At 34.2% G+C, this 72,089-nt stretch overlaps 2 non-coding genes across 2 annotated transcripts; one reads left to right on the top strand and one right to left on the bottom strand.

The window, feature by feature from the left end:
- The first annotated feature begins 30,465 nt into the window (after positions 1–30,465).
- Positions 30,466–30,629, top strand: LOC118525180 (U1 spliceosomal RNA). The gene has a single exon (XR_004912016.1). It is a non-coding gene; the product is annotated as a U1 spliceosomal RNA (small nuclear RNA).
- A 39,864-nt stretch (positions 30,630–70,493) lies between these two features.
- On the bottom strand, positions 70,494–70,546 carry LOC118525181 (small nucleolar RNA SNORD74). The gene has a single exon (XR_004912017.1). It is a non-coding gene; the product is annotated as a small nucleolar RNA SNORD74 (small nucleolar RNA).
- Between the last annotated feature and the right edge of the window lie 1,543 nt (positions 70,547–72,089).

Raw genomic sequence — 72,089 nt, 5'->3', positions numbered from 1 at the left:
TTTTCTGCCAGCATTCCCAGTTGAGAAATAATTGACATACATCCCTATGTAAGTTGAAGGCATATAGCATGATGTTTTGATTTACATATACTGTGAAATGGATACTACAATACCTTTAGCTAACAGCCACTTTCTCATATAGGTATAAAAAGAAAAGAAAGGAAAAAGAAAAAAGGTAAAAAAATCTCCTTGTAAAGAGAACTCATAGGATTTACTCTTAACAACTATGTATCACACAGCAGCTGCGTTAGCTGTAGACCTCATGTTGTACATTACACCCCTAGTACTTACTATAACTGGAAGTTTGTACCTTTTGATCATCTTCCTCCATTTTCCTCTCCCCTCACCCTCTGTCTCTGGTAATCACAAACCTGATCTCTTTTCCTATGAGTTTGCTTTTCTTTTTCTTTTTTTTTTCTTTTTCTTTTTTTTTTTTAGATTCCTCATATAAATACACTCATCATACTTGTGCTTAGACCTGCAGATTTGACATACAGAAAATATCTATCACATAAAGCAGTCTGCATTTTCACTCAGCCAATAAGACTGAAACTTATATGACACTGTATGTTAACTAACTAGAACTTACATAAAAGCTTGAGGGGAAAAAAAGTAAGAGCTAGTTTGAGCATATTGCTCTCAAAAATTTCATAGTTCGCTGGTGAGAGTAAGAGCTACTTTTGTACCTCTAGTAAATGAAACAAAATTAAACATTAAAAAATTAGGTCTTAAACATGCTTTAGGTGTGTTTATTGTATATTACTTTTCTTATGTCGTGTATAATGTAACTATTGGCTAAAAACTAAAGGATTTAAGGATTAGTTTTTTCATCATCTGCAGCATGATGAAAATATAAACTGTAACAATTAGTATGTCAGTGATTGCATTTGTTGAGGAATATTTTAAAATTTAGTTAAACAGAATTAGATAGTGGGGGAAGAAAATATTTCATATGTACCCCTATTCTTTGTTATAGTAATTCTCAAGACTCCTTTTAATGGCCATGCCATTTCAATTACTGCTGTTCTCTTTTGTTCTTTCTTATTTCAGTTACGTGGCTTCAATTCCATACTCTGCAAAAGGAAAAAAAAATAAGAAAGATGTGTTTGGAATATTTAGTGTATAATGCCTAAATTATTTTTGACTGCTGTGAATAGTGAATCTTCAAAGGAAAAATTAAGGAGGCTCTCCAAAAGATAGCATCAGAAATCTTGCCTTTAGCCTCTATTGCTGTAAGGATTGTCATGATGTTGGCAGGAGATGGAAATGAGGATCGGAGGATTTAGAGAAATTTTAAAATGTATATAAATTCAGTGCAGTTTCATAGAATTGACTTTGGACATGAGCATTCCCTGAATCTCAGATTAAAGTTGATGTGCCTCTCAATCTAGCAAAATTGTCTTAGTCTCCCAAAGGGACCAAACATCTAAATTGTGTGTGTTAGAGGAAGGAAACAAGAAGAGTTAATAGTAGTAAAAATTGTCACTTTATTATTAGTCCATTTTTCCTAAGTAGTTTCAACATTAACTCCTAATTCCATGGATTACGTAAGTATCTTTTAGGATCTTCATCTCCATCAAAAAGAGAGTCACTCATTGTATGGAAGTGTTGAATCACTATATTGTACACTTGAAACTAATATAACACTGTCCTAACTGGAATTTAAATAAAAACTTAAAAAAAAAAAAAGAGTCATCCATGTGAATGCTGGTGGAGAGACGGACATGCTATCAGAGAAGTGTCTGGTATTCTCTGACAAATAAGAATATTCTTATCAACCTAGAGCTGGCCATGATAGAGTGTAGCTGAAAATTTAATCCCTGTTGAAGGAGGCTGGTTTATTAATCTGTGCCTTTGACACTAGTTCATATAGTTCTCATTTAACTCCTCAATTTTCTGATCTTAGAACTATAGGAAAAAAAAAAAAAGAACCATAGAATCACTCTCACCTTTACTTTTGTTTTTAAGACAATTAAAAAAAAAAAAAGACTACAATTAAGCCACTCTTTTAGGTGTATTTATTGGTTGCAATGCCTAAACTAAATACTTTTATGTATTATTTCGGGTGCTCCTGTATCTTGCCAGCAAATAATATTCAGGATGCTAGCGCACTACATCATGATAGCAGCCTAGCAAAAATGTAGAAATTAGCAAGTGTGTCTGAAAAAAAAGAGCTTTTTACAATCCAACTAGATAATACCCATATAAAATTAGAGAGTAGATTTCAAATTCATAATTATTATCTCCTAGAATCTGCTGTGTCTTTAAAGTATAAAATTTAAAAGTTCCTCCCAAAAATAATAGTATTGAAACTTACCCATTTCCCTTTTTTAAACGACCATCAGCAAATATTTTCAGCAAATATGTTTTTTTGATGTGACTACATAAGACATCTTAAATCAAAGGCTTTTAATAACCATTTCACATGAAATATACATTTGGGATATTAAGGCATCGCTGCCCATGACCATATGCACTGCTCTGTTTCCTGCCAAAGTAATTGTGGTCAGGTAGCTTCGACCTCTATCTGGGCAAGATATTTATCTTTCTTTGCTTTAATCTGTCCTAATTACTTTGGTTTCTTTACCACCATCACTCATGAAGAACCTAATTGCTTTCTCCGAGATGCCAGCCCTACTTGAAGTCACCAATATGCTTTGTCACTAAGGGAGAAGCTGAGCATCTGTTACCACATCATCACCTCCTCTTCTCTTGAAAAGCAGCTGCAGCTGTTTTTAGTAAGATTTCTCATTTCATGTTCAGGGTTATGGAGGGTTGATGTCTTTTTTTCTATGAGATAATCTATTGAAGGAAGGCCGGGTTTTTAGGAAGCTTCCCCAGTATTCAATGTGGAAATGAGGCACACTTAGGTTTTCTGCCATGGAGTCACGCAGGGGATTTCGTTATAGCCTTTCATGAAGTGCTATGCAACTTTCACTGACTATTTCTAAATTAATTCTTCTGTGTTATTTATGTTATGCTGTGTCATTTCTAAGCCAAGCTATCAGCACAGATGCAGAAGACACTCCTATTCAAGCACTTTCATCTCGATTGTACATGATATTATACCTCCTTCTTTCCATAAGTCATGATTTGGAAGAGTTTCTCCCCTTATTTCCTATGTTCATCTTAAGGAGTTGTAGATAATGAATTCTGGGGGCATCAAAAAATTAAGATAAGTGGATTTTGTGAAGGACGATTCACTACTACCCAAGTGTCTTTAATCATCACTTATAAGTGTTTTAAAACCTTCCCTTGTATTCCCTTATCCATATAATAATTAAATAACAACAACTAGAAAACCCCTGCAAATGCGTCAGTGACTCGTTTCATCCCGAATGGCTTGTCCACAGAAGCAGTAGCAGGCGACATATTCTATTAGGAGCCCCTCGAGGCCAGTGCCCTGAACTTACATTGTCAGTAACTTTGGTCTTATCTTAGACACTTGATCTTTTACTTAGTTTTTCTACCATGAAAATAAGTCAGTCACTTGCAATTGTTTGAGGTAGGAAAAAAAGATTTAAAATATTTTGGCCTTTTCTGAATTTTCACTTTCACTAAGGATGCAGGCACCACCATTTTAGCAGACAATAGTCTAACATGATTGTGCATACCCACAACTGGGCCCGGAAAATGTCCTCCTTTATTCACTTCACATGGAAGGAGCAGAAGTTTCAAGATAGAATCAGAGAATAGAAGCAATGATCGTAAGCCCCTTATTGACAATAGGGAGATCTTTTTTTTTTTTTTTTTCCCCCTTTTCTTTTGTGAAAACCTAATCCACCAAATGATGTTTCTGGATCTTTGCCACTCAGTTTAAGTCCTATGACCCCCACCACAGGTGACCCTTTTTTTCCAATTTAACTGATAAAATTAGGATCATCACGTATGAACTCTCAACCTTCTGTCACCAACATTTATTAACTATTAATTCTGTGTCTATAAATCTTATCCCACTCATATACCTCTTCCTTTTCTTTTTTTATATAAAATCTTTTTGAAAGAAGAGTGTACAATTGTTGTCTTTGTCTTGGTTCTCAGTCCCCTGAAATCTGACTCTTACTGAATTAGCTTCTGAAATTTTATCAAACACTCCCATGGTGTTTCCTACACGCAAGTCACTGTTTTAATAGCTTCGTGAATATTGCGTAAGAGAGCATTGAGAGGAAATCAGGTCTATGGGGAATTATCATTCACAAACATTTTTAGTCTGCATCCATAATTTACTGCTGCATTTGGCAATGCTGTACGCTCCACCTTCTTAAACAATTCTCTGACTTTCCATGATAAACTCTCACTAGGGTTTCTTTTACTCAGCCTCACCTTTTTTCTTAGTCCCCTTTATGGCTCCTTTTCAAATCTTGGTATCTTATTCCTCTACTCTTTTTCCTTTACATACTTTACCTTGGGTGGTTCAATACACCAAGGGCTGTGATGCAGCTCAAGCCTAGTTTTCTTTCCTTGGCTTTGATCTTACTTATTTATTTATTTACTTACTTATTGTTTATTTATATTTAATAAATGTCTCCACTAGTCCACAGCCTCAAATCCTAAGGATTACAAACTAAAGAATATTAACCTCAAAACTAATCACCCCCAAACTTCCCAATTTGTGGTGAATGTGTCACTACCAATCTCATTTCAAGAGTCAGGTAGGCGTCTATCAAATTAGTTTATAGGTATTTTGATTCTACATCATTAATATCTCTGACACTTTGACTCAAATTTGCCAAAGTGTATAGTATGTGACCGTTTGCTTAGTTTTCCCGCTCTTTATTGGAAATAGACAAAATTAGCTTGATGAACTTTTTCAAGACTAGTTTTAGGGTTTTAAAATGATACATTTCTCTTTCTAGGTAATATAAATTTGAATTTTGAAGCTTTCAGTAAATAGTACTGCTTCATCATTAAATATTTGAAGGTTTATAATCACAGGAGCAAATAAGACAGCTAAAGATCAATCTACAAGGGGAAATCCATTCAGGTAATACAATGGTCATTTAATTATATTATATATAATATATATATTATATATTCATTTGGTTAAATATTTAATCTCAGATGTAAATGATTTCTTTATACCATTATATATGCAGCATTATACAATATAGATAATAAAAACAGTTATTAAATTTGAAACAATACTAAACTAAATAATTTAGAATATTGAAAATGCTTTTAGGGTAGTCATTAAAAAATCATTATACATATCTTCTAAGAGAGATTTAAATTAAATGTCCAACATTACCATGTTCTAATTGATTTAAAATAGGAACACTAAATATGTTCCCCAGATATAAGTTTTTGAATTAGGTAAATTAGATATAGAAATTTTCTAACAAAAGAATGTTTATTACCAAAATAATATAAAAAAACACATAGGAAGACCTTGGAATAAATCCTCAAAGAGCACTTTGTATTTTTTGAAAGGCCAAAGATATATGAAGCCAAAGTTTATAAAAGATGAACACAATTAGGGATGAAGTGAAATGGAGCAGTCATCTTCAAAAAAAAAATTTTATTGTAATACATGCAACATTTTATCATGCTAAACATTTCCAACTTTATAGAAGAGTATAAGGAAAATATTACAAGGTCCCTCCTTGTATCTATTCACATCTGTCGGTTCCTAGAGGTAGTTGCAGTTCCTGGCTTTTTCTTTCAAAACTTGTATTTATTTAAATTTATAATCATTAAGCTTATAATTTATTTTTTTATTATTTACATACAAATGGGATTTACTAGAAACCCTGTTCTAAAATATGCATATTTTATAAAAAGTTTTTTATGTTAACTGCAAATGAATTACCTTCATTCTTTTTTTAGGACTATATGTTACTTCATCTTAGGGGTGTCCCATAATTTAGCACTGTATTAATGAATATTTCATTTTTAGCTATATATTCATTCTATTAGCAAGAATCCTACAAAGAATTTGTATATGTTTCTATTATTTGTTATGCAACTGTACCATGTATCCTTAGAGTAGAACTTTCCTCTTCTATTTCATACTGCTTATCTTGTGTTTATGACACACTCACCATATTTCAAGTGGATTTTTTCCCACTGCTATGTGTATGCTCAAAGAGCAATTTCAGACTAAAAATACATTCAACTTAGCTCAATCATGAAGTTCTCCCTCAATAGTCAGCTACATTTAATGTTATCTATCCAAACTATTTCTAGGCTTCTAAATTAGTGACAGGATCTCATAACTGAGATTCATGACAACTACAAAGAATTTCTTATAAGAAGTAGTCGGCATATTTATTACTTGTTTCACTTGTCAACTTTATTTTTTATTATTATTCTGAGAAACAAACTGCAATACATATTTATTTCCAGACTCATATGTAAAATAATTAGGTGTCAATCCAAGTCTGAGTAAATACAAAATAAAACATCTGTTTTCTTTTAATATAAGCTGGATTTATTTCAGAGATCTTTTTAATTTAAGGAAAATCACCTGACAGAATTGAGGATTTTTATTATGTATACAGCTATGTTTTATGACACAATTGTATATAGCTCAATTATGATGGGTGGTGCCTGGTTTTTGTGGCGCTGTTTCAACTCTGTGAACTTCCGCTTTGAATGACAATGCAGTGACGAAGCTCACGGAGAGTATGTGGCAGCGCCCTCCCCATCTGTTTCCTTTCTGACCAGACTTGGTTCTTTAAGTTTGCATGAACGATAACTAGAAATCTTCAAAGCAATTAAGTTTATAGTCATATGCCAATCTAAAAAGTTGTGGAAAAACACAATTTAAAGTTGTACAAACACCCTTTCTTCTTCATATCAATTAAGGAATCACATAGATTTTTCTTTCTGTATACCAATCTTTTATTTCCTTTCCACTTTATGCTCGTTTTCATTCTTCTACACTGCCACTGAATCTTGATGAGGACGCAATGTCCAATCCAATCTGTTCAGTCTTCAGGTAATTACTTTGTGTACTTAAACTCTCATTCCATTGGAATAAGATGAATAAAATGCCAGGATGCACAGTGACCATTTGAGCATCAACCAGAGGTAATTGTCGGTCTTAACCTTTGCTAACCCAGTTGATGTTGTTTGATAATGTAGTTGTCAAGGACATTTCTTCAATGGCATTCTAGCCTGGTTAAGCATTGTGTTTTTAAGGCTGAAGTTCTAACATTATAATACCCTTTTTTATAATTAATCTTGAACTGTAAAAATTCCAAATTGGAGAGCTCTGAATGGCCAGGAAGATTAGATAAATAATGAAACATTTTAAATCAGACAAAAATTACTAAAATAGGCAAATAACTATTTTGAAGTCTAATTCAGTGTTAGTGTGCTGCAATAAAATAAAAGTAGCAGGAAATTAAACATTAAGGAAATGGGTGACTGGATTAAAAGAGTGAAATTACAGAAATAATTTATCATGTATTTTGATTAACCTACAAATTCAGTAGGCACACACAGAACCTCAAACGCAGAAATGTTTTGGTTTCATCGCCCCCACAACACACACCAAAGCTAAGGCAATGTAGAAAATACATTGTTTCTAAATGTTTTTATTTAAAATTAAACATGGGATTATCCATGCAACTTTCTCAAAACAAAAATTAAATCTGGTTGTTGATTCGACTAATGCTGCCTACATTCTGAAAGACATAAGTCAAAACCCAGGAAATTGAACTGTTTCATACTGAGATCAGTCTCCTTCATCCAACAAAGAGAACTTCAGTGTTGTATTCTCCCTCTGCTGGTAAGTGTCTGTCTGCCACTTACAATGGAAACCCCAGAAAATTGGGCTTATTATACAAACCCTCCACACTTATATAATAATTTACAAAGTACATTTACATGTACTATCTCATTTAATAAATAATCTGGTGATCTCTAAAATTATTCACATGTTTAAAATGAGCATATTGAGACTATTAAACAGATGTGCCTGAAGTCAAATTAGTAAGTATTAGAACCTGACGTGAATTTAGAGGTTCCCTCTCCATAGATAACTCTGACCCCACTTCACGGGAGATGCACAGATCCTTTGCTAACACTCTAGCTTGCAATCTTTTCAACAACTGAAAAATAGTACATAAATGACCTGTCGTTGGCACTATTATTCTTAGTGAAATATACTATCAAGATTTTCCTCTTTTTCCTCTCCTGAGACCATGCTTTCACTCTCTAACTCGAAAATATATAAATAAATTGGCTGTGTACCAAAGTCTGACACTTACATGTAAATTAGAGGCTATTTGCTAATAATACATCATCTAGAACTATCCCTCTGAGGATTTTTAACATTCTTATGGTGATTCTGTCTTTGTAGAGAGTCAAGTAAAGTTTTAAAAAAAAATAGTAGGTCTTGGTTCAGTTTTCATAATAGTACCCTTGAGAATTTTAACCTAGTTCCTTCATGTCTTGAAAATGTAGAAGAAAGCATGTTATTTCAGTTAAGTCCTCCCTATTGGATTTCCTTTTGATTTCCTATTTTGACCGTGGGGAAACAATTTTCGCATTTCACCACCCTCAAAAACTCAACACCTTTAATCTTTATTTTCCTCCCTCTCTTACACAACTTAATCAGATACTGTGACTCCCCATTTCCTACCTGAGAAAATTTGCTTCGCCACTTACTCTTTGTGTGACCTTGGCCAAGTCAACCTCAGTGTTACAGTATTGCCAATGGTAAAATGGAAATAATAGAAGGACCCATCTAATATGGCTCTTATAAGTGTAAAATGTATTATTTCTTATGTGTACAGCCTTGCATGCAATGCTTGACATATATTAAGCAACAAATAAGATTAGCAATCTTAGCTGAGTGCACAAAATTCTCTGAAAACCTCATTCTAAAATCATACCGATTCCCAGCCATTGCATTCACGGTTTTCCAACTGCCAAACTGATCTTGTCAATCTTTTGATCTCATAGGACTTACTACATAATGTATAAGATCTTTGTGAGGATAGAATGATATGAAGAGCTTAGTCCAGTAGGTAAATGTTAACTATTCAACAATTTTCAAATATTATACATCGATATATTTATTTATAAATATGATATATAGTATCATTACTTAGTGTACACCATTACTTGATTCCCATTCATTGTCTTATGAAAAAGACTGTTTTTCTATGTTGCCCTTTAAATATATATATGTATATGTATCTAACATACCCATGTTCATCTTGTTTTCTTAATTCAACTGCAGATTATTTTAATTAAATAAATATTATAATGCCTTCCAAATTTATCAAATATGTGACAAATTATGATAAAATGTTATAATGGGATCTGTACCCACCAAATTCACTTTAAAACACAGAATGGATTTAATGTCTTAAATATAACAACATGGAGTTTCAAATAGAATATTAAAACCACAGAATTTTGTGAGATAAGCTCTGCCAGAGGAAATGAACAGTCTTTGGATCCTTAAGACAAAAATGGAAGAATTATCATTCAAAATATATCAGCCATGTGTTGATCATTCCCTGTCAGTGATTTGTAACAACCATGTAGTTAGAGTTACAGTTGCTGGAATCGGACCAGGGTTATTCTGGCGGCCGGGGAACCATGAATTCTTGAGTGATGGTGTGTTTGGCCTCCGTCTCTCTTCAAGCAGATCAACTGGATGAAAGAGAACATTAAAGCTAAGTTTAAAATCATCAATAAGATTTTGGGATGGAAAAATACTAAATGAAGCCATGACTACCTGAATCTAAGTATGTGTGTTATGGATTATATATGTTTGTGTCTCCCCCAAGTCATAGATTTATAGGCATATACAAGTTTGGCTTTATAAGGAAGAGTCATTAGCTGAGAGAAGGCACTTCTTTCACACATCGCCATTTTTAAATATCAAATAGATGTAAATTCCGGGTGCCTGGGTGGCTCAGTCGTTAAGCGTCTGCCTTCGGCTCAGGTCATGATCCCAGGGTCCTGGGATCGAGTCCCACATCGGGCTCCCTGCTCCGCGGGAAGCCTGCTTCTCCCTCTCCCACTCCCCCTGCTTGTGTTCCTGCTCTAGCTATCTCTCTCTCTGTCAAATAAATAAATAAAATCTTTAAAAAAAAAAAAAAAACAAATAGATGTAAATTCCAAAATTGCTAACCTTTTTTTTTTGTTTGTTTAATCTTTGTTGTTTGAAAGTTTTATCTATAGAAAGAGAGAATACATTTCTGAGACCATTTCTCTCCCATCAGTTCTGGGTGATGACAGTGATAGCTCTCATTGATATCAATGGCCAATGGTGGAAAAAGTCACTCCCCTTACTCAACAGTTTTAATTATAAAAAACTACTAATGGAATAGGACTACACTGAAACCATCTAATACATCCATCCATAGTTTGTTTTACTATTGTCTTTAATGCCTAAGGCTGGCACCCATTGATTTTTAACACTTGGACTCCCTTACACAGTGAAAAAATTAAGTCAACATTAATTTGTGCTCTTTCATGTCATTTTCCTCCCTCAGATTACAGGCAATAGTCAGCCTTCTCTTTTATAGGACCTCCTTCCACCTGTAAGGAGAAGTTATATATATTCTTAGGCATTAAACAGTAATCACATTAATGTATATTTGTTTTTCTAACCTCTCTTTGGGTTTTCTACCACATGGGATTATTTATGCTATGTGTAAACCAGAAACAGGTTTGTAAAAATCCAATGCATGTTTCATACTTTTCAGAAGCAGTAGTGATATAATAGGAAAATACTAGCAACAAAGAACACTATAAGAAAATGTCAGAAATGTGCTTTATGAATTCATTTATGCTGGGTAACACTCTTAAAATCCTAATCAAAGTTAGAGGAAGTAGAAGAGGAAGGAACAAAATTAAAGTACACATAAATGGAATTAAAGAAAAGGCAAATACAATTAACTCTAGGTTATTCAAAATGATGAATAAAAACGGAGGCATGAATAAATTTAAGAAGTAAATGATAAAAGGAAAACTTTCCTAATCATTTTAATTTGGATTAAAAATACATATATGGATTTCTACACGTATACATTTATAATTATACTTTCCCAGCCATATCAAATTAAAATGTGGATGGTTAATAGTAACCTAGAATTATATTGGTTGATAGGAGAAACTTGAATGTAAATATGTTGCATAGTAAATGCCTACATATAATTCAGCCTTGACTGTACTGTACACAATTCAGGCAAAAACAAAAATGTGATTTTACTTGAAGTACATGGGGTAACAATAAGGTATTTTACATATTTGAAATTAAAGTCCTCTTCTACAAATTGAATTTGGGAAATGAAAACAAGATCAGTGACTTCTGGAAGTGTTATTCCCCCCCCCCCCCAAAAAAAAAATATATATATATATATTAATGGATATCTGAGTAAACCTCAATAAACCTCTAAGTGACTATAGTGTTTCCTCTAATAAATCAAGTCAATAAGAACTGGAGAAAAAGGAGCCTCAAATGTATCACTATGTTTCCAACATTAGCCAAGATCCAATTTGGTATTCTTAGTAGCTCCATTCAAAAGAACATTCAAAAGAACAACTGGTTATTATAAGGTGTTAACAGCATTACATTTTGTGATTATCTATTCAACTTTTTCTGAATGTGTATCACCAAGGACCAGCTTAAAATCAAATTTTCTCCCATTTAGGGAAGAGTGACTTCTTTATATTGAGAAATTGCAACAAAACCAATTTGAGCACAGACTGTGCCATTCAAACAAGGTATTATCACATTTTTCTGGACTTAGTTGTTTATGGGGCTAAGTGTTTGAAGGTCAGACTATTTCACTGTCCTTTTTGTATCCACTCAACCTAGTAGAGGCCCTGGTATCTACAAATCACTTACAAAACATTTCTTGAAAATCCCCTTAGTATTGCCTTACCAGTGCGGAATTAAAGTATTTTAATTTTTTTTAAGATTTCATTTATTTATTTGAGAGAGAAATCAAGAGAGAGTGAGCAAGGGAGGGGCAGAGGGAGAGGGAGAAGCAGACACCCCCTAAGCAGGGAGCCCGATGCCGGGCTCGATCCCAGGACCCTGAGATCACGACCTGAGCTGAAGGCAGTCGCTTAACCAACTGAGCCACCAAGGTATTTTAATTTTTGTATGCAATGTAACATTCTACTTCAGTAAAAATCAAGTTCAAATTGTGATTTTTTGGAAAAGGAATTATATATCTGAGGCCTAGATCTCTATATGATGTTATATTATCACCTTGTACTTTTCCCCACCCTCTTTTTTTTAATGAAGAGAATATTCAATCACAATTTACTCTAGAAAAAGTGCTTAGCCCAACAGTTATTTAATCTTGAAGACTGTATATTCTTAAAACTGGAACTTGGCAAGGGTACAGTGCGAGCAGATGTTTATGAGAATTCCAGAATAGGATAGACACTTAAAGATATTGAGTGATTCAGTGCACTGATTCTGCAAGCTGCTGTCAGAAAGCTGAAAGGCTCTATGGCTTTTCTGTGTATTGCTGTTTTCAGCAATAAAATTTGCATTTTAATCTGCAGGGATGTTCATATCTTTCTGCCAGCTAGTATCAGCATCCTGTCCAGAATCATCAAACTAGAAGCATGGATGGCCTTGACAAATATTTCCATTTCACTTAGCAAATAGTTCTTCAATCACTGAAAAGTTAACGCCTCTATAACCAGAACTTATATTACTTTGGAGGGGTCTAAAACTTCTTTTAAACAAACAAAAGTGATTTCATAAGGAATTATATTGCCATAACAAATCAACAGTTTGAATAAGGAAATAGTCATAGGAGTCTCCGTAGCATCTGGAGCACATAGATTTCAAAGTGCTCAAAGGGGAAAACATTGTCCTTAGTTATGCTTGCTCACTTTAGTGGAAATTACACATGCATATCAGAGTAGAAGCTGTTCCTGCTCAAGTTACTGAAAATTCTAATTAGAGAGATCCATATAGTGCTTATCCAATTATACCTATGGACTTGCTAAAACCACTCATGCAAGCAGGAATATAAATGAACATGGGATGCTCAAAAATATATACAAAAAGATACAACATTGTATTTAGAAAAAAAAATTAAATCACTAATACTTTTGTATGCTGGAGAGATATTTAAAATGAGATCAAAAGGAGAATAAAATAGGTTCTCTGTTTCATGTTCTCAAAAAAGAAAAAAAAAAAAAAAAACGAAAACAAACAACCAAAAAAAAAAAAAAAAAATTAGGTGAGTGTTTTCTCAAGAGTATTGCCAGAGATACTTGACAAAATGTTCCCAAGGAAGCTATTCTAAATTCCATAAATTTGTTGAAGGTACCCTTTTACTTTCTGATATTCAGATTAAAAAAGGACAAATTCCACAAAATGAAAACTTTAAACTTTATAATGTATTATAGTATTGTATTATATGAATAAAATAGTATCCCTTTAGCTCTCTTACCACAGCGCTGTCCTGTTTCTTCTACTACAATTCTAAAATTCTCCACTTATTTTCCACTTTTCTCCCTCTCATTTCATAACATGTACATGTTCATAAATTCGTACATGGCAGAAGCAGAATAGCACATTATTTTAGAGCCCAGCTCTGGAGTCAGAGACAACCGGTGATTAATCTTGGCTGTGCCTATTATTTTTTCTGTAATAGTGATCCAGAAAGTCAGTATTAATAGGTTGGTGTGAGTTGGCAAGCAGCACAACACCAGTATTTGGATCTCAGCTATGCTTGTCTTCTTCCCAGCTTTGGAGATTCATACCACTGACAGAAGACACCACCGCCCTATGGTATCTGTAGAACCATCATCTTTCACCGTTTACACTTATTGTACCTAGCCAGGTTGGCAATTAAGGAAGCATTGGCTAAGATTTGCTCTGTTATGATTTATATAAACACCTCATCTTCTGTACTTTCTCTTTTTCTAGTTTATTTTATGAAAATACTGATCAGATATATTTTGTTTTATGCTGTAGGATCCTTGAAACTAGAATCATGTGTTTATCCATCTTTGTTTATGCTACAAAATTTAGCTCAGCATCACGTAGGCAAGAGTGCTCACTGAATTATCGTTGAGTTAGGGACGCCTGGGTGGCTCAGTCGGTTAAGCGTCTGCCTTCGGCTCAGGTCATGATTCCAGGGTCCTGGAATCGAGTCCCATATCAGGCTCTTTGCTGAGCAAGGAACCTGCTTCTCCCTCTGCCTGCCTCTGTCTCTCTCTCTCTGATAAATAAATAAAATCTTAAAAATATATATATATTGAATTATCGTTGAGTTAAAGAAATATATAATTGGTTACTTGACTTACCTATTTAATTATTTACTTACAAGTATAAATAAATTGTACACACCTTTATATTGTTAAATATGATGTGCTTATTCACAAAGCTTTAGATCAAGACAGAGACAGTATTCTGGTATTTTTTCCATAGGAAAATAATATTAAACCTGTATCATTTTAATTTGCAACTGATTGCTCAGAATACAGTACACTACATTCAAGTATCTTTACTTGTTTCTATTAAGCCATTCCTCAGCATTTTAAGATTATTGTACTGTACTGTAAGCCATGTTCTGAACATTTCTAGACAGAATTTATATTGAATCTTCTTACAAGATTTGTGGTAGCTACTATTTCTATAGAGTATTACCCACTGATTAATAATAATTTTGAACCTGACTGGGACTTTATATTTTATTAATTAATGCTGTTTCTCATATTTTCCTATTACTGATGGTTTCTCAAAGACTTGCTTAAAAATAGAAGTCCTTGGGCACCTGGGTGGCTCAGATGGTTAAGCGTCTGACTTTGGCTCAGGTCATGATCCCAGGGTCCTGGGATCGAGTCCCGCATCGGGCTCCTGCTAGGCGGGGAGCCTGCTTCTCTCTCTGCCTCTGCCTCTCTGTCTCTCTGACTCTCATGAATAAATAAATAAAACATTAAAAAAAAAAAATAGAAGTCCTTATTATTGAATACACTACAAGGCTGTCACTTCTACTACTGATTTTGCCAACAAAGTAGAGCTTGAGTTTCTTATTAACATAAAGGATGTCATTTGCTTCAATTTCTTCTCCTTCTAGCCGTGGTCACTCTACTTCATCCTTTCAAACGATGACTCTTGAATGCGGTATTTTTTTCACTTCTGTACCTTTGCTGACAATGTGTTTTTCAGTTCGGGGTTATTTATTTAGTTACATATACTTTTAAAACTGATTACTGCTTCATTAATTAATAATGCAAATGATAGGGGTGAAGACACATGAATTTAGGTATTCGAAATAGAACCATCTCGAACTACTGCATATAAGAAAGTTACTATTTAATTTCAAATACAGGTAACATAAACATCTAGGTGCTTAGTTTTCTTCACAGTTTTAGTAGCAAGAATTCTACCTTCCACACTCCTACACCAAAATGTCCGCCTTTCTTTCTTTTTCTTTTTTCTTTCTTTTCTTTCTTTCTTTCTTTCTTTCTTTCTTTTTTTTCTTTCCTTCTTTCTTCTTTCTTTCTTTCTTTATCTTCCTTCCTTCCTTCCTTTTCTCTCTCTCTCTTTCTTTCTTTTTCTTTCTTTCTTTCATCTTCCTTCCTTCCTTTTTCTTTCTTTCTCTCTCTTTCTTTCTTTTTCTTTCTTTCTTTCTTTCTTTCTTTCTTTCTTTCTTTCTTTCTTTCTTCCTTCCTTCCTTCCTTCCTTCCTTCCTTCCTTCCTTTCTTCCTTTCTTTTTCTTTCTTCCTTTCTTCCTTTCTTTCTTTCTTTCTTTCAAGTCTTAAAGTATTCCCTAGCAAAATTTCCTCAACCAATACGTCAGTTAGTCTACACTAGATGGCTGACTTATCTCTTCTTTTTTATGCCAGCTCCCATTTTTTGATATCTGTTTTGTATGTAAAACTTATTGCCAAGTCTCTCTGGCTCTCTTGAAGAGAAAGCTTTGTCCATAGTTATGATGCAATGTCTTCATACTCCCATTGCTTTATTTTCTCATGGTCCAAGGGACCAATGAGCTCTATGCAGAACTGGAGAGAAAGAATTCCTTCATAATTTTGTGTAAGGGCTGACTATTGAGCCCTGATTTTCACCAGCATTTTCCATAAGTTTCTGTTACGGACCTCTATTACTATACTATACTAACTCAAATCAAAACCAGGTAATTCTGTGGGGAACAAGGTCATTTCTTTCTATTCTCTTCAAATCTTTCCACATTGTTTTTCTTGCATTTCTCTTTGCTCTAGGAATTTGATAATTAAATAACCTACACATATGTATAGAGACGTATGTGTATAATTAATTATGAAGGTGTACCTTTCTTAACAAAAGCTTTGCCGACTAAAACATTAGACGCTAGCCACATTATGCTATTGAGCTTGAAATCTGTCTAGTCTGAATTGATATGTGTTGTTAAATACAAAATAAACTATATTTAGGTGTCCTAGTACCAAAAAAATAGAAATTTTAGAAATCTCTAATATTTATATTGATTATGTTCTAAAATAAACCCATTTGGGGTATATTAAACTGCACTACTAATATTGATACATGATTTCATTCTATCTTCTTAGTATGGCTACTAGATAGTTTTTAAAATTACATATGTGGACCACATTATGTTTGTAGTGGACTGTCTTAATATGGAGATTAATTTTGAATTAAGATTTATGTTTATATTGTCTTTCTTTAATAGTCATTTATTTTCAACGATAGTGTTGATTTTAAAATAAACGAATGTATAAGGGTAACCACAAATAAGGCAAATGATCATTATGATAGGTATTTGCAAATATCTATTTTTCCATAATTGTTATAGCTATTGTTCCTCCTCAGAATGGAGCTTATATTTCTGGCTTAAGTGGTATCTATCTATCATTCTGATTGCACTGGTTTACAAGAGAAAACTTAAACCATTATCTGTTTGGTACTTAGTATTCAATACCAATGAAAAGTTGATTCTCTTAAATAATTTATTAACTGAAATTGGGAGCATATCCACACCAACTATACTCCTTATGGTGAAAATATTACAAGTATCAGTAAAATAAACATTTATTTTGCATATCATCTGTTTAACTTATAGGATTTTAAGATAAATAAGTAATATATTTAGTAGTATACACACTTTCTTATAAAAGTTATAAGAAAAATATAAAAATACAAGAAAATGAGTCTTTTGAATATAAGTATATATGAATTATTTCTCTAAAAGCATTTTTGTAAATTGTTTCTACTGTGTGTTATATTTTTTCTTCTGGTACAATGTATTTTGAACAACTTTAATAGCATTATGGACAGATGGTAAATATAAAGAAAATAGAAGTAGGCTTAAGAAATATTATGAAAATCTAACTGAATTTCAGATTATTACTTCTAACATATAAACGAAGTTTTCATAACAGCAGTAGCAATCATAAATGATAAATATATAGCTCATATTTTGTAAACACATGTAAGAACAAAAATGGTATTCTTTTATAAACAGCTAACAATTTTTTACTTATATGCCATCAAGTTATAAAACACTATTTTTTAATGTTTAAATGTTATTATAGACTATTGAAAACAGCATTTTCTATAATGTATGTTGGTGTCTAGTCATATAAATTTTGTTTCTTTTCATATATGTTACCTTTGTTGCCATTTTATAAGTAAGATTTATAAATGTGTATTTTATTATAGAACCTGATGACCACTGCAGGATTTTAATATTTAAATTTTTAAAAAATCATCTTGTTTCAAAAGATATTTTATCACAAGAGTAAATATATTACTAAATAATTTCAATTTGTCTCTACATTGCAATTAGAAATTCAATGAGTTGTAAGAAGAACAAAATGCTGACATTGGATTATATGAAAAATATGGGTAATTAGTATGAGAATAATTTCAAGGCAGCATATTATTAAAGCATTTGACTGTGATACTCTTATTGCAGTTCTAGCAATTATTCAAACTAATTTCATATAAAAATTGAATGTATTATGTGGTATGTCATATGAAGAATATGGAGACTCTTCAGTCACCCTTTCAAATTGGATTATCTGAGATATTAAACAATTACCCTTATAGAAAAAAATGAAAACATTAATAAAAGGCAACACAACCATAAATTTTAGTTTGGTATTATTTTCTATATAAACACTTGGAGTCCAATGGAAATATAATGTGAGCCATAAATAAGAACTACATATGTAATTTTTAATTTTCTAGTAGCCACATTAAAAAAAATTAACAGAAACAGGTGAAGTTAATTTAATAATATATTTTATTTATTTCAATATATCTAAATATTGTAATTTTAATGGGCAATCAATGTAAAATATTAAGTAGATAGATGGCATTCTTTTTTTCATACTAATTCTTTAAAAACTGGCCTGTATTTTAATTTTAAAATGCATCTCAGTTTGAACTAGCTATATTTCAAGTGCTCAGTGGCACCATGTGATTAATGTATTGGCCAGCAGAGTTTTATATTTTAGATATCTCAGTGAATAAAGTATCTAGTGTTCATAACATAAATGTTTCCGTTGTGATCTATCATACAAATTCACTCTAGACTTTTCCTTTGTAACCCAACAGAGGTCTGGGAAAATATTCTTGTACATAACTTATCTTGATAAAATCTTAGGAATATTTTCTTTTAGGTTGTCAACTTTTAACTAGCAGTAAGCAGATAATACCGGGAAATGCACCAGACACTAGAACTGTAAGTATGACTAAAGGGCTTTTTTATTTATCGGCTGAGATAAGTCGTAAAGGAATATGTCCAATGCACTAAGAAAAGTGCTATGGTGTTAAATACAAAATGTAAAGTAAATACAAAAGCAGAAGAAAACGATTTTTCGTTTTTTGGGGTGAAGACATAGATCAGATAATTTCTTATAAAGAATAGCTTATTTGAAATGGTCCTCAAAAGGTTAAAAAAATTCAATAGCCTTGGGCGCCTGGGTGGCTCAGTTGGTTAAGCGACTGCCTTCGGCTCAGGTTATGGTCCCGGAGTCCTGGGATCGAGTCCCACATCGGGCTCCCGGCTCAGCGGGGAGCCTGCTTCTCCCTCTGACCCTCTCCCCTCTCATGCTGTTTCTCTCTCTCTCTCTCAAATAAATAAATAAAAAAAAATCTTTAAATAAAAAAAAAAAATTCAATAGCCTTGATCTAACTCTGTTCTCACCAAACTCTGAGAACCCTGTACTGATTATACCTGGGAAAAGTTACGTAACACTGAATATAGGACCAATTAATCTTCAACTTCAAATAGGTTCTCAGTGATAACAGGAAATCCATCTATGTTTCTGCAATCGGCACTCAATTCTCCACACTGTCTCTCATGCCTTCAAGTCCCTGAAACCTCAAACTCATTCATTAACCACTCACAAAGAACATTACTTCCTTCTGAGACAACATAGAAGCCATAAGACAAGAGTTACTTCACAGAAATCTGCAAATATTCCTTGCAACACATACACACATCTATTTTATTATTTAAATAGAAATAAAATAACTCTACTTTTACTGTTGAAAACGTGTCCCTTTTCCTGTCCAAGTCTTAGCTCTCCAGTTTTGCTATTCTGGATCATTTAACCTCCTCCTTTTTTTCTAGGATCTTGTTCTATCAATTGTATATTTTTTTATCCAATCTCCTTCTGTAGCTATCTTTTTATTTTTTCCTTTTTTTTCTTGTCTCCACGTACATTTAATTTTGCTCACATTTCTCACATCTTAAAAACAAATGAATACAAAATCTTTGCCTTGGTCCTAAACCCTTTTTTTCATCCAACACTCTTTAATGTTCAACACTTTATTTTTTTTAATATTTTATTTATTTATTTGAAAATAGCAAGAGCAGCGGGGAGGGGCAGAAGGAGAGGAAGAAGCAGACTCCCTGCTGAGCAGGGACCCAGATGGGGGACTCAATCCCAGGACCCTGGGATGATGACCTGAGCCAAAGGCAGATGCTTAACCAACTGAGCCCCCCAGGCGCCCCTAAAGTTCAATATTTTAAAAGGAATTTACATCTTCATTATCTTCAGTTTCCATTCATTTATTGACAGACTCTCTTCTGTCTTATTATACCATATTGGACCTTCTTGCTGTCACAAATTACTTCTGCTTTCCTATACTTAATAAACACCATTCACTATCTTCATCATTTCTTTCTTTCCTGAACAGTTTTCTTCTCTGCCTTTACATTGCACCTATATTTTTGGCCATTACTCCTCTCAGACTTTTTTCCTGGCTCACTTTCTTCCTTATACCCCAAATTCATAGCTACAGTTAAGGTTTTCTCTCAGACTATCTTCCCTCTTCATGCCACTTCAGTCTTTATCAGGAATATATACAATTGTATGTCTTCAATTACCATCATTCCTAAATATATATTCCTATTGCAATTCTTATGCTAAAAATCTAGATTATATATAAAACTACCTATGAGATCTCTCCTTGGATTTCCTGTAGTCAAATAAATTTTATTTTCCCCAAATTATTTGTGCTCCTGGATTCTTGATTTTACCTTGTAAATTCATGATTTAGTCAGTTATTCAAAAGCAGAAAACCATTTTTTGGCCTTTGACTTTTGACTCTCCATCTTGATCCATGTTCTTCAACCTTCATCCCTAGCTAATTAGTAAATAACAGGCTATTCTTTTTGCCATCCAAATATCTAACATTATTATTTAGTTCATTTTATTTACAATGTCACTTTTCTGGCTTAGGTGGATAGAATCAGATTAATAACTTTAAAATAGTTGTGTTGTGGGCAATTCACGGAAGGGGTCCATGTTATAGGTAAGTTTGGCTTCTATTAAGATAATCCAAGTGAGAATGTGATGTCCTCCTACATTACATTTTCCCAAAGGATAATTAAGGAAAAGAAGGCAGTTAATGTGAGTAGATCAGCCAGTGAAAAGGTTTCCCCAGTTTGCATTTGTGTGTATGGGTGTGTATTTGTGTTTGTCTATAGCTGTATATAAAGGGGTTAAGGATAATACCATAACATGAGGAAAAGTCTGGTTGATGACTTCACACAGTTAAGTGGTAATCTTACTATTAAATGTTTTATATATGTTCAAACAATACCAAATTGTAGAAAGAAAAATTTTAGTCTTCTCACGTTTTATCCCCAAAGATGGAGAAAAAGTGGTACAAAAATGATATGTAGATGATAGATAGATAGATAGATAGATAGATAGATAGATAGATATAGATAATAAAGTGATAGAGGGGAGAGAGACAGAGCAGACATGGAGAGAGAGACAGAAATTATCAATGTCTATTCTAGTAAAGATAAATTGTGTCCATTTTTATAGTTCTTTCTCTAATTGAATTTTGGACTACTTTGTCCTGTTTCAAAAGGCTGTATACCTCACTCATGATCTCCTTTACCCTGTTGTTTATCAACATTCCTAATAATATCAAATAATAATGATGACCATGGGGCGCCTGGGTGGCTCAGTCGTTAAGCGTCTGCCTTCGGCTCAGGTCCTGATCCCAGGGTCCTGGGATCGAGCCCCACATCGGGCTCCCTGCTCTGCGGGGAGCCTGCTTCTCCCTCTCCCACTCCCCCTGCTTGTGTTCCTGCTCTCGCTGTGTCTCTCTCTGTCAAATAAATAAATAAAATCTTATAAAAAAAAAAATAATGATGACCATAATAGTGAATGGAATAATTATAATGTATTTTTTAAATATCCCATGTTCCAATATGCACGGCAGTTTATACAGTACCCATAATTTTTATTTTTTTTATTTTTTTTATTTGTTTTATTTTTTTTTTAAAGAATTTATTTATTTATTTGACAGAGAGAGACACAGCCTGAGAGGGAACACAAGCAGGGGGAGTGGGAGAGGGAGAAGCAGGCTTCCCGCGGAGCAAGGAGCCCGATGTGGGACTCGATCCCAGGACCCTGGGATCATGACCTGAGCCGAAGGCAGACGCTTAACGACTGAGCCACCCAGGCGCCCCAGTACCCATAATTTTTAGCATAAAATTCCATTTCTATATATTCAAAATATATGGAACATAAAAGTATACCAATTGAGATGTACACATTAAAATTGTATATCAAGTAAACGTGCATTGTCCTATGTTTTCAGAATTTTCAAAAGGAAGAGTAAAAGATAATAAACAAAGTATGAATTACAAGAATTTTTCCTCTAGTGTAAAGAGTTTCTTAAATTAAAAATTAATGTGGTGGTATTAAAAATGATATAATTAATTCTACTTTGAAATATTCATCTATACATAATGAATCTGGGGATCTCAAAAGTATCAAGCAAAAGATGAGATTATTTTAAGATGAAAAAGTCAAGGGGACAGTATTTGGAAATGGATTATAACTAATTCTTCATCAAAACTCATCTAGAGTTAAAAACAATTTTTTTAAGCAACTGGAAAATTAGTTAAAAAATGTACTCCAGGTCTGATTATCACACAAATAACAAATTTATATTCAAGGATCAAAATAAAGTTATATAACATTGTTTCATTTAACATTTTATGATTAATTAAATATTCTTCACTTATGTGGTATTTACATTTTGTATATTTTGCTGTTAATAATTTATATGAGAATAACAAAACTTAAAATTTATATTTCATAGTTACACTTCTTTGTGTTTCATGAGGCATTCACATGTTATTTTCAAAATATCTTTAATATTTAGTAAATGTTAAACCATCAAATAGCACACTGATATTAATATTGATAATTAAGTATTGGTATTGTTATTGTGCTCTGAAATTGCAATAATTAAATAATGATAATGATAATCAGATTGGAAAAAAGAAAAGAAAAAAGCAAATAAAGAATAAGGGAAAAGAGATTAAATATTATTTTATATTTTATGTCATTTTACAATTTACAAAATACTTAAAAACAATTATCTTAGTAATCCCCTCAAAATAAAATTATTCAATATCCGATCCATCTCAGCAACCCTCTGGCAGTGTCATGCTTTAGCCTCCATATCACTGGAAATAACATTTGTTAAAAGACCTCAATACCTGACTTTCCCCTGTCAGACTGACAATTCTTTTCCTTCCAATTCTCATTTTTTTCCATCTAATTCGTATATTTTCCTACAATATTCTTATATCTAGTTCTTGATACATATCTGGAATCAGAATACTAAACAACTTTTGCTTCATTTGCCTCTATATTGATGAACAACTATTTTAATAAGTTGCATGGAGAAAAAAAGGAAGCAGTGATGATCAATGAAGGCTGTTATCAATCCATCTAACTATTAAGAAATCCAAATGGACAGCAGTGAACTCCGTTAAGAATGGGTCATGGAAGTGTCAAGTGGGATTCTTGAAGTAGAATCTCTATTATTTCTAAATGATTAGTGATACACACGGTAGGAATGCCTACTATAAGTACTAAACACTGATTCTGGAGCTAAAAGTACTTCACTATCAAAAAGACAGAGTTGGAGGTAAGTAGATGACAGGGGAAGAGAGAGGGAGGGGTAGGAGAAAATGAGGAGGAGAATTAAAAACTTTCTAGAGGTCTCACTGAAAGATGAGGGATGAGAGAAAACAAGTATTTTCACAACAATACATCTTATTGGGAGAGCAGGAAGGCAGATTATTAGTGAAGGAACTAGTTGGTATGTTGTTTTCATATTAAAAGAATAGGGATCACAGACTGAGAAGAATAGTACTTTGAGTTATCACCAATAATAAGGCAAAGGGACGAAGAAAACATTTATTCAAGCCATCTTATGTGTAAATGGACATGAGAGAAATAATGTCAATTTACCATATTGTTCCAAAAATAAAAAGACTGAAGGGCACCTGGCTGGCTCAATTGGAAGAGCATGTGATTCTTGATCTTGGGGTCATGAGTTTGAGCCCCACATTGGGTGTAGAGATTACATGAATAAATAAAACTTAAAAAAAAAAATGAAAAGACTGAATTTTCCTGCTAAAAGAGAAAAAAAATATCAGCCTGAGCTTAAAAAATAACTTCAGCTATGACATTTGCACAAAACATCTTAAATGATGTAATAAAGAGAGGTTGCATATGAGGGATGTGGGACTAGGTGTTGCTTGTTTCACTCATCCCCATCGCATCAATTCTGTTACCTCCTTGTAGAGCGGGGACTGGAAGGATAAAAACAAACTTCCTATCCTCACTTGCAGTTAGAGTTCTGTTGGAAAACATTCCTGTGAATGAAGTGCAGTGGCACAGAATGAGAATGAGGTAGGTGCCATCTCCTGGCCGCTGTGGGGTCTGGCAAACAAATGTGCATAGCTGTGAGTATTTGTGGGTACTGGGCTCCAGTTCCAGGGTCTGTACACCAATCCTGAGCATAAAGCAGCAGTGGTGAAAGGAGAAGCAGCAGCAGTTTCCTAGATTCCAGCTTGCCACTAGGGCCTTATAACCTTGGAAACAACAGTCAAGTGGTAATTTCTTGACTTCTCCTCACTTAACCCTTCCAATCACGTTTAACCACCAAATTCCCTGCATTGAGCTATAATAGACACCAATGAGAAAAGAGAGACCAGGAAAATGCAAGTGAAAAGAAAGCAATAGATGTGGAACTAAACAGCATAAAGAGCCATGTTATATAATGGAATTTTCAGATCATTATACAAACTATATAATGCAAGAATGCAAGAACTTGACATCTGGTTCACTTCCAAATTCTGTGCCCTTATCCCAAATTACAGTAGCTGTTCCTAGCCACAAAGGAGACAAGAAAATGTGGTTTTACCTTTCCAGTCACTGCTACAGCAGGGGAGGACAGAATGGATGGGATTAAGTGTGAGCAAAACAAACAGTATCTAATGCACCTTATATGAAAACTTTTTTGTCTTGTTTTTGTTTTTAAGATATTTTTCATCAGTACCATATACATGAAGTTCCTTTTGAGTACATTTTGTTTTAGTAGGAAAATTTAGAATTTAGCAGCATATATTTACATTTATATAAGATTTGTGTATACTATCCATTCAGATACACACATGTAAAAACATATACTTTTCTTTTGTGCATGCTTATGAAGCCTTATCAAATAATTTAAATATTTTTGTACTTGTTTAAAATGAAGTCTTTATTTTTTTTAAATGGTGGCCTTGTTTTTGTTTTTTGTTTTTTTAAGATTTTATTTATTTATTTGACAGAGAGAGAGACAGCGAGAGAGGGAATACAAGAAAGGGGAGTGGGAGTGGGAGAAGCAAGCTTCCCGCTGAGCAGGGAGCCCGATGCGGGGCTCGATGCCAGGACCCTGGGACCATGACCTGAGCCGAAGGCAGACGCCCAATGACTGAGCCACCTAGGCACCCCATCTGAAACTAATGTTTAATAGAAGACACATTATCTGCTCATAACACATTCCAATTAAAACCCTAAAAACTCCACCAAAAAACTACTAAAATTAATAAGTGAATTCAGTGAGGTCCCAGAATATAAAATCAATGTATAGAAATCTGTCACATTTCTAAGCAGAAGAAAGAGAAATTAAGAAATCAATCCCAGGGTGCCTGGGTGGCTCAGTCGTTAAGCATCTGCCTTCGGCTCAGGTCATGGTCCCAGGGTCCTGGGATCGAGCCCCTCATCGGGCTCCCTGCTCCGTGGGAAGCCTGCTTCTCCCTCTCCCACTCCCCCTGCTTGTGTTCCCTCTCTCACTGTGTCTCTGTCAAATAAATAAAATCAATCCTACTTACAAACAATCCTAAAATTTGTATGGAATAACAGAAGACCCCAAATAGCCCAAACAATCTTGAAAAAGAATAACAAAGCAGGAGGTATCACAATTCCAGATTTCAAGTTCTACTACAAAGCTGTAGTGATCAAGACAGTATGGTACTGGCACAAAAATAGACACATAGATCAGTGGAACAGGATAGAAAGCCCAGGAATAAATTCATGATTATACAGTCAATTAATCTTCAACAAAGAAGGCAAGCATATACAATAGGAAAAAGACAGTGTTGGGAAACTGGACAGCTACATGCAAAAGAATGAAACTGGATTGCTTTCTTACACCATATACAAAAATAAACTCAAAATGGATAAAGGACCTAAATGTGAGACCTAAAACCATAAAAATCCTAGAAGAGAGCACAAGCAGTAATTTCTCTAACATTGACCATAACATTTTTCTAGATATGTCTCTGGAGGCAGGGGAAACAAGCCAAGCCAAACTGTTGGGACTATATCAAAATAAAAAGCTTCTGCACAGCAAAGGAAACAATCAACAAAACTAAAAGACAACCTACTGAATGGGAGAAGATATTTGCAAATGACATATCCAGTAAAGGGTTAGTATGCAAAATGTATAAAGAATTTATACAACTCAACACACACACACACAATAATCCAATTAAAAAATAAGCAGAAGACATAAACCAACATTTCTCCAAAGAAGACATACAAATGGGCAACAGACACATGAAAAGATGCTCAATAGCACTCATCATCAGGGAAATGCAAACCACAGCTACAGTGAGATATCATCTCATACCTGTCAGAATGGCTAAAATCAAAAGCACAAGAAACCACAAACATTGGCTAGGATGTGGAGAAGAAAGAACCCTCCTGCATTGTTGGTGGGAAGGCAAACTGGTCTAGTTACTGTGGAAAACAGTATGTAGTTCCTCAAAAAATTAAAAATAGAACTACCTTATGTTCCAGTAATCTCACTAGTGGGAATTTACTCAAAGAATACCAAAACACTAATTCAAAAGGATATATGTACCCCTATGTTTATTGCAGCATTATTGGTAGTAGCCAAAATAGGGAAGCAGCCCAAGTGTCCATCGATAAATGAATGGACAAAGATGATGTGGTATATATATATAGAGTGGAATATTATTCAGTCATAAAAAGAATGAAATCTTGCCATTTGCAACATGGATAGAGCTAGAGAGTATAATGCTAAACGAAATAAGTCAGTCAGAGAAAGATAAATACCATATGATTTCACTCCTGTGTGGAATTTAAGAAACAAAACAAAGGGGTGGGGAATGAAACAAACCAAAAAACAGACTCTTAAGTATAGAGAACAAGTAGATGGCTATCAAAGAGGAGGTGGGGGGGGGGAGGATGTGCGAAAGAGGTGAAAGGGATTAAGTGTACACTCATTTTGATGAGCACTGAGCAATATATAAAATTGGTCAATCACTGTATTATACACCTGAAACTAATATAACAGTGTATGTTAACTATACTGGAATTAAAATACAAATTAAAATTTAAAAAAATAAATTGTAAGACACAGAAAAAAGAACTTTACTATCTGGAAATGAAAAAGTCCATTCCTAAATAACTTATGCCCAAAAAATTAATAAGTAAAAATAAAGACTTAAATCATCTGAAAGCTTTGAAAAGAGAGAAAATTTCAACTAAAATGTTTAATCACAATGGGAGACTAAAATGATGTATAATCTTTAATCCTTTGCCATAAATGAACCAAAACTAAAAACAAATGAACTTAAAGTTAATACCTGTGGTCATCCCTCTCCCTGGAATACTCTGTCCTGCCTTGACAGCAAAGATTCCTTCCTTCTTTCTTTTCTTCTTCTTCTTTTTTTTTTTTTTTCCTTTTTGAAGAAACAATTTGCCCTGCCTCAGACAACAAATTATGATCAGTCTAAAACTGCAAACCTATGGGCTAAATATGGCCCATCATCTGTTTTTATAAATAAACTTTTGTTCGACCACTGCCATTCTTATTTATATATTGTCTAGGGCCACTCTCACACTACACAATATCTCCAAGGCATGCCTGTATATACTTATTTTTAATTTAATTGTGTTTTGAATTCTGTATCAGAATGTAAGCTGAATGGAGACAAATGACTATCTGGTATATTGTTATATCCTTGTTGCATGGGACAGTGCCTAGACCATGGTAGGCTCACAATAAATCCTAACATTTTTCACTGTGTGGGTCCACTTATACGTAGGGTTTTTTTTTTGTTTGTTTTTTGTTTGTTTGTTTTTTTTGCTTTAATGTTAAAAATATTTACTTTTCTAAAAGATCCCCATAGGGGCGCCTGGGTGGCTCAGTCGTTAAGCGTCTGCCTTCAGCTCAGGTTGTGATCTCAGGGGTCCTGGGATCGAGTCCCGAATCGGGCTCCCTGCTCTGTGGGAAACCTGCTTCTCCCTCTCCCACTCCCCCTGCTTGTGTTCTTGATCTCGCTGTGTCTCTCTCTCTGTCAAATAAATAAATAAATCTTTAAAAATAAATAAATAAAAAAAATAAAAGATCCCCATAAAAGTTGGGAAGAGAAAGAAGGATGTCTACTAGCCTACATCAAAATTTGGGCTGAGGAAGGACAAAGAAGTGCCTAAAAATCCCTGGTAGCTGGAGCAAGCTGCAGAGATTGAGAAGGCCGCTAGCCAGGGGAACCAGCAGCATGGATCAGCCACATTCATGAGCACCACTGAGGGGCAGCGGGGACAACAAACTGCTGACCCCAATCATTCCTCCTTTATAGCAAGGGAGAAGCCAGAACACACTCTGAAGACACATTCCTGGCAGTCTCGTGTTCCTCCACGGCCGAGAATTCTCCCAGTCTCTGCCCCTGAATTCTGCAATGACCACACTCTAGGCGGTGCCCTCAGCCAGGTGGCCGGGGGGAATTCAGAAGTGTCCAGCGTTCGAGCAAAGAGTGTCAAAGCTCTGAAGGCCACCTGTCCTACAGAAGGTGTGCTGTACTTTGTGCATGCTGACTGGGTATGCCGTTATGCTCCGGCTCCACCCAGGAGCTTGAAGCGAGAAGCAGGGGCAATGAAGTGCCTCCTCTGCCTCTTCCCAACGCTGCAGTTGCAGTCCAAAACGTGCACGCCTTCTGAGGCTCGATCGTCAAAGCAAACTGCCCCACAGCAGCAGCCTCAGCCCCGGTGCAGCAGCTTGGCGTACTCTCAAAGGTGAGCCTCTGCCGCTTCTGGAATGTCTCCCAGTGTTCCTGCTGGTCACCCAGGTCCAGCTTGGCCACAGGGGAACTGGGGTTCAGCAGGGTCAGCAGCTGCGGTGGGAGAGGAAGGAGCAGTGCTAGCTCCCCCAGCCGCTGTCCGGGGCCCGACTCCCGGCTGCGGTGAGGACGCCCTCAGCCTGCACTTTGCTGGGCACCGGGCTCCCATCCGGCCTCCCACCTGGCCTGGCCCCGGCCCATGTAGCGCCCCGCATGGCTGTTGCTGGAGGTCCTAGGTCGCTTCTGCCAACGTGGCTTTTTTTTTTTTTTTTTAAGATTTTATTTATTTATCTGAGAGAGAGAATGAGAGAGAGAGAGCACATGAGAGGGCGGAGGGTCAGAGGGAGAAGTAGACTCCCTGCTCAGCAGGGAGCCCGATGCGGGACTCGATCCTGGGACTCCAGGATCATGACCTGAGCCGAAGGCAGTCGCTTAACCAACTGAGCCACCCAGGCGCCCCATTGCCAACGTGGCTTTGTGCCTGTGTGGCCCCTCGCTTGCCACAGAGCTCCATATTCGGAATTTTATAATACAGTACTGCAAATGTATCTTCTCTTCCTTGCAACTTTCTTAATAAACCTGTTCTTTTCACTAGCCTACTTTATTGTAAGAATACATAATATATAATGTAAATATATAATAAATTTATAATTAATATATAATATATATAAAGTAAAAAAAAATGTGTTAACTGACTATGTTATCAGGAAGGCTTCTGGTCAATAATAAGCTATTAGTGGTTAAGTGTGGGAGGAGTCAAAAGTTATATGTGGATTTTTCACTGCAAAGGGGATGGTGTTCCTAACAACCTCCATGTTGTTCAAATGTCAACTCTAATTAACATAGGAAAAAAAATTTAAAAAGTTTAAATATTTAATAATATCCCAATAAAAAGTTCTGTTTCCAGCAACCTGTTAATAGACAGCCAGAAATTCTTCCTATTGCAAATATCTAGAAACGACACATACAATTTTAACATTTCTTTAAGATCAGAGATTCAAATAAATGAAATTAGCTTAAAACCCTTGGTGCCAGGAATACAGAAGAACAAAAACCAGTTCAGTTAGCACATAGTCAAGGGGACCTACTGGCTACTCTGCATGGGACAGAGGACTATACTAGAAACCAAAGGTCTGTGCTGTACCACCCACACGGGGGAAGGACGTGAGACCTGAGCCCATGCAAGATGCGAGTTGAACTTAGACCCTCATATATAGCAGGAAGCCTTGATGGGCTCCATAGTTTGTAAAAGAGTGAACTAGGCAAAACAAAGAACCTATCTATAAGCAAAGGAAGACGGCAAAGCCTTTCTATCACCACCCGGTTTCCAGGTTGGAAAAAAAAAAAAAATCTCCCTAGATAATTGGTAACCATGAGCTATATCAGACATGCTTTTGAAGTTGGAATTTATGCCCTCCTCACTGGTACAGAATGCCCAAGTTGAGAAACTATCATAATCAGTCCTTGATACCAATACTCCTGGTGTACTCAGAAAAGCAAATGCAAAGAACTCTTCAGAGGCAAGTTTTCCACTAGGACTGAACAGAATCCATACATAAACTCCTCAGGTAAAATTGTTCATGCTGTGATGTTAAAAAGCACATGAGCAATACTTACCTGGCAGGGGAGATACAATGATCACGAAAGTGGTTTTCCCAGAGCGAGGCTTATCCATTGCGCTCCGGATGTGCTGATCCCTGCTATTTCCCCAAATGTGGGAAACTCAACTGCATAATTTGTGGTAGTGGGGGAGTGTGTTTGCACTTTCCGGTGAAATTTAAAAAAAAAAAAAAAAAGCACATGAGCAAAAATCAGCATTCCCAACAAAGGATCAATTTAGATTCATAAGGGTTTCAAAAAAAAAAAAAAAAAGAAAGAAAGAAAAAGAAAAACCTTGCAGAGTATAAAATATATGACATATATATATATATATATATATATATATACTTTACATTTTTGTAATATAATAGAATATGAACTTACTAAATCTCCTGAGAGTAAATTAAAGAATTTTTTATAACTTAGAACTCAATGAAATAAAAATTCATTTTTTTTAATTGAAGAAGTTTTTAATGTTTCATTTGGAACCCAAAGGAATCAAAGCCAAAATCACCAAATGTGTCCTATTTAACTAAAACCCAGCATCAATCCTCATTCTCTGCAGTTCTAATTCAGCTTGGTCTCTGCTCCAGGCCCCTCACACATTTCCCCCAATCTGCAGTCTGGACTGTCCTTTTCTGGACTGGATGTGGTGCCTTCAAGACAGTGAAAGTTGAACTAGTTCATTGGTTAAGTCTTTCATGTCTTTTTTTTTTAGAAGAAGAAAATCCAAAAAGTTAACAAAATCTGCAAGGTTATCAAAGAACTGGTCCTAGATTCACAAAATTTAGAAACACAGCAAATCTATAACTTTTAAAGTTCTCTCTGGCCAACTTTTGTTCATTGAACATGGCATTGTAGTTGGGTTTGCCAAATATCAGGGCAGAAGTAGACTTAGGTAGTAAATCTCTCTGCTTGGAAGGAATGTGGTTAGAGAAAATCTTGGTTTTAGTCTTGCCAGAATAAATGTCCATCTTTTTTATTCTTTTTGTTTTTTTGTCTTTCTCGCCTTGATTCTGAACCTATTTAAATGCCACCATCTGGCGCCTGAGTGGCTCAGTCCTTAGGCGTCTGCCTTCGCCTCGGGTCATGATCCCAGGCTCTGGGATGGAGTCCCGCATCGGGCTCCCTGCTTAGCGGGAGGCCTGCTTCTCCCTTTCCCTCTCCCCCTGCTTGTGTTCCCTCTCTCGCTGTGTCTCTCTCTGTCAAATAAATAAAGTCGTTAAAAAAAAAAATATCTCTCTTCCTCTCCCTCTCCCTTTATCCCTCCTGTTCCCCCTCTCCAATCAATCAATCAATCAATCAAGAAAAAAAAAATGCCACCATCTGCTTTCTCCTTTTACTTCTGGACTGCTAAGGGCTTCTGGAGAAATTCACAGCACTGTACCAATAGCTTCTGCATTTTCATGGTTTCCAACCTCTAGTGACTTACTATAGCTCCATCTGCCAAACTTTTATTCACTTCTCATATTCTTTTTTCCATGTCCCTCAGAACATTAATCCATATGTTTTCTCCATATTTGAGCTCAAGATTGCATACTGTAACATTTTGTAAATTGCCTGACTTTGTATTTTATAAGAATTATACAAACAAAACACAGCAAAAAATGTCTGGGAATAAATTCATATATTTGCATTTTCTTTGTGAAAAAGTTTTCAAATGGCATGGATTTTCCCCTAGGGCCAATTTCTTTCAATATCATAAAAGCTGCTAAGAAATTAGAAATGAAAAATGATGTAGGCTTATGTCACTGCTTTCATATTAATAAATAATAAGTACAGAAATTTGCAAATTATATTAAAATTGGAACTATAAGCATTCAAGAACATTACTGTACGTTGAAATAAACAGATGGGAGGTTTCACTGATACTAAACTTTTACTCTAACTCTATTTTGTAATCTTACCAATGATACTTAACCAGACATTGCTATTTTAGCTAAACAGTTTTAGTTTATTTCTGTATTATTTTCCTCTACTTTCTTTATAGGAGTCCCTTACTCTGTATCCATGCTCCACACACACACACACACACACACACACACATGCACACACACACACACACATTTTTTTTTCTCTTTATGACGTCTATTCACTGAAGAACAGGGCAATAATAAGGAAGTCGGCCTTAATACATGAAAGTCTGTTCTGCTCTTACCAGTTGGTTCGGACACTGTGAATATCTGTCATACCCTAGATTTTAAAACTACCAGGATCAATATCCATAACATCCCTGCGGCACCAAGTGTATCCATGTGTAAAGCAAGCTTGCAAAGAACCAGCAACAACTTCCAGATAATAAAACTGTCCATTCAACAACCTTCTCAGGGAAGAAAAACCAGTAACTGCTATTATTCGATCTATAATTGCTCAGGTTTCTATAGTAAAAGAAAGCAACTAGAAGGATGTCTGAATGGATGACTCTATCTCTGATGTCAGCTACAGAAGTAAAAACTAAAACTGAGCCAAAGGGTGCCTCTTGCTAATATTTCCTTCTTCTCCAGAAACCCATGAAAATCCTAAGTATTTTTCTGGGCTCTTTCTACCATAAACAATTCCCTATTCCCTCTCTATATTTTTGCACTTATGAGAAAATGGAGGTGAGGAAATGTCTATTGCCCTTTCAATGGAGAATTCATTATCTTTTGCAAATATATCCCTAGTTCTTATAGTTCTATTTCTTTCAACATTATAAACCAGATACATTTCTTTTTTTTTAAATTTTTTAAATATTTTATTTATTTATTTGACAGAGAGAGAGCGAGAGCAGGAATACAAGCAGGGGGAGTGGGAGAGGGAGAAGCAGGCTTCCCACGGAGCAGGGAGCCCGGTGCGGGGCTCGATCCCAGGACTCTGGGATCATGACCTGAGTCAAAGGCAGACGTTTAACGACTGAGCCACCCAGGCACCCCAGATACATTTCTTTTATAGTTCTTTAGCTTCTATTTTTTTTCAAGAAAGTTATCTGAAGTCATTACTTAAATGCAGCAAGGTATAGGATCTAAAATTATTACACATATTTACACATGACATTTTCTTTTATGTGTGTGCTGACATTTTATTTTTATAATTGATCAATATGTTGTATTGTTTTAACCATTTAGAGTATGTTCAAAATAGGGCCTATGTCTTAAAAATATCTTGAATCTACTCAATAGATATTTATTGTATTGAGTTGATTTTGATTTTGTTAATCAACTATTTTGTGATAAAGTCATCAAATTAATCCTGAAGGATCTTTTCAATTATAACTATTAGATATTAATACAGATTATTAATGGCATTCTTAATTTTTATTTATCCCTATCAAATCTTCTTATACTCATGATATTTGTTACGATGTGACTATTTCATTAATATAAAAAAGTTCAGGAATCATATAGTTTCTTGCTGGAAGAGCACTGAGAGATGGTGATAAAACTACTGTTCATAGTTAAAGAAACTAAAACAAATAAGGAATTAATTAGTTAATGACAAAATTCAGTTTTCTGATGTTTTACCAAATGCTCTTTTCATATACATCATTACTTAAAGCTTAGATTTTGTCATCTTCTTTACTCCACAACTGCCACCATATATATATGTGTTTATAATAAAAGTAACATTTCAGTAAAATATCATCATCTTTTGTTGTAATGAGTCCAAATAGATTTTTTTTTAGACTTCCAATTAAGTTAATCAAGTATTCATTTATCACCTAATAACACTAGTTGTTTAATGTTTCTCAAGTTACCCATAAAGAACCTATCAGATGAGCATAAAGGATCCAGTTCATTGTCTAAAGTATGTTTTCAGGTTTGACATTGTTATCAGCTCTGAACTGTGGGCTAAATCTTATACAATGCCTATATTTGGAGAGAACCAGCCTGTATCTTTTTTAAAAATGTATTTAAATTCAATTAATTAACATATAGTGTATCATTAGTTCAGTTATTCATCAGTTGAATCAGCCTATTTCTAAGGGCAAGCTTTCATATTGCTCTGCTACAATTCTTAACCTCAGTGATCTTCATTGCTTGCAGATGAGTTAAATGTATTCATTGCTCTCCTCTTAAAGGCTATTCCTGTCTTTTGACAGTATCTTTGAGAAGCTTATTGTCATCTGCATATGTAAGTTATCTAGTTCAGCAGGGTTTCTTTACAAAGATCATTACTCTAATAATGTTGAACTCTTTGTTGATCTTTTCTTCCACACGATGTGGAATAGTAAGAAATCTTTCCTCTATGAGTTTAAAATGGGATTTTTAATCCTGACTGGCCCTAAACTAGCTCTATGTGCTTGAAGGTAATTTACCTCAAGTTTTTGTAAAATGAGGAATTGAACACTAGCTAGGTATTATCAAAGGCCATTCATCAGTTAGTTTTCCTAGGCCATAAGAAAAGAAAAATTTCACAAGACTTGATTAGCTGATAAGAAAAAAATGATACAAATGTAATTTTGCTTTAATTGATCTTTCAATATTTCTTTGTTGAATGAGGTTATACTCATGTTTTCCAATATCCAGGGATAATTTGGGAATTTTGTTTGCCTCTTTAACTTGGTGGTCAATGTCCCATAACATACTGTGCTCAACAATGAAAGAAAACTCATTGATAAAAGTTTAGTTCATGCTACTATCTAAACTTTGTGTTTCCATGGTGAAGACTAACTCATAATCTAAGCATTCTTTAGCATTGCCAGAGCTCTATGAAATGATCATGTTGGAAGCTGTTTTAAGGACCCAATGGCTGGCGTGAAATAGTTCTTTATTGAATATATCCATGATATTTGATAGTATCTTTGCTTTATTCTCTTTAAGGACTGGCTAGGATATACAAAACAGTTTCAGATATAGTCATCTCATACTGTGTTGAAACACAGTAAATTTCTGCAAAATAAAAATGTCTACTCTCACATACATGTTCTTTCATAGACATAGCACTAGTATATAAAGGTGACTGTCATCAAAATAGACATTAAATAAGAAATCCAAGTTTAAGGTCTGAAAAGCTGATGAAATATCTACTCAGGAAAATGATTGATAAAGTAATATGTAACATTACTCTTATGTGGACCAGAGAATTTTATTGTTAATCTCAATTTACATCTGAATATAGTGGCAGAATATTAGGACTTAAGAGAAACAATAAATATTAAATTAAAAATACGGAAAATAAAACAGTATTGGTCATTTATTTTGGCTGACATTCAAACAACTTAATGTAATCTTAAACAGTGTCTTGAATAAAAATGTAAAACTATGTTGATTATTGTGTTGATGTCAGTTTCCTTCAGAAGCACCTGGAGATCTTTAAGGTTGGTTTTAGGATTTAAGAAATATTATTTTATAAATAGATGCTCATTTTGAAGAATGAGACTGATGTTAGGAGAGATAGAAATAAATAGACATAGAGAGTAAGAAAGACAAAGAGAAGTTATATTAAAGGAATTCAACCATAAATGGACTGTATTTGTCAATATCTCCTTAGTTAAAAAATGTTTATTCTAAAATAAGGGCATTTTTTTAAAGAATAGAAATACAATGTAAGCAATAAATTGTTTCTCAAATACACTTACAGATCATATTATGTAAGTAGTTTATAAAATCATCGCTTCTCGGCCTTTTGGCTAAGATCAAGTGTAAAATAATATATATATGGTAAATAGAGCAATCAATAATAGAAAATTAAGTAGAAAATAAACCATAATAGTCAGTTAATAGCTAATAAAATTCACAACCTATTCACTCAAAACTATCAAACATCTACCTGCGACATGTTTAGGAAATGATTTTAGTAATCCAGTATTTCTACAATAAATTTGCTATTCATCATGTCTTATTCATATTAATAATAGAGAAGAACATGCAGAGCTCTGGGTTTTGCATTCATTATACATCCCACCCCATGAGGATAAGGAAACATTTTTGGCAATATAATTCATGATCATTTCACTTTTTTCTGTTCTCAAAGTCACTTGACCTATACAAATAGAGCTTATTATAACTTTTTTTTTAATATTTATTTATTTATTTGAGAAGGGAGGGAGAGGCAGAGAGAGAGAATCTTCAGGTAGACTCCCTGCCGAACATGGATCCTGAATGATGTGGGGCTTGATCCCAGGACCCCTGAGACCATGACCTGAGCTAAAACCACGAGTGGGTCACTTAATTAACAGAGCCACCCAGGTCCACCAAAGCTTATTACATCTTGCTCGAATGGTGATTGCAAGAATATATACCCCCGGTTCATGTCTTTGGAGCTCAACTGTATTCGATTATGCTGTATCATCTGAATCTTTGTTGCCCTTATATACTCATTATTCTACATGTGTCACAAGAAATGGTTCAAAATTCCATTTGATAAGTTATTTTGATAGCTTACACACACACATATACATTCACACACACCGGAAAATTTTGTGTATTATTTAAATGGAAACAAATTGAAATATTATCTATACTATTATCTATAGAATGACCTTTTTTCACTGTGCATTTTGTAACACATACTAAACCTAATCATTATGAAATAATTTTTTCATAAAAATAAATATTATTAAATTGTTACAGTAAAATTAATCTGTTATCTATTCTTACCACAGGGTTTTTTTTTTAATATTTTATTTATTTATTTGAGAGAGAGAGCAAGAGAGAGAGTGAGCACAAGCGGGAGGTAGGGGGCAGAAGGGCAGAGGGGCAGAGGGAGAGGGAGAAGCAGGCTCCCCGCTGAGCAGGGAACCCAATGCAGGGCTCGATTCCAGGACCCTGAGATCATGACCTGAGCCGAAGGCAGACACTTAATCAACTGAGCCACCCAGATGCCCCCCAATCTTTCTTTTAAATAGAAAAGACAGCAAGAAAGATCAGCTACATAGTACTTGGTATTCCATATCAAATTATTTTTCACTGAAGTAGACACAAAATAAGGGGAAAAAAAGGAGAAATATACACTCTCAGTGTTTTATATTCTCCTACTTTATGAAAAAAAACAGAATAAACATTCACTAAGTGCCTACCCCTATTTCATTGCCTCATTTAATCCTCAGGACAACAGCCTGATGCTGACGATAGCCTTAGTTCAAGGAATGGGGTGGTGGTTAAGCCATTGGGAAAATAAACAACATATCCAAATTATCTAGCTGTAGAGAAACAGACATAGAATATAAAATTGGAATATTACCTGACTCAGAAGTCCCAGATTTTTTATTATATTGTAGCATAATCTCAAAAAAAAAAAAAGGAATGAAGAAAGAAAGAAAGAAAAGCAGCTGTAATGTGAGAATTATTTTAATCTAGTATTTTAAGAAAAAATGCTCTTTAGTATCTGATTATTTTATTTGATTTTCTACTACTGGAAATATATCCTATATTTAATATATCCTGTATTTAAAAGCAGAAAAACTCTTACTGATGTATTTTATTTTAACATAAATAAAGTATTGGCACTTAAGATAAAAATGTGGCAATTTCATTATATTTAGAAACAGAACATATGTAACAGTGCCTGACCTCCAGTATATCAGAGTCATGGAGATCTCAATGAAACTTAATTCTGGCATTTATTGGATATGAGACTTTGGCCAAGTTAATTAACTGCACTAAGTCATAATTTTCTCACCTGTAAAATGGGCTTAATAAAGACAATTTCCTAAAGCTACAGAGTCAATGACTTAATACATACAAAGCTCCTAGCATATCAATTTTTCTTATCGTTGTTACTGTTATTAGCAGAAGGAATAAAAAAGCTTTAAAGCAACATGTATATGTAGTTAGTATGCAAACATATAATTATTTCAGTGTAAATAAGACAATTAATTAAAAGTCTGCTTGATACATTTCTTCTACATAGGAATTTACTCTGTATTAATAGTTTGAAAATATTTTTTTTAAATATACTAAGGAACCTCAAATATGTATGTTCAAAAGAATATATTAACTTAAAAACTTTCTAAACATTTGGAATTTTACCTCAAGAAACTCCTTGGACTTTATTTTTATTAATATGTTTTTGTATTTCTGAAACTATGGGGTTTCATTTGTAGAAAGTATTCTCTAGTATCATCTCAAGCCAAAGATGTATTATACAATATTGAAGAACAAAAGGAATTTATTTCTTTAGATAATGAAAGTTTATATATAGAATTAATCTGTATTTTAAAAATTCTTTATCAGAGATAATGCATTTTATTTTTATTAAATGGTTCTAATTTTTCAAAGCCTTTGCCAAAATACATATTCCTATTTATTTATGTTTAGTGGGCAGAAAGTCATTTTCTTTAGCTAGAATATCACTAACATTTAATGTTGAATTAACTCAGAAACTTTTTGATGTGTATAGAGACTTCTCAATATGTTACCTCATATATGATACATTTAAAACTCTCTAAATCAAAATAACTTTAAGCCATAAAAAGCATGCTGTCTGTAAGTGCATTACTTTTAGGGATATGAATACTTGACATACTTATGTTTCTGATATATTAGGTGCATTGAAATGAGAACAATGAACAAATTATTCAGTTTCTGTTAATTATAAACAGTCCACAGACAGCAGAAGCATTGCAATAAATGCAAGTCAAAATATAATTACAACAGATGGTGATGCAATCAGCAGGGAATAAACAAAAAACTTTGATTCTAAGAGGTGAATATGGAGATTCATTTTTTGGTCAAGGTAGAAGGATTTGCATTACAAATTCTCAAGCTTTCTTTGCAGCATGGACACTTTGGATTGTGAGAGTCTCTAAATTGATAAGTAGAAGTGTAGGCTTTAGGTAAGCTGCACCAATTATGAAATTCAGTTCATTTTTCATTGTGTTTTGAGCTACTGCTTTAAGAATAAGAAAGAATCTGGATTAGCTAAATATGGGCATTCTCATGACTGCCTACAAGTATTAGGTATAGATGTAAGCTCTCAAGGTAGATCTGCTCTGTTAATGAACTATATGATCATAATTTTGGAAGTTGGAGACCAAGAGTAGAGTTTCAATCGCAGCCAGGTCATGAGTTGATCAAAGTAAAAAAAAAAAAAAAAAAGGATTTTATAATGTCCAGTTTAATCTTGGACATATAAAGAGCTTAGAAGTTGTCATTTTTGTTCTTGCAATAGGAAAAAAAGCTGAACAAAGTGAAATTCAATGACTCTTCTTGAATTACCAGAGAATTTAAGTCATAAGGCAAACCAACATCTCCAAAATCTGAGATTCAGATGAATACAGCACATCATATCTGAGATGAGCTCACCTGTAGTGGAGGTCTGTAGAATCATAACCCAGAAGCAACACTTAAAGGGTAAAAGTGACTAATTGCTGGAGGCAGAATATAAACTATTATGAAAATGATAATTTTTGGGACCCTCTGTCTTAAGACCCCCCAACACATACACCGTGTGGGCTTTTACTTCCAGAACCCTACCAGTTCCCCAAGGTGAAAAGCCAAGAAAACCCTCAGGAAAAGTACCCTTGGTGAAATACCCCCGGAGAGTAACCAGAACAAAGGCCTGCTCAACACGGACAAAGATGTTACAGGAGACTTACCCAATTATAACCACTACTGTCTTTCTTTCTCACCTATGGGGGAGGAAAAAAGCTGAAAAATACTTGTGAAGATCACTGCCCAAGGTCACAGTCCTACAAAAGGCTAAGATTTATCAGAGGACTGTAGAACGCTTCCTCTACCCCTAACCTTATCACTGCCTCCACAGACCTCCAATATGATCGCAGTGGATTACAGCTGAAGGAATGCAAAATGCGGACTCTATTTGTAAAGGCGTTTGAGGGAAACTCATCACAGTAGAGGAGACAAAACAGAGAAAGTTGAAGGCTCCAACACCTATAGTTACAGCAAATATTAAACACAACTCCTAACCAGATTAATATGAAATCCCACATTAAAGGCCACTTTAACTCAGTTCATATTACCAGATACATAACATATCTGAGGAATTGGGAATACTATCTTAGAAGGTATTTGAACTTCCCTTGGTAGTAGAATAAGATTAATTATATGTGTATTGTTAACTCTAGGCCAACTATTAAATTTTTTTAAAGAAGTTATTGACACACAGAAAGAGAAAATAAAAAGGAACAGTATAAAATGCACAATTAAAACCAGAAAAGACAGAAAAAGAAGGAGTAAAAAGAACAAATCTAATGAATAAAAAAAAAAATACATTGTAAATATTAAGTCAACTATAGCAATAATCAACTTACATGTAAAAGAGGCTGAAAGAATAGAACTAAAAAATCTGAATATATGTTTTCTGTAAGAAATAGGCTTTAAACTTAAAGACACAGGTAGGTTAAGAGTAAAGGGATGAAGAAAGACATGCCATGCTAGCACTGATTAAAAGAAAGCTGGAGTAGCTGTATTAATTTCAGACAAAGCAGACTTCAGAACAGGAAAACTATCAAGAAGAGGAGTATTACAATAATCAAAAGGTGGTCAATTCTCCAAAAAGACATAACAATTATTAATCAACAAAGCATTAAAATATGTGAGATAAAAACTTAGAGAATAACAAAGGACATAGGCAAATCCATTATTATACTTTGAGGCTTCAGCAATTCCTTTTCAGTAATTGATAGATGAAGCAGGCAGAAAATCAGTAAGTATATAGTTAACCTGAATTGTTCTTTCTTTTTTTTTTTTTTAAATATTTTATTTATTTATTTGAGAGAGAGAATGAGATACAGAGAGCATGAGAGGGGGGAGGGTCAGAGGGAGAAGCAGACTCCCTGCTGAGTAGGGAGCCCGATGTGGGACTTGATCCCGGGACTCCAGGATCATGACCTGAACCGAAGGCAGTCGCTTAACCAACTGAGCCACCCAGGCGCCCTGAATTGTTCTTTCAATCAACTTGGTCTAATTGATATTTATGGAATATTTCATCCAGCAACAGCAGAGAACACATTTTTCTAAACATCACATGGAACATTCACCAAGAAAGACCATATTCTGGGCCATGAAACACACCTTAAAAAATTAAAAGAATCATAATCAAACAAATATGTCACCAGACAACAAGTAAATTAGAATTAATTACTAGGAATTATTTACTAGGAATTAAGCTAGAAATCAATAATAGAATAATAGCTGAAAAATTCCCAAATATTTAAAAATTAAACTACACATAAAAAACATACACATCAAAGAAGTCTCAAGAAAAATTTTAAAAGATTTATGATGAAAATGAAATATAACTTGTTAAATATCATGGGATACAATGAAAGCAATGTTCAGAGGATAATTCAAAGCATGGAATGTATGTATAATGGGTTTTATTAAATAGGCAATATGTTTTAGGCAATGGGTTTTATTAAATAGGCAAAATTTTATTAAATAGGCAATTGGGAGATTGAAGTAGAAAAACAACCCAGTAGAGCATTCTAAGCCCAAAGTACAAGAAATAGATTTGAAGTCTTGTTCCCCAAATACTTCACTAATAATTGGATTTGTTTACGAAATCAAGAAATAGCTAGATTCATTTTCAAAATTGGGCTAATACATAAGTAAAACAAACTAAAAGAAAACAAAAATTATATATAATTAAGTATGTAGTTAAGCTGATTAAGCTGAAGAAAGAACTGTAGCAATTTTTAGTGACATGCTGGAAAAGTATAAAACATAAAACTAGATTTTCCTTTTACTTTTTTCCAGCTTTATTGAGCTATAATTGTTATACAACATTGTGTACTACATTTAAGTGTATAATATGCTGATTTGATATAGTTATATATTGCAAGACGATTACCACCATCGTGTTAGCTAAGACCTCCATCATGTCACATAATTGCCATTTATTTTTTGTGGTGAGAATATTTCAGATTTATCGTTTTATCAACTTTCAAACATATCACAGTATTGTTAACTATAATCACAATGCTATGCATTGGATCCCCAAAACTTATTTGTCTAATAACTGGAAGTTTTTATCCTTTGACCAACATCTCCCTATTCCTCCTCTCCCACCCCAGCCCCTGGTAACAACCATTCAACTCTCTCTGTTAGTCCAGCTTTTTTAGATTCGACATATAAGTGATATCATACCGTATTTGTCTTTCTCTGTCTGACTTATTTCACTTAGCATAACGCTCTCAAGTTTCAACCATGTTGCCACAAATGGCAGAATTTTCTTCTTCCATATATATGTGTGTATATATATATGTATATGTTGTTCCCATATCTTGGCTAATGTGAATAGTGCTGCAATGAACATGAGAATGTACTTATCTCTTTGAGATCCTATTTTCATTTCCTTTAGGTGTATACCTAGAAGTGAGATTTCTAGATCATGTGGTGGTTCTACTTTTAATTTTTTTTAGAAATGTCTATACTGTTTTCTTTTTTTTTTTTTAAAGATTTTATTTATTTATTTGACAGAGAGAGACATAGCGAGAGCAGGAACACAAGCAGGGGGAGCGGGAGAGGGAGAAGCAGGCTTCCCACAGAGCAGGGAGCCCGATGTGGGACTCGATCCCAGGACCCTGGGATCATGACCTGAGCTGAAGGCAGACGCTTAACGACTGAGTCACCCAGGCGCCCTATACTGTTTTCTATAAGACTAGATCTTGACAGTCATTTTAGGGACCCACATGAAACATGCAAGGGTAAGTGCAGAAAATATTTTGGAGTAAACAGATATAAGAGACTTACCAGGACTCAGATATCTAACAGAGGTAGGGAAAGGTCCTGAGAGAGTATCCCAGGGGATTTCCAAGGAAAGAAAATAAATTTAAACATATATATTGAAAGTACCTCATAAAGCAATAGATGAAGAATTTATGATAAGCACTAATAGGAAATCACCATGTAAAGTTTCCAGAAATTTGGAATGGATATACTTGAGAAAAGGAGATCAGATAATCATCAGAAAATACTTAATGACTATTGATTAAATATTAAACTTGCATTATTTTAATTATAATGTACTATACTACAAATATCATGTAAATAACTTGTGTGCTCCCTGAGCACATCCCTATGCAATTAATGAATTTAAGACCTGAATAGTAGTTTAACCAAGCCAAGCACATATTCAAACCACAATAAGAGAAGTAATTTCATACAATCGATCATAAGCAGATGCAAATCTAATGGACAACTATTAAAATTTGAGATTTAGTTTTTTGAAGTTTCTTCTTAATATGAAAAAAAAGACAAATCTATTGCTTCAAAATATTAGTTATTTCACAAAACTGAAAATAGCTCTCATGAATCATAGGATTTTTATCATGAACATCCAACCAAATAACATAATCCATAATATTCCTAGGATTTAACTAGCTTTACTTAATTATTTCTAGTCATTAAGTTAATATACAAATTATGATCACTGAAGCTCAGTAAGAAAAACATTACATTTTATTATTTTTATGGGTGGTTAATTTTTATATTAATATAAAACATACAATGGAAATTGCACGTGCCCATAACTTATTTAAATATACTATAACATGATACCTTGTTTGCACAGCAACATGATTTTTATGTGTTTTGCAATAGTTTATGTAAATTACTAATCATGAGAAAATGTTGGCCTATGGTACAAAACTGATTGCTGAATTGTGTTTTACTATTCCAAATAATTGATGTTTTCTAGTGAGCAAAACAGACTTTTAAATCTATATCTTATAACAATTTCACTTGAGTTCTAAAAAGTTATATTTTATTTCCCAAACAATTGCCATGTTTTGAATTCTGCCATCCCAGAGCAATCATGAAACATTAATTTCTTCAATAAATACGTAAATCTCAATCAAAGTACCACACATTTTACAAAGTAAATGCAAAAGAAATTGTGATTATAGGAAATTAAAACTATTGATGAAGAACCTCATAAGAGGGGCGCCTGGGTGGCTCAGTCATTAAGCGTCTGCCTTCAGCTCAGGTCATGATCCCAAGGTCCTGGGATAAAGCCCCGCATCGGGCTCCCGGCCCCACAGGAAGCCTGCTTCTCCCCCTCCCACTCTCCCTGCTTGTGTTCCCTCTCTCGCTGTGTCTCTCTCTGTCAAATAAATAAATAAAATCTTTTTTTAAAAAAAAAGAAAGAAACTCATAAGAATTTTAGGATATTTATTTGAGTTATATTCATGATAAACTGGCATTTATTTTTCAGAAATGAAGTATGGGAAATATATGAACTAAAATTTCCTAAAATCTGATTTAGAAAAGGAAGAGGGGCACGTTGGTGGCTCAGTCAGTTAAATGTCCAACTTTTGATTTTGGTTCAGATTGTGATCTCAGGGTCATGGGATGGAGCCCCCTGTCAGGTTCTGTGCTCAGCGGGGAGTCTATTTGTCCCTCTCTCTCTGCTCCTCCTCACTCACTCTCTCTCTTTCTTTAAAATAAATAAATAAAATATTAAAAAAAAAAGAAAAGGAAGAAACATTTTTCATAAAGTTCTTCAAGAAAACGTATATATTTGTAAAGGTATTGATAGAAATCAATTATTTTGATATTTTTGAGTTTACAGATCATTATACATTAACATTGAAACTGTAGTGAATTAAATATTAAATGTTACAATATTTCTTTGAAGTTTTCATAAGACTTCATAATAATGAAAATAATGTAGTATATTTTTAACAGATAAGAAAAAGTCTCATTGAGACCTAGTCCAGTTGAATCAGCTAATAGTCATGCTACATTGGGCAAGGTTCTTAAAGTATAGAACTTTTCATGACACCAAAAACCAGAAATAACTCTGATTATTTCTAAAGAGAGAGTGAATGAATAAATTGTAAACTATTCATACAATAGAATTTTATACATCAGTAATGATGAGTGAATTAAAATGATTCACATTAATATGGATGGATCTTTGTAATACAATTGTAGGTAAAAAAATACACAGAGTACTTATATATGTTACTCATTTTATGAAGTGAAAAACAACTAAAATGCATATGTGTAATTAGGAATAAATAAAAAATATCAATAAAGCCATATAAAATATCTGTTCAACATAGTGGTCAACAGACTTTTCCTAAGAGAGCCAGATTTAAGTAATTTAGTTTATGGGTTAAATGGTCTCTATTCCAATTACTCAACTTGAATGCAGCCACAGACAATACAGAAATAAAACTATTTATAGGATACCTGGGTGGCCTAATTGGTTAAGTGACTGCCTTCAGCTCAGTTCATGATCCTGGGGTCCTGGGATTGAATCCTCTGTGGGGAGCCTGCTTCTCACTCTCCCTCAGCCTGCCATTCCCCCTGGTTCTGTGCTCTCTCTCTGTCAAATAAATAAATAAAATCTTTAAAATAAATAAAGAAAGAAAGAACACTATTTATAAAAGTGAATGCCAGCCTCTCGCTGTGGCATCCCAACTCCTGGTCTAAAAGTTTGGGGGAAGCAGAGGCTGGGTTGGTGGTAATAAGATATATTTATTATCAATATTCTAACTCTTGTTTTAGATATGGTTTTTGAGTGTCTATATCATTATTAAAACTTAAGTAATTATTTAATTAACCAAGCAGAGATGACCCATGCAAAAACTAATTAAAAGAATGGGTCATAAACCAGGGATTACAAATAATCCAATTCTGTGCAGTTGAACTTCAATTTTTAAAATACCACCATATAAAAGTAAATATGAAGAGAAAAAACAAACAGCAGACAAACCACCTGATAAGAGAATGTTACTAAATGAGGTATATATTTTTTATGCAGTTATTTTCCAATGAATTAAAAAGAACTAAACGGGGGCACCTGGGTGCCTCAGTCGGTGAAGCTACTGCTTTCAGCTCAGGTCATGATCCCAGGATCCCAGGACCCTGGGGTCAGGCCCCTGTGTCAGGCTCCCTACTCAGCTGGGAGACTGCTTCTCCTTCTCCCTCTGCCCCTCCCCCTGCTTGTAATCTCTGGCTCTCTCTATCTCTCTGTCAAATAAATAAAATCATAAAAAAAGAACTAAATGAATAAAATTGAATTATGAATCAGTAACATAAAAGTTCAGAAACATAAAACATAAATGAAACATAAAATAGAAAACATAAAACAGAAATAAAAGTTCAGAAAGATAAAACAAAGAGAAGAGAGAAAAATTTAAAATAAAGTAGATTAAAAATAAATAAAATAAAATAGATAAAACACAAGCTAGAACAAACAGGAAACAAAAAAAATAAAATATTCACAAAATGAAGTGAAACTGGAAAGAACACAATAAGGGCAAGACTGTGCTGAAAACAAAGTAAGACTAAGAAGGCTAAAATATCAAAGGCAGAAAAATGTAATTAAAAAAAAGAATTATATTTCCAAAAATTATTAAGTTCCTTCTATCATATTGACATCTACCCTCCCCTGACCCAAATGTAAAAACCAAAATCCTGGAAAAAAAAAAAAAAAAACAAGAAAAATGTGATGCATTTTTTGATATACTAATTTGGCTAGTCTAAAGTTCCCAGTTAATTAATAAAAAATCAAACACAAATCTAGGTGTTGCTTTAATCTAGGTTTTGCTTTGAGTGTATTTTGCAGATGTAATCAAAACCCCTATATAGGTAATTTTAACAAGGGGGGTTACAATCTGGGTAGTCTGGGTGAGCCTGATTCAATCAATTGAAAGGTTTAAAAGTAAATTGAGGTTTCCTCAAAAAAAAAAAAAAAAAGAAGAAGAAGAAGAAATTGCACCTATGAACTGGAACCTTGGTCAATGCTTGTGAGTTCCCTCCTCCTCATAAACTTCCATTCTAGAAAGCCTACCCTACTGATTTGACTTGTTTAGTCAGCTCCCATAATCACATAAACCAATACTTTGTACTAAATCTCTGAATATTTCCTACTGATTCTGTTTCTCTGAATGAACCCTGACTGAACACAGGATCTACAACATTAAAAGAATATGTACAGAATATCTAAAGGTGTTAAGGACTGAACAAAGACAGAAGGTTGTAAGGATGTCAAAACTTAAACCAAAAAAAAAAAAAAAGGTAACCTCATGATGACTCAGATTTTGGAATTAACAAACAATAACTTTAAGTCAGATATTAAAACTATGCTGAAGTACATAAAGGAAAATATATTCATAGAAATGAAAATACTACAAACCTAGGGAAACCAAATGGAAAATTATAATTGTAAATTGAAAATTGAGTTGAAAAATGAAATGTTAGCAACAAAAAACTCATTGATTAGGCTTTATAACCTATTGGAGATGAAGGAAGAATAAGTTAGTAAATTTGAACATACACTTAAAAAAATTATCCAAACTAATATACTATGGTATAGAAATAAAAACAAACAAAATATAAAGAGAGACCCAGTGGCATCAGAAAATGTATTAGAAGACTTTACAAATGGGTAATTGGAGTCTCAGAAAGAGAGAAGAGAGGGATTGGAGGAAGTTATTTGAAAAAATAACAACCAAAAATTCCTAACATTTAGTGAAAGGGCATAAATTCAAAAATTCAAGAAATCTAATCATGGTATTATATTTTGGAGATTAAGACATATAAAGATATAATACATATGACATTGCATGAAGGATGCAAGTGGATTGACCTCTTATTGAAAATTTGTTATTTTTGTGTGAGGTGGTAAAAATAACAATTTTATTATACTGTAAAAAGTTAAGAATGTATACAGTAATCATTATAACAAACATTTTTAAAAATTGCAGTGTACAGAAGCATATTAAAAAATCCAATAAATAAAAAAACAAATTTAAATAATTAATTTAAAATATTTCTTATTTATTGTTAATTAATGTAAAAGATTGTTGCTAATAAAATAGCAAGACCCAACTATTTGTTGCCTAGAGATTCATTTTATATATAAAAATATAGCTGGGGTGAAAGTACATGGATGGAGTGTTTTTACCAGGCAAATAGTACATTCATGATGGCTGCACTGACTACATCAGTAATAGAAAACTATGTTTTAAAAAAGAAAGTTATGGGCGCCTGGGTGGCTCAGTTGGTTAAGCAACTGCCTTCGGCTCAGGTCATGATCCTGGAGTCCCTGGATCAAGTCCCGCATCGGGCTCCCTGCTCGGCAGGGAGTCTGCTTCTCCCTCTGACCCTCCCCCCTCTCATGTGCTCTCTCTCATTCTCTCTCTCTCAAATAAATAAATAAAATCTTTAAAAATAAATAAATAAATAAATAAATAAAAAAGAAAGTTATTTCAGGGGAAAGGGATTTTATAAAAATAAAAGGTCAGCTCATCATGAAAACTTAACAAGTTTAATTGTGTCTGTGTCTAGTAACAGGAGCATCAAATTACAAGAGAAAACATAGAATTAAAGAGTAAAAAAGACATTTCCACAAACATCTTTGGAGATTTTATTTGCACTTTTTCCTGACACTTGAAACTAGGAGGAAAAAACAAAACAAAAAACATAGAACACTCTCAACTATATTGACTAAACTGATATTTAAGGAATGCTACACGCAACAACTATAGAAAGCCTATCCTTTCTAGGCTACATGGGACATTCACCATTAAAAAAGAATATATCCAGTCATTATCCAAGTCTCAATTAATTTAAAAGGATAGAAATAACACAGAGCATTCCACTTCCATCTAAAATATAGGAATCTTGAAAGTGTATTCCTCTTACCCAAACAAGGAAGGTGATGCTTAGAAATAAATTTCAATGAGCACCTGGGTGGCTCAGATGGTTAAGTGTCTGCCTTGGGCTCAGGTCATGATCTTGAGGTCCTGGGATCGAGTCCCACGTTGGGCTCCCTGCTCCTCGGGGAGTCTGCTTTTACCTCTGCCTCTGCCTCTCTCTATGTCTCATGAATAAATAAATTAAATCTTAAAAAAACAAAGAAATAAATATAAATGCTTCTATTAGAAAATTCTGAAAATTTCTAAAATCAATGAGATGTTTCACCTTAAAAAGCTAGATAAGGGTGAAGAAAGTAAACACAAAATTAGTAAGACAAAGGAAATATATCAACAAAAACAATGGAATGGAAATCAGACAATAGAGGAGGAAGGCTGAAAGTTGGCTTTTAAAAAGGTTAATTAAACTGATAAGCTAAGATTTTGGAAAAAGAAGAACAATTAAAAATAACAGGAAATAGAAGAGTATTCATTTTATACTTGATAGATGATAAGATTAAAAATAATATAACAAAAATACTTATTTCAACAAGTGTGGCAACCTTAAAAAATAAAACTTCTCAAAACAGATACAAAAGAAAGAGAAATGTCCAAATAGCCCCAAATCTAGCCAAGAAAATGAATTTGTTATCAAATTCATTATCAAATTACCTACAAGTAATACTGGCTGTCATAGACTAACAGGTATCAGATATACTCTGCTGCCTTAAACAATTAAAAGCCAAATAAAATATATGGAACACTGGTGTTCAGACCTAGGACAGTAGGCATCACAAGACAGCCCTGAGAGTAAGTACACAAATGAGTTAACCCTACAAATGACTTACTGAGAGCAGTTTTCAGAACATAATTGGAGTCCCAATAGCCTTATTGAGTTGAAGAGGCAAAAATCAGAGGTCAATGAGGAGAAAATGGCTAGAATTTCAAGGGTGGAGATATGAAAAGGAGTAAACCATACAGAAAAAGATCACCAGCGACCTTCCAATGGGTCCCCACAAGGTTTGGGCAGAGTAATAATCCATTCTTACCAAGGAGAGAACCCCTGGAGAGAAATCAGCCAAAAATTTCTGGAAATCACAAAGCTTAAAGGCAAGTTTCAAAAGAATTAAACTGATTCCAAGGGACTTCAGTTTATACCAGAACAAATTTTAACATTCTTTCAAAGCATAAAATATAGAACCCAACAGTATAAAATCCACAATGTTTGTCCTTCATCAAAAATTATAGGCGTTCAAAGAAGCAGCAAAATATGACCCCAAATGTGATAACCAATCAATAGAAATAGACACAAAATGACAGGAATGATTAAACTACCATAGGAAAAAAGTTGAAAGAGCTATTGTAAATATACTTCATGTATTCAAAAAGGAATAGGAAAACATAAGCATGTCAAAAGAGAAATGGAAGACAAAAAGACAGAAATCTAAATCCTGGAAATTAAAAACATACTATTGGAAATGGAAAATAAATACACTAGATGGTATTAATAGCTCATTTAGCACTGCAGAAGAAACACAGTAATAATAATAATAATAATAATAATAATAATAAATCCAAAATAGGCACAGAGATGAGACTGGGAAAAAAATCAACAGATCATCAGTGACCTGTAATATATTATTTAGAAATCTAACATACATATAACTGGAGTTTCAAAATTGAAGGGAGGGGGAGGATAGTAGAAAAAGTACTTGAAGTACCAGTGGCCAAAATAGTTTTTATATTAATAAAACCTATAAACACATGAGTCCAAAAATTTCAATCAATCTTCAGCAGGAGAAACATAAACACATACTAAGGAAAATCATGACCAAATTATTGAAGAGAAAGTCTTAGCAAAGACATCTTAAAAGCAAAGAGAGGGAGATTATGTAAGAGTAACAGCAACAATTTTTTTTTTCTCATGCAATATTATGCAAGTTATAAGACAACTACAGTCTGAAAGAAAACAAAACAAAACAATTTAAGAACCTATATTTTAAACCTCCACAAAAATCTTTCAAAAAAGATACTGATATTACTTTTTCAGAGACAAAAGTGGAGATGACACATTATCATCTGGTCTGCATTACGGAAAATGATAAAGAATGCTAACATATTCAAGCAGCAGAAAATTATTGACAGATATATTATTAGACCTAAAAATATGACAGAGAGTAACAGAAAGTGTACTTACCTAGGTAAATATACAAGACTTTTTTTCTCAAATGTAATGTTTTTAAAAGGAATTTGACTGTCTAAATCAAATATAGTAACAATGAATTGGTCTCTAAAATATTTAGAAGTTAAGTACATGACCAAAGCACAAAGGTTGAGAAATAGAAAATGTTATAAGGTTTTTTGACTTAAATAAAGTTTTATATTTTTTGAAGCTAGATTATATGTTAAATGTATGGAAGGTAAAACATAGAACAATTAAAAATGTGTGGGGTGCCTGGCTGGCTCGGTTGGTAGAGCATCAGACTCTTGATCTTGGGGTCGTGAGTCTGAGACCTATGTTTGGTGTAGAGATAACTTAAAAAAATAAAAATAAAAATGTGCATATAACACATAAGTGCTAAAGATAAAATGGAGTAATAAAAATAAAGCAAAATAGGACAAAAATGAAGGAAACATAAAAAGTAGAAAAAGAAAAGACTTATGAGACAAATAGAAAACAAATACAAGAGAATTGATTTAAATATAATCACACTGATAATCACATTAAATATAAATGCTACAAACTATCCCATTAAAAGGGAAAGACTGTTAGATTCACAAACAAATAAAAAACCACATATATAAAACCTCCCCAAAATCTACAATAAAATGTTTTAAGTACAAAACAAGGTTAAAAATAGAATAAAAGTAAAAATGATGGAAAAATATACAGCACACAAACACAAAACAGAAGAAAGATGAGTTTATTAATATCAGACAAAGTAGATTGCAGCATAAGGAATATTGCCAGGGATAAAGAGGGCAAAGGCATTCTACAATAACACAAGACCAATTCATCAACAGGACTTAATGGTAATAGAGCTTCAAAATAATAAATTAAAACTGATAAAACTGAAAGAAATTGTAAAAATCATTGATTATATTAGGATATTTTGACATTCTTATTTCAGTACAAGATGGACAAAAAACACTGAAATATAAAAGATCTGAACAACACTATCAATCAGTGTTGTTCTATATGAACTAATTGATAATATAGAGAGCACTACACCAAAAAAAAAAAAAAAAAGCATAATACACATTGTTTTCACGTACACATTAAATATTCACCAAGATGGATTATACTCTAGGCCACAAAAAATTCTCAATAAACTTGAAGAGATTGAAATCTCATAAAGTATGATACAAAGAAATTAAACTAGAAAGGATTGACAGAAATATACCTCAGGGACACCTAGGTGGCTCAGACAGCTAAGTGTCTGCCTTCGGATCAGGTCATTATCTCCAGGTGCTGGGGTCGATCCCATGTAGGGCTCCTGGCTCAGTGAGGAGTCTGCTTCTCCCTCTGCTTCTCCCCACTGCTCACAATCTCTCTCTCTCTCTCTCAAATGAATAAATAAAGCCTTAAAAAAAAGAAAAAAATAAAGAAAACAGAAATATCAGGAGCCCAGGAGGCTCAGTCAGTTAAGCGTCTGCCTTGTGCTCAGGTCATGATCCCAGGGTCTTGGGATGGAGTCCCACATTGGGCTCCTTGCTCAGCGGGGAGCCTGCTTCTCCCTCTGCCTGCAGCTCCCCCTGCTGTGCTCTCTCTCTCTCTCTCTCTGACAAATAAATAAATAAAATCTTTAAAAAAAGAGATATATCTCAAGACACACCTCATTTTGGAAAGCAAGCACCACACTTCTAAATAATCCACAGATTAAAGAAGAAATAAAAAGGAAATTTAGGAAATAGTTTTAACTGAATGAAAATACAAAATACCAAAGTTTCTAAAGTACTGTTAAGGAGGTAACTAGAAGATAATTAGAAATTAAATGTTTAAATTAAAAAAGAATAAAATTTCAAATCAATAATCTAAATTTATGCCTTAAAATACAGTGCAGGATAGTGGGGAATGGTGAGGCGACAGCAAAATAAAAGCAAGCAGAAAGAACAAAGTAGTAAAAGTAAGACCATAAATCAATGAAATTGAAAAGAAAATTATAAAACTACATAGACAACTAATGAATAAAAATATTATTTCTTAAAAGATCAATACAGATAAGTCTCTAGCCAGAATAACCAAAAATATGAGAGAAGACAATAAACCAATACACTATAGGCATTCAAAGAATAATAAGGGATTTTATAAACTATTTCAAAAACATACATTTTACAACTCACATGAAATGGACACATTCCTTGAAAAACACAAACTACCAAAGCTTAATCAATAATAATTAGGTAAGCTGAACAATCTTACATCTATTCACTAGACAACAGTGGTAATTTAAGGGTAGAGGGTTGAAGACTCTGAAAAAGGACATACTGGTCTTTGGTTAATTAAGTATGGAAATTCTTGATGATCAATTTGTGGAAAATGTATCTGAATGGGTGCTAGTATGTTTGTGCAATGAACTGTGCTTGTGAAATTATAAAGTATTTCACACAGAGGCTCAGAAATGTTAAACCACTTCCCTAATGCACCAATTATGAGCATAAATGGAAAATTAGTTTAGCTTAACAGTGTGCTCTGACTGAAATAGAGATACTCTTCTTGTAACCAGATTCTAATTAATATCAAGATTGCTATCTTAGGGATTTCCACAATTCAGGAGCTCATCTAGCTTGAACGTGAAAAGCTTCAAGCTTCATATGTCAAAATTATTGCAGCTTCACCAATGTAATTATATATCAATGGTATTAGTAGTCTACTGTTTGCTTTGGAATGATATTTATGTGACAAAATCTCAATATGTGAATTTTGGTTCTATAACAGATGAACCCTTGCAAGACTCAAGAAGTGTTACTGTGATTCTGATTTCTGAATGAAAAAAAAAAAAAGGAAGAAAAAAAGAAAAGAAAAGAAAAAGAAAAATTACTTCCTCGAGGATTACTAGTAGATGTACAGAATGGCCACTAAATTAAACATAGCTTTGAAAAATGTTTATCAGGGGCACCTGAGTGGCTCAGTGGGTTAAGTATCTGACTCCTGATTTCGGCTCAGATCATGAACTTAGGGTTGTGAGATCAAGCCCCATGTCCAGTTCTGCACTGAGCATGGAGCCTACTTAAGATTCTCTCTCTCTCTCCCTCTCCCCCTCCATCACATCTCTCCCTCTAAAAATAAAATAAAATAATAAAATAAGATAAAATAAAAATTTTAATCAAATTTTATTTGAATTAAATAATAAACAACATAGCACATAGAGTTTTGTTTTTGTTTTTGTTTTTGTTTTTTCATGAATACCGATATTTGAGTCTGAATTCCATTATCAACCTTTGGTAACATAGTGAGAAAGCCGAGCTGTGTTTCTGTGGTAGTGGTTTAGATCAGAGTTAATTAGATGAGGCCTTTTTAACTAAGCTACTTCCCTGTATTAGTCAGCTCAGGTTGTCATCACAAAATACTGTAGACTGCGTGTCTTTAACAACAGGAATTTATTTTTCACAGTTCTGGAGAGTAGAAATCTAAGATCAAGGTGTCAGTAGGGTGATCCTGGTGAGGACTCTCTCCTTCCACTGCGGGCAGGGACATGGCCTTTTTTCAGTGTGTGAGGGTGGAGTGAGGAAGCAAACTCTCTAGTGTTTGTTCTCAAAAGGGCATTAATCTCATCATAAAAGCTACACCTTCAGGAGTTCATCTCACCCTAATTACCTCCCACAGGTTATGTCTCTAAACATTAGGGGTTAGGTCTTCAACATAGAAAATTCTGGGGCAACATAATTCAGTCCATAGCACTCTCTGAAGTGTTACAGCAAGAAAAAGTAAATGAGAGCAGAAAGTTTGGGGAAAAAAAAAAAAACATACAGGTAGGTTTCTTATTGGAAAGAGTTATATATGGCACAGACACTAGAGAACTGGAGATAATTATTCTCTAGGATGTAAAGGGCGGTAGACCGAGTCTACAACTTAAACCTTTGTCAATATTAACTACTCATGCACGCTCCCCTTTCCTACATTTTACATTTTAAAGAACTGGCAATATCAGGGATCTCAATATTGGGAATGTATCAATGTCAGTCGGGAGGCCAATTAGTAGCTTAATCATCCAATCAAATAAATGTAAAAGCCAAAATGCTCTTTCCTTGTCTTATCTTTTCTGTTATGTTTTCTAAGAAAAATATTACTATGATTGCTTATACTACTCAGTAAAGGATTTAGAAATTAAAACAGAGGTCTTTTAAATTAAATTATAATTTAAAATGTGTTTAATGTATTTTCATAATAAAAAGGCCCGTGTCTAAGGTTGCCAAGTATACCAAATAAAACACAGGACACCCAGTTACATTTGAAAAATAGTTCTAACTGCTAAATTTTTGTAATGCAATGAAAAAAATATTTATAAATGAGACATTAAAGAATTCCTGACAAATTCATCACAGGATGCAAGATAAAGCATTAAATACATGACACGTTCTGCCTGTTCAGGATACCTGCAAGCTTCCCTGTGTCTCACTCTTTAGTGGTGCTCTCTGTAACATTCCAAACCCAAAGTTAATGTTTAGCATTAATTTTATAAATAGCAAAAAAAAAAATAGAATCATAGTATCCTCCAACTGGACAAAAATCTTAGCTTTTAAAACATTTTTGATCATATAATACCTGTGCCAATATGAAGTTCAGTAGCAGAAATAAAGCACTTGAAAAACTCACTGACACTCAGAGAGTCATGAAGCAATCTTGTCACTAATTATATTTCTGCATTTCTACTGTCTTTTAGATCTTGAGTAGGATAAATTGAAGGAATATGAACAAAATAGAAAACAAAAAAAGGACAAGGAGAATTGACAGTCTAAGCAATTCTGATTATATGAATTATAAAATAAAAAATATACTTGGCTTTAAATCTGTGGCTGTAACAGGCCTAGGTGACATGACAAATAGATCTGACACGACTTGTTTTGTAAGCCATCTTACATGTCCAAATTCCTGTGGCAAAAGCACAGAAGTTGAAGTGGACTTGGGACCACAGAAGAAAATATAGTGTGCCTTTTGCATTTACAACAAGTGAAAAGCCGACATGGCGTCCACCCTTTGTTGCACACTTGGGAAATAAGACTGAAGGCCCTTTATACTTGGGATGGTATCAGAGCATTTCCTGGGAGGAGGTCTCTCTTACAACTACTCAACACTTCTGGGTGTTACTGGGTATCTTAAAGGTCAAGCAAATATTGGACATAAAGGTTAAGAATCCAACATTACTAGAGGTGGAAACACCAGAGGAAAACTGTTTACCATTAGGGACAATGAAACATTGAATCAAAAGATGCCATACAGAGCAAGGTTAAAGGAAATAAGAGGGGAAAAAATGACCAAATGATATTATATAAAGTAACATTGGAAATTGTGTACTCACTTTATACTTGAATCACTTTCTTTCCATAGGGCCATTATAATATTGAGTCAAGAACTGGAAGGCGTAGTATGTGGACTAATTTGATCATTTCATTATATTTATAAGTAATGGCACTATTTATCTGTAAATATATATTTCTAAAATAATAGGACAGTAAAAAAATTGTTCACAGTAGAAAAATTTGAAAATAAAGGGAAGTATGAGGACAGGATGAATGTCACATTCAAAACAACTTTCACTGGTTGCATAGAATTTTATCACATTTAATCAATTATTTGGTTTTTAGAAATGTTATAAATTATACTATAATCATTGTACTTCAATTAAACATTAATATTTCTGAGTGCTGACTATGTGATACTAACAAATCTATGAAACAGTACTATTATCAGCATACCTATATTATAGAGGAAGAAACTGAAATTCAAAATTTAGATTTAAGCCTACAATGTCTAATTTCTTGCTTATACTCTTTTCATTTATATTAGCTTACTGATGGTTAATTTAGGATAACTTCCAAGGAATGAAATTACTAACTCAAAAATATAAAAAGAATTGTAAGACTCTTGACCTATTTTGCCAAATATCCCTGCAAAGATGCTATACCAATTTATTCTCTAAGTTTATGACAGGGCATGAAGGTTCATTTTCCCCCTAATTGGGAAATTAAAATTAAGGGAAAAAAAGAATTTTGTCAAAAAGTACCCACAAAATAAATAATAAAATTTTATTTCTCCAGTTTATTTATCCAGTTATTAACCCGATATATATATATACATATATATATATATATATACACACACACACCTATATATCCACTGCACCTGGGGAAAAACTTGAAGGAGGGGCTGCACCCAGATAATGGAAGCCAAGGCTGTGGTGGAGCCTCATCAGGAAAATCTGAAAGTCAGTAGCCCCTGATCTGGTTGGTGAGCACATGAAGCTGGTGGTGTCCATATTGTCCATTATTGTATTTTTCAAAAGGAACCAGCCAACAATGTCCCACGGAACTCTAGCAGCCCTGTGTTTTCAGATATTAGAGGACAACAGATATTCAGATATTAAATTAATATATTCAGATATTAAGAGGCTTAACCAGGATTTTCTTCAGGCAGTGCTTGAGACGGAGGTGGCAACCCAGAAGCCCTAGAGCCATGTCCCGCCAGCTATCCCTTGACCAACACCCGGAAAATAGTAGCCTACAGGACAACAAGGGACCAGATATTCATCCAAGAGAAAATCTGGCAGTTACTGGACGACCGGAAGCCCAGCCATATACGGGGGACGCTCATCTTGCCCTGAGAGGGATAGATATTCACATGTCCATTCTCAGGTTTGCATGGAAAAATGAAGGGCGTTGGGAGAAAGCTTATGAACTTGAAAATCACATTCAGGAGCCTTCGGGGGGGCTGTGGTGCCACTTCATCCTTTTCAGAGAGTCTTCTGCCTCCTGCCACTCCCCAGACTGCTCAGATTGAGGCAAAGCAGGGCCACACCGCTGACCTCTCCAACTCAGGTTGCAAGGCTTCTTGGCACTAAGAAAACAAACCCTTTCTCTCCCCCATGCCACCGGCAACCCCATAGCTTCTCCCAGCATGTGTGGCTGTGGCTATCAGAGGGGACCTGCCTCAGGAAATTTCAATTTAGACCCATGTTTAGGATTGAGGGGCATGGTGGCAGGTCCCCTTTCCCTCAGCCTTCATTGACATATTTACTTTTAATTTGTTTTTAAAGACTGAAACTACCTTTGTAATAGTTTTTTAAAAAGATGTTTCTGTGTGTATGTAAGTGTATGGTTTGTGTAAATGTGTCTGTTTCTGAGGATTTGCGCGTACATGACTTCCCTGTGATGTGAGTGCAGCTAGCTCATACCAGCTCAAGACAACCACTAATAAAATTTTCAAAAATATTTGCAAGCCTTTTGATTGGTAGTTTGAAATCAGCCATCTTGGAGGTGTTTACCTCATATTAAAAAATATACTATGGAACAGAAGAGTTTACAAATCAGGTTTTTATCTCCCTGGAGAGTCCCTGTGCACTAATTTTGCACGTTATTTTTACCGGGAACAAATCTTATATCGACATGTTTGTGGTCATAAATATAGGGAGTGGCAGGGAAACTAACCACTGAATTACCCTTTCTAGACATGGGTCAGTGGTTTCATCCGGGATAATGATTTAACTTATCTATAAGATTCTAAGTCACTGGCTTCTTTTTTTTCCCCCCTTCAAAATTAGTTCATACCAGTAGCAGTGAGTAAAACCAGTGTCTGGATCTTGGTTTCTGATAACATTCTCCAGTAAAAGGAACGGAGGATCCTTGGAGAAACGGCTTATTGTAGGGCTAAGACAAGGAATATACAAAATGAGCCTGAGGTAGTGCCAGAAAGTGTTAAGGAAACAAAGGGCACTTTAAAGGAGCATAGTTGTCGCCTGACCGGGCTACCTGTAGTCAAAGCGGAAGGAGTTTGAACAAAAAAATGAGTAACACAGAACTGGATCATAACTAAATGCTTAAAATAAATATCCGCGAGTCCATACTCATGTAAATAATTGACTGAATCTAAAAGGAGGAAAAATAAATATTTCATACAAAAGATTTCCAAAAAATTTATGTAGTTACTCTCGTCTCAAGGAGGTGGAGCGTCCTTAAGTGTGGGCTGCTCATAGCGACTTCCATTCAAATAGTACACTATGGAAAGAGGGTAAAGATAACTTTACAATGAAGAAAAATGAGAAACACCACTTCATTGAGTTCATCAAGTTTAGCATTACTAGCAGTACGTAAAATGTATAATATATGGTATGATGAAATGTGATGAAATGATATGTGATGAAATGGCATTTTGCCTCTGTGGTCTTCCTTTCCCCACAAAATCACCAGTCTAACAATGAGAAAAACATAAGGCAAACCAAAATTGAAGGACATTCTACAAAACATCTAGCTAATACTTTTCAAATAACAAATTGAGATCATCAGGAATGAGGGTGGTCTGAGAAACTCTTACAGTCTAGAGAAGCCTATGGAATCATGACAACTAAATATATCTCAGATGAGATTCTGAAACAGAAAAAGGACATTAGGTAAAAACTAACGATGTCTGAATAAAATGTGGACTTTACTTAATATAGTCTATCAGTATTGTACAGTTAGAACACATATACTGATGCAAGAAGTTAATAATAGGGAAAACTGGGTGAGGGGTATAGGGGAACTACGTGTATTAATTTTACAACTTTTCTGTTACTCTAAACTACTGTAAAATAAAAAGTTATTTTTGAAAAATCAGTATACAGTTTATCATCATATTAAGATCTTTAGCTCTAAAGTCTTTAAATGGGGCCATCCCATTCTTTATTGAAAAAAGAATCAAACTGATGTGTTAGTAGTTTATATACATATATGTTAGTAGCTTATTGAGAGAACAGCAGAGTTTTCTAAGACCTGGTCAAGGAATTGAAAAATTCAACTAAGAAACGAAGCGTGTAGTGAGTATATAGAAACAAAGTAAGTAGCAGTAAAATCAATGGCATATTGTTTGAATTTTTACATGAAAGTCAAAATAAACTATTTAAACGTTCCATTTTGGTGGGGCGCCTGGGTGGCTCAGTCAGCTGAGTGTCTGACTCTTGATTTTGGCTCAGGCCATGATTTCGGGGTCCTGGGATTGAGCCCTGCGTTGGACTCCCCGCTCAGTGCGGAGTCTGCTTCTCTTCCTCTCACTGCCCCTCTGCCCCTCCCCCTGCTCACGCTCTCTCTCTCTCTCTCTAAAATAAATAAAGAAATGTTAAAAAAAAAAAAAGAAATGTTCTATTTTTTTATCCACTTTAAACATCCAACACTCGGTTATTTCATGTTAATTTAAGGCATGTTTTGTATTATCCAACAATACTTACTTCATCCTCCCTTAATACATTCATATTTGGCTAGATAGTTGCTCATTAACAAACCCATTTAAAAACTAGTTTTCTCAGAGCAGTTCTGAGGAAAAAGTCCATGACAGAAACAGGTTGAGGCTATCAGTAAAAAAGAAATTTGAAGAATGACAGCTATTCAATTTTATTTATTTAAAATTTCTTCAACATATTGGAAAAGAAAAATTGAGAGTAGACTTCTTAAAAAGATAATTGTTCTAATATTTTTTAAGTATTATGGTAGTTTTTGTACCTTTAACGTGTATTAGACTTGAAAGCTAGATTTTCACCTCTGTGGTTATTTATAAAACAAGAAGGAAAACACTAAAAATAAGTCATGCAAATGAACTGTTAAATTTTGATTAAACGGGGGGCACCTGGGTGGCTCAGTCAGTTAAGCGTCTGCCTTCGGCTCAGGTCATGATCCCAGGGTCCTGGGATCGAGTCCTGCATCGGGCTCCCTGCTCTGTGGGGAGCCTGCTTCTCCCTCTCCTCCCCACTTGTGCTCTCTATCTCACTATCTCTGTCTCTCTCAAATAAATAAAATCTAAAAAAAAAAAAAATTTTTTTTGATTAAATGGAAGGTTGGCCCATATATATATGGATATGTTGCCATAATTCCTTGATAGGTAGCCAACTGAATTTTTGCAGTTCAAAAGACTGAAGGAGATTATTAAAATTAAAGCTAATTTTTCTGAAGTAGGAAATTTAGTTAAGAGTTTCTATTTATGTTACAGTAGTAAAAACAAATTCAGAATAATTTATAAATGAAAAATATGTATAGTTATTTGTATATCAGTTATACCTCAATAAGGCTATTAATTTTTAATAATTACTTTTAAAAAGAAAAAAGACATTTAAACAAGAAAAATTTTCAAATGATATCTAATGAGTTGATAATTGCAAATTTTCCTTAACCTGAAAATTCAAAAGGGAGTCATTTACATTGTGATAGATGTTGCTCAGAAGGGATCAACCTATCTCTGTTTCTAAATGAGGTTCCTTTGATGATCTGAAATAGGAAACAGGACATAAGATGCCATAATCACTGCAACTTGAAATTACAAAGGAGGAACACTGAATATTCGTTTCAGATCCATACTTCTCCAGAAACTGCAAGCCTCAATCAGTCGATAGGAGTAGGATATTAATAAATGAATTAATAGCGCTCAGTGAAAATGGAACTCAACGAGATTGGCAGTTTAAATGGGTTTAATTTAGACTCAAGTCAATTGTCACAGGGTAGAGAAAGGGTATATTTGTGACAAAGAAAAAGACTAAGTATCATTATCCTATAATAGCCAGAAGTGTTCAGGAAAGACCTTTTTCTTTCTTGTTGCAAACTAGTATACCAATTAGAATATTAACACAATGGCTCATGTTTCAAAACGTTTTTACTTGATATTATATATTCTAGAGCACATGTAACAAAGTTTTGATTATTTTATGTAGTCATATCTAAACAGTTTGACAATTACTCATAACTTTTATTATTTATTATAATGATTGCTAAAAATTTACTTCGGATGTCCTTGGCAATAAATTCATTCATCTCTCTCAACGAAATTGAGAACAATCTGGTTGGTAGAAGGATAGCATGGGATAATCTCATAAAATACCTTTATTTTTCTAGATTCCATATTTAAAGTGAAAAAAGGTTACAGGTGGCACGATTGCTTCTGAACAAAAAGATACCAAACACTAATGTCTTTTTCCTATGAAGGGAATGCCAGACAAAAATAAAATTTAGAAGTAATACAAGTAATATTTCCTGAGATGGACCAAGTTCTTAGAATTGTAGAAAGTCAGAATTATACGAGAAAAATTTTTCAGTCTGTTTCTACATGCCCCCTGAAGTTCAAAAAAAAAAAAAAAGTGAAGGCAATTTTAAAACTAATTCTCAGTATAAAAATACATTTCTTTTTACTCAGTGTATCAGACAGTTCTGATCTGATTTGATAACATCTGGTTGAATTTAAAAAATAACTGGTGGAATTAGAAAGGGTCAACTTTAGAAATGAGAATATGCTAAATGCAATATTTTGTGCAAAAATGCACTGAGATCTCCAAGCCACTAAGAGTGGAAAGCTATGGCAATAATATTTCCAGTCATCTCTATTGTCATGGGATTCCTCAATCATTCTTTTTTTTAAGAAATAATAATTTTATACCATATAATTACACATTAATTGAATCATCCATTAAAAATGGACGACAATGATCTATCCTTTCAAGTACATAGGATGAACAGAAATTCAGAATTTTTTTTTTTTTAAGGGATCCTGGCATCTAGTGATCTCATTCACAAATGAAGTATGTGACACTTAGAGAAGTCAGACTTGTGTCCCTGGTAATCTATTTAGGGCAGATTACAAATGCTTGCAAATTGTGCTTATATAAATTGCTATAGATATTGCCTCTCTGTTGCTAGTTATTTACTTGGACAATCTAGCTGTGCAAGCAAGGGATACCAGCTAATGTCCACATTGGAGTTCTCTCTATTGAGAGTATCACACATATGGCATGATCATAATGATACTCGTATATATTTTCATGGGGAAGTTAATTAATTTCTACCTTGGGAAGTATCCTTTTACATTAGGTTACATAGGAGCGCCTGGGTGGCTCAGTCGTTAAGCGTCTGCCTTCAGCTCAGGTCATGATTCCAGGGTCCTGGGATCGAGCCCCACATCGGGCTCCCCGTTCAGCGGGAAGCCTGCTTCTCCCTCTCCCACTCCCCCTGCTTGTGTTCCCTTTCTCGCTGTGTCGCTCTCTGTCAAATAAATAAATAAAATCTTAAAAAAAAAGAAAAAGAATATTACATTAGGTTACATAACATCTGCCTTCTTAATATTTTTCGTTAACCATCGTTTCTTTCTCTTTTATTTCAGTGTTTCATTCCATTTTTATATAAACAAAACAACTCTGATGATGAAGAATAATAGTTTTAATGCTGGGAAGGAAAACAATGTATTTGTAAATGTATTTTTATATCCCAATTTAATTTCAATAATTCTATAATTATTGAAAATCCAAAAGTTCTACACCTTCTCTTCCTGTAGCAACTTAACTTAATATGTTTTCCTATTACCAAAACTCACAAGAGCTAGATAGATGATAAATAGATGGATATTTGATATATTTGAATACATTATAGACACTCTTATTTTTTATTAAAAAAAATTTATGAAGGAAAATGAGGAATTGAGTTTACTTAGAAATATAAATTAGTTAATTTAATGAATACAGGGAAGAATGTCCAGGTCAAGAAAACCTTGAGAAGAAACTGAAAAACAATGTGAAGAGACTCTAAATCTTTAAAAGTTTTTATATTCTTCCAACAGCTGGAGAGAAATAGCCATGAGAATAATCAGAGTCCAGCAAGATAGGACCTTATGTTCAGAAAATATTAAACTAGAAATGGTATATCACAGTGGTTGAGGGCACAGACGTTGGAAACACACTACCTGAGGTTGACATCCTGTTCTGCTGCTTGCTGCTGTGATATTTGGTGTTTCATTTAACATATCATGTCTTAATTTCCTCATCTATAAAATGAAATAAATACGCTATCTTTTAAGGTTCTAGTGAAAAAAAAAATAGTCAATTCATGTAATATGCCAAACACTGCTCAGCACATCATAAGTCCTCAAAAGAATTAGATGCTTTTATTTTTCATCACTTTTGTTAATTTTCTTGAAAACAAAACACATGCAAGTAAAGTAATAACTAGAGGCAAAGCAATTATTGAGGAGGTATTTCCTCCTTTTTATATTGAATCTTTTCTTTTTTTTTTCTGCAGAAGTTTTTAATCTCAATTACCAGTCTTCAGATATTTTTAACATGGTGGAAAGATTACCAGATAAAGCACTGACTTTTCCTTTTAAAATCACCATATGTTTTAATAATAAAATTATCTTTTCTAAGCAAAAACTACATTTTCATGACATTTTGCAACTAACATTCTAGAAGAGAAGTAGATTGCATCAATTAGATGCAAAAGCATAAGACTTGAAACGCAGAATGAAGGCAAAGATGACCACATATGAGAAGAGGCTGTTTGAACAGTGAGAGCCCAGAAAAGCAGCAGTGGCTGCGCTATTTATTGACCTTTCTGTTATGGAATCACTGGTGTGAATTTGAGACCAACAGTCCAGACACAGTTCCATGTGATTTTCTAAGTATTTAATTACTTATCTTAAATCTCTTTTGGCTAGAAATACCTAAGGTAATTTCTGATTTTTTTATCAATCTTGAATGATATCGTGCTTGAGAGCATCAATAACTGCAGCATGTAACCACCAGAAACAGAATGGCCATAACCACTGTAATGAAGAGCAGGGTCAACTCTGTAATCAAAAAGGTTTGAACTGTAGTTTCTTTGGTGGGGCACAATTTATCATGGTACACCTAGAGCCAAAATGGATGAGCAACCTAAAAACAGTCCTACTGGACCTGTGATAAAAAATAATAGATACATAATTATATAGATGCATGATGATATTAGATGATAGATGATGATGATGAAAGATAGATATAGATGATAGATGATGATGATGAAAGATAGATGATAGATAGATAGATAGATAGATGATAGATGATAAATGATAGAGAGAGACGATAGATGATATAGATAGATAGATGATAGATATAGATGATAGATAGATAGATACAGATGATAGATAGATACATAGATAGATAGATGATAGATGATAGATGATAGATAGATAAATGATAGATGATAGATAGATAGATAGACAAGACAGATAGATGGATGATAGATATAAAACCCTCTAGTTCTGGAGAAGGGGAATACTCAGTTACAGGATTTTGGCTTATGGACTTTGAATTGATATGCATTTCTGGTATCACAGAAAGTCACTGCGATTTGTCACTCAGATGGTAAGCAGAAGGACGCAGATTATGGCTTGAGCAATACCTCAAAAAGATCTATCTGGTGCTTACTCTATACATGCAAATGTGAATTAACCACAATGGAACTTGGCACAATATCCACATTGGCTTCTGGTGATAAGAAAGCTTTGGTGAAGCCCTTTCCTTCTTTACTAAAATAGCAATAAACATATGATACCGTATCAATTATGGATTTCAAAAACTAATGCCACTATAAGGGACCTAGAATGTTGAGGACTGGTTATTCCTACCACTTCCCTGTTTTTAGCTTCTTTGGCTTATGTAGAAAACACATGAATCTTGGAGAATATAAGAGGATTATTATAAACATAACCGGTATTAGCTCTAATGGCAGATAGTTTCCTAATATAATCTCTTTACTTGAACAAATCAACACAGATCCTGTCATCTTTTATAAGCTTTCAGGCTAATGTTTTATATTCTATCCCAGGCACCCACAAATACTATAAACAACTTGTTTTCAACTGACAGTAACAGCAACATTTCTTTCCGGCTTACTTCAGCTTTCTGTCATAATTTAGTCTACAGAATTATTAAGTACCTCTCATTTTGGGACCGTCATCAAGAACCACCATACTGCCGTACAGCAGGCTGACTAAAGCTGGAACACCAGGTAGCTGTTATGAGGGCTAACCTGATAATATATAGATAGAGCAGGTGATGGGATTAAAAAAAAAAAAAAAAACATGGTGAAGCTTCTGGAATGCAGTGCTCTGGGACATGTCGAAATACTATCTAAAATCAAATAGCAATTGCTGAATTGTTGTACCCTCTAGCTCTAAGTAAGTGGTACGACAGTTGGTCAACCTTCTTGAATTTCAGAGGAACTAAATATCTCAGGTTGGCCTGTGTCTCCAATACATTTTAAAGAAATCTTTAAAGATACAATTTTTTTTTTTTTAATTTTACTTATTTGAGAGAGAGAGAGAACACAAGCAGGGTAAGGGGCAGAGGGACAAGCAGACTCCCTATTGAGTGTGGATCCTGATGTGGGACTCAATCCTAGGACCCTGAGATCATGACCTGAGCTGATGTTAGATGCTTAACTGACTGAGCCACCCATGTACCCTAAAGCTACAAATTTTGAATAAGGTTCAGGACAAGAAAAGACTTTTCAGTTGATCCAAACTTCAGTGCAAGCCCTGCCACTCAAGCCAAATGACCCAACAAATCCAGATTCCCCTTTCCTATTTCCCTATTATTTTACATAAAGTGTATATTTCTACAAACATTACAGTTCAGTCTTTTAGTTTAGGATATCAGTGTGGAACAGAATTAGAAGAGAAATGAACATCATCACCAAAAGTTGTGTATAGTGATTGCTGTGGAAAAGGGAATGTGGCCACATATATAGCTAGCATCCTAAAGTTGTTAAAATAGAGTTAATTAAAGGAGGATAGAGAAGGAAATATCAAAATACAATCCTCTTACCTTTCACTATTCTTCAGAGAGATGTGCTAAGCTGCATATAAACAAGATTCTGGTAAACCAGGACCTCTCCCTTGTACTGCTCTACATATTTATAAAAACAGAGAGCAGGGAATGTCTATTTGACTGTCTTCAAGAAGCTTCCCCCAAAGTTAGATGAGAACCCAAGATTTGAGTGCAAAAATCCATTTTTTGGAGGTGATAAAAGGAAATACTTATACAAAAGATGGCTAATAAAGTGTGTGTCTTGTAAGTAGTTTTCATCTGTGGATATTGACCCATAATTTCCTATTGGTTAAGAGGGGCTTCTGGGGGCATGAATTCCTTGGCATTTCTAGCATGACACAGGCACAGGCCGAGCATCCGAATGTTTTCAGCAATAATGAATCAGTGTTTGCAATAGGAAACAATCGAGTTGGCCCATACTATGTGACAAGGCATATATAGATGGAGTCACCCATAAGTTCTTCTGTACTCTGGTCCACTCCTTCTACAACTTGGATCCACTCATTATGCTAAGTTACTAATTATCCACTGTAAGAGCTGGTCACAACTTCCAGAATAATAATTACAATAGTAATAAAGGGCCACAATGCCATTATGGCAGTTTATTATCTCTTCCTTATACTTGAAATACATATAATTCCACTTCAGACAAATTCCTGTCCTTTCCATGGTGAAAGGGGTCAGTCTCATGAGTCCACTTGCCATCAGAGGGATGATTTGATCTCTGCTGGTGGCTTTAGCTGTGGCAGTAAGTAGAATAACCTTGGTGAGAGGGAGCTCACATTATTTAGCCCGTGCATACCCTTCATACCAAGCACTGTGAGTACTCTGTTCATAGGTCTGTTAGGCAAACACAGTAGTGACCAAGGATGGAGACTGGTTAGTATCTATATATTATAAATACAGTGTTTCAGTATCTCTTCTGCAGAAGATGCTGCTCTCAGGACATGCGACACAAAAATTCACCCACTTGTGCTGATTCCCATGGGCTCATCCACTAGCCTTTTTCTAAAACTCTCTTGTCAACTATTACAACCTTTCTTCATCAAGGAGCAAACAAAATAGTCAAGGTATTCACATTTGTTCATGAGTCTATGTACAACCTTGTTTTTAACCACTTCTTCTTCCATACAAAGATGATGACTAGGTGTACTGCTGGAAATTCTGTGTATTATTTTTCTTAGCTTCTTTTCAGTGTGAGACTATCATTGGCAGCACCCATTTTTTGTCTTATTGTAATATATAGAAATAACCCAATCTTGAACCTGGCCTAATCTCTTTTCCTGGTCATGAAGAAAAGCTAATGATGCCATAGGTGTGAGCTGGAGGAGAGGTGTTGATGCAACTGGGGCAGTTGACATGACATCTGGGACATTTGACCATATCCTTTACCTATACTATCCGAACCTACTGATAATACAGCTTTCAAAAATATATATTCTGACTTAACATGTCACTGACATTAATATAGTCTTATTTCTAGACTCCAGCTTCTTCCCTTTTCTTCCTATAACTTTTTTTTTCAAAACAATAAAAAGAGTAACTTAAGAGAAAAAAAAAATTATAGCAAGGTACTATACTGCCTACATGTCTCCAAATTATTTCCATTACATTGAAACTAAATCCAAGTTCTTTAAAAGGCCTACATTATGCCCCCTCATCTGGCTCCTGATTCTCTGATCCATTTTCTACCTCCCTTCTTCTCAATAACTACTATATAAACCTATAAATTTATTTGCTTGTAATATTTGCTGGGGGGGGATGTGTGTTATTTATTGATTGGATTAAAACTTAAAGTTGACTTGACTAGACTATTTTATTAGCTATTTTATGACTAACAGCACTGGAGCAGTTCTGAAAATATAGTATGATAATTTAAAAAACATCTAGAAATGAAAAGAATTTGTAGTTTGCACACAAGGGTACTATTGTATAAATTTACTCATGTGCTCATTTTGGACATTTCTGAGCATAACTGTTTTCTCATACTTGAAAACCTCAGAGCTTTAACACACAGCCCTAATTAGAGAATTATTTTAATTCCTGAAATACTTTTTATAATTCAGTAGAGTGCCTATGATTTTATATCACCTAATACCATTTAAAATAGATACCACACTGTATATAACCAGTAAATATTGAATAGTAAACTTGAAGAATTTAGAAAATGCCTAAGTTAGAACTCTTAGAGCAATGCGAATTCCATCATTTATCATGTGACCAATCAGATATATTTAAGAACAAATAAACACTACAATTACTGTTCAATATAGCAAATAAAAAACAAAATTATGAAACCTTAATTTTTAAAGTACGTGGTTATAAAGAGTTGATTTTATATTTTAGTACTGAAATTATTTTAAAGCAACTTTTGGAGACTTGAAGATTTATGGAATGCCAAGTCTTGAGTAAAAGAGACAAAAAATGAATTTGCTAAACTGGGAAAAGAAGTAATTAGTTCTTTCTTGGTATGTTGGAAAGTCTTAGACAGTTGAAATAATTAAGAAGGATCCTCAAAAATATTTCAAAAGGTTATTTTTGAATTAACGTATCTGACACTAATATATAATTGTCAGTGATGCAATGCATAATACCAAATTGTCGAAAAAATAATAAAATCTAATGAGATAATCTAATAAATCCAATGAAAACAGTGTCTTATTAGATAAGAAATATCTCTTTTCCCTGAAACAAATAATACAGTGTATGTTAATAAAAAAAACAAAACAAAACAAAACAAAACTATCTCCTTTTACCAAAGAGTCCAGATGGGTTTTTTTTTGGAAATATCTTGCGCTTCTGTGAGAAGGGGTAGTAGGTAAAAGATGTTTCATCATATAAATTAGTGAAGAATCTTTTTGGCAATATCACACCAGATGTGTATTTGAGTTGTGATGGTAGCTACCAGCTGTGCTTCCCCCAACCCAGCAGAAATCATGCACGTGTGACATCTATGGATAATAAGGAGTGAAAAGAACCAGCAAAAAGACTTCTATAGGTATTATTAGAAAGATCCCCTCTTTCTTTTGGATAATAAGGAGTGAAAAGAACCAGCAAAAAGACTTCTATAGGTATTATTAGAAAGATCCCCTCTTTCTTTTGGATAATAAGGAGTGAAAAGAACCAGCAAAAAGACTTCTATAGGTATTATTAGAAAGATCCCCTCTTTCTTTTCCTTGGAGGATGTGGTGCCTCTGATAAAGTATGTGAGTTTTTAAAATAAGCAAAGCATAATTATTGACGGGAATGGCCAGCAATCCCTGTACCGATGGATGAAAGATGAGCCCAGACTTTGCAGTGAAAGAGAGGAGAAGGCAAGGGGGTCAAAGCTCAGAGACGAAAACCCTTTGCTCTTCTTTACTCCCGCTTTTATTGGTCCTTCAAGAGAATCACAAATCCTTATCACTGTTTCTCAAGCACGTGATGTGTGACAAGGGGTCTTACTGGAACTGGGAGGATCTGTTTACCGGAAAGATAGGATATGCTAATCTGCGTGTTCTACAGTTCTGCTAATCATAGCCTAAGGGACAATGCATACATCTCTTAGATCACAGGGTGGTTTTTCGGGCTAAGAGAGCTTGGGGAAGGCAACTCCCTGGCGGCATTCCAATAGCAGAGTGGTTACGCCGGCCTGGACATTCCAAGGGCCTACACCCTCCTCTGAAAACTTCCCTGCCCCCAGCGGCCTGTGTTATATTTTAGCAAACCAGTCTCAGATGTCCCTACCAACGCAAGCTTCATCACAGGCATATTTTAGCAAACCAGATATTATGGCTGATTTCATGCTCTACATTAAACCCAACAAATTATAATGATTTTGAACCTAGGTTGTAAAATACAAAGCTCATTATCAATTTCAATAGATCAGGTTTCTTTCTAGTGATCCATTTTTGTTCTATTACATATGTAATGTAAAATGCTGAATAGTTTTTAACATACTTAAAGGGTTGTTTTGAAATTGGATTCCTCAGGGTATCTCTCACGAAGGGGCAGTCTAGACATCTAAAACTAAGACAGATGGAGAGCCTGGATAATCATGATTAGAAGAAACACATTCAAAGCAGTAGAATACTGGGACAGAGATAATTAACTTGAACACAAGTCCCAAATTAAGAAAAACATTGCAAGTTGATTTACAGCTTGCTTCTCACATGAACAACTCAAAGAAATATACTCCATGTTGAACGAGTGCATGGATTTTTTTAAACAAAACAAAAGTTTAAGATTCACACTGTTTTTTAAACTAGCCACCGTAAGCATATTTTAATACAAGAGACTAAGACACATGGAGGAGGGATGCCTGGGTGGCTCAGTCGTTGGGCATCTGCCTTCGGCTCGGGTCATGATCCTAGGATCCTGGGATGGAGCCCCGCGTCGGGTTCCCTCCTCAGCGGGGAACCTGCTTCTCCCTCTCCCACTCCCCCTGCTTGTGTTCCCTCTCTCGCTGTGTCTCTCTCTGTCAAATAAATAAATAAAATCCTTAAAAATAAAAATAAAAAAAATAAAAAATAAATTAAAAAAAAGACACATGGAGGAAAGTAAGAAAAAGAAGCCTTAAATGTATTGTTTGTGATTAAATCTGAAGACGTGTCGCCCAAAAAGTTTCTGTCAAAAACTGAGCTGGAGTTGATTAATATAAAAATATTTGGGCCTAGGAGCACATTTATAACACCATGTTCACAAAATACTAATAAAAGCCCATACATAGATCTGTATTAATTAGATAAAACAATAAAAAAAAAAAGTCTCATGGGAAAATTCTTTTTTTACCACAAAGTTATCAAAACATGATTCATATACAACATTTAAACTTTACATTTCTAATATTTATAAATAATAAAATAGATTTTGAAATGAGAATTTTTTTTTTTTTTTTTTTTGAGAGGGAGAGAATCTTAAGCAGGCTCCACTCCCAGGGCAGAGCCAATGTGGGGCTAGCTCTTAAGTCCCTGATGGAGATCGTGACCTGAGCTGAAATCAAGAGTCAGATGCTGAACCAACTAAGCCACACAGACACCCCTGAAATGAGAATTAAATACGAGATACAAGTAATTATTTGCATTTCATTTTGTTATACATTAGAAAATGACAAATGCTCTCATTTATTATTTAATATAGAGTTTTTGTTTTTATTATCTGCTCAATATTCAGAATTGTCTAGAAGGTATTTATTTTGATGTTACATCAAATATATTTCTATATTTTATTTTGTTTGTAGTATAATGAAAAAATTCCATTTCTAATAGATATAGCAATAGAAAAATATTTTTTACTACAGATTTTGCAATGTTTAGGAAA

This window comes from Halichoerus grypus, chromosome 3 (genome assembly GCF_964656455.1).
Source record: "Halichoerus grypus chromosome 3, mHalGry1.hap1.1, whole genome shotgun sequence".
Taxonomy (NCBI): domain Eukaryota; kingdom Metazoa; phylum Chordata; class Mammalia; order Carnivora; family Phocidae; genus Halichoerus; species Halichoerus grypus.
The sequence above is the reverse complement of the archived record's forward strand: the minus strand, read 5'-3'. Positions and strand labels throughout refer to the sequence as shown.